This window comes from Macaca mulatta, chromosome 6, assembly GCF_049350105.2.
Source record: "Macaca mulatta isolate MMU2019108-1 chromosome 6, T2T-MMU8v2.0, whole genome shotgun sequence".
Classification (NCBI taxonomy): domain Eukaryota; kingdom Metazoa; phylum Chordata; class Mammalia; order Primates; family Cercopithecidae; genus Macaca; species Macaca mulatta.
Genome location: NC_133411.1, coordinates 30,634,012 through 30,706,100, shown reverse-complemented (window position 1 = coordinate 30,706,100; position 72,089 = coordinate 30,634,012).

Here is a 72,089-nt window from a genome sequence, read left to right as displayed (position 1 = left end):
TTGAGGATTTTTGCAACGACTTTCATCAAGGATATTGTCCTGAAGGTTTCTTTTACTGTTGTATCTCTACCAGCATATGGTATCAGAATGATGATGGCCTTATGGAATAAGTTAGGGAGGAATCCCTCCTTTTCAATTTTTTGGAATAGTTTCAGTAGAAATCCTGCCAGCTCTTCTTTATACCTCTGGTAAAATTCTGCTGTGAGTCCATCTGGTCCTAGGCTTTTTTCACTTGGTAGTCTATTTATTGCTGCCTCAATTTCAGAAATTGTTATTGGCCTATTCAGGGATTCAATTTCTTCCTGGTTCAGTCTTGGAAGGGCATATGTGTCCAGGCATTTATCCATTTATTCTAGATTTTTTAGTTTGTGCGCACAGAGGTATTCATTGTGGCCTCTGATTTATTTTTGATTTTTTGTGGGGTCAGTGGTTATATTCCTCTTATCATTTCCCATTGTATTTATTTGAATCTTCTCTGTTTTCTTCTTTATCACACTAGCTAACAGTATATTTTATTATTTTTTTCAAAAAAAAAAAAGAAAAAAAAAACAGATCCTGCATTCCTTGAATTTTTGAAGGGTTTTTCATTCCTCTATCTCCTTTAGTTCAGGTCTGATCTTCGTTATTTCTTCTATTCTGCTAGCTTTGTGGTTTGTTTGCTCTTGGTTCTCTAGTTATTTTAGTTGTGATGTTTAGTTGTTAGCTTGAGATCATTCTAGCTTTTTGATGTGGGCATTCAGTGCTATAAATTTCCCTTTTAAATATGCTTTAGCTGAGTCCCAGAGCTCCTGGTATGTTTTCTCTTTGTTCCCATTAGTTTCAATGAACTTCTCAAGTTTTGCCTTAATTTCATTATTTACCTGAGTCACGGATAGAAAAAATCAATATCATGAAAATTGTCATACTACCCAATGCAATGTATCCCATTAATCTACCATTGACATTATTCACATAATTAGAAAAAATATTTTAAAATTCATGTGGAACCACAAAAGAGCATGAATAGTGAAGACAATCCTAATCATAAAGAACACAGCTGGAGGCATCACATTACCTGACTTAAAACTATACTACATGCCTATAGTAACAAAAACAGCATGGTACTGATACAAAAACAGGCACATAGACCAATGGAACAGAATAGGGAACCAAGATAAAAGACTGCACAACTACAATCATCTGATCTTTGACATACCTGACAAAAATAAGCAATGGGAAAGGACTCCCTATTTAATAAATAGTGCTGGGAGAACTGGCTAACCATAGGCAGAAAATTGAAACTGACCAGTTCCTTACACCATATACAAAAATTAACTAATGATGGATTAATGACTTAAGTGGAAAACTCAAACTACAAAACCCTAGAAGAAAATCGAGGCAATGCCATTCAAGACATAGGAACCAGCAAAGATTTCATGGCAAAGGCACCAAAAGCAATTGCAACAAAAGTAGAAGTTAACAAATGGATTTTATTAAACTAAAGAGCTTCTGCATAGCAAAAGAAATTATCATCAGAGTGAACAGACAACCTGTAGAACGGGAGAAAATTTTTGTAATCTGTTGATCTGATAAAGGTCTAATATGCAGTATCTACAGGGAATTTAAACAAATTTACAAGAAAAAAACAACACCATTGAAAAGTGGGCAAAGACATGAACAGACATTTTTCAAAAGAAGACATACATGCTGCCAACAAACATTTGAAAACTAGTTCAGCATCGTTGATCATTATAGAAATACAAATCAATACTACAAGAAGACACCATCTCACATTAGTGAGAATGTCTACTGTGAAAAAGTCAAAAACAACAGATGCTGGTGAGGTTGTGGAGACAAAGAAATGCTTTTACACTGCTGGTGGGAATAAAAATTAGTTCAACCATTGTGAAAGAGAATATGGAGATTCCTTATTCCTTTAAGACCTAGAAACAGAAATACCATTTGACCCAGCAATTCCATTACTGGTATATACCAAAAAGAATATAAATCATTCTATTACAAACATGCATGCATGCATATGTTCAATAAAGCACCATTTGCAATAACAAAGACATGGAATCAACCTAAATGCCCATCAATGCTGGATCAGATAAATAAAATGTGGTAGATATACATCATGGAATAATATACAGCCATAAAAAGAACGAGATCATGTCTTTTGCAGATATACGGATGGACCTGGAGGCCGTTATTCTCAGCAAACTAATGCAGGAGGAGCAAACCAAATACAATATGTTCACACTTATAAGGGAGAGCTGAATGATGAGGCCACGTGGACATATAGCTGGGAACAAGACACACTGGAGCCTATCACAGGATGGAAGGGGAGGAAGGAGAGCATCAGGAAGAATAGCTAATGGATGCTGGGCTTAATATCTAGATAATGGGATGGTCTGTGCAGCAAACCACCATGGCACATGTTTATCTATGTAACAAACCTACACATCCTGCCCATGTATCCCTGAACTTAAAATTTTTAAAATAAATAATAAAATAGCAATGGTTTTCTACAACCTTACTCATTTGCACATACTTGTGTCTTTACCTGTGATGTTCTTTTACAATTATTTAAATTCCAGTCCATCAGTTGCTCCCCCTGTCATTCCCTGAACCCCAGAACTTTAAGTTAGGTAGTACTGGCACTGCCCCAGACTTTCTCATTTGCTCTATTCCTACGTAGTGCATTGAGTTTCTCCATAATATGGTATATAGTTTTCAGTACAGTCAATTGCTTACCATTTCTTTCCTCACTCACTATCCTCAGTGCTTCATTCTTTTAAAAAATAAAATTGTCACTAATAAAATGTCCTCCTTCTTAAATTGGATAAAAAATCCAATTTAAAAATATAGATTAATATTTAATTAGGTTCTCATCAGATGCCATATATTTCTTCTGTATAAGTATTTATTAATCAATATGACATTTGTAATACATGTAGAAAATCAGAGCAGAAAAATATGCACTGTAAATACTAAATCAAAATATATCAAATTTGAACTACTCTAATATAATTTCAACTACAAATAAAATGAAATTTCTTCCATTAAAAAGCATAGTAGCTTGTGTCATCTTCCTCATAATTAAAGAACCCAAAAGAACTAAAAAAAAAAACTCACCCCCAAACAAAAAAAAGTTATTTAGGTAATATATAAAACTTAAAGTATAGTCTTACTTTTCAAACAAAAGTAGTATTGAAAGTACCCCATTTATTCTGTCAAGTAATGTTGTAAAATATGATATCAAAATTTAATAAATATGATATGATAGGCTATCTTTTATACATAAATTTTAATACATAATATACAATGTTTCATATCTATATCTATATGCCTTTATGTGTTTTTTATCAGTCCAATCTAATCTAATCCAATCTATCCAATCTAGCTTAATGTAATCTAATCTAATGAGAGGAAGTCCATCCTCCTCCAGCTTTTCCTGCCCTTGGTCATGGTGACTGTCAGTGGCTCTGGCAGCGCTTGTTTCACCTGCACGTGCCTCTCTCAAGGATCATAATGAACATGGAACAAAGGTGAGAACCATACTATTATTGTTTTTTGTAACTAAGTTATGCCCTGTGTTTTTTGCTACAACATAACTTAGCTTATCGTGACAATTTCCATTTGATTCATCTAATGTGTTTTTATTTTATTATTTCTTAAATAATTTCTGATTTTTTTACTCATAAATAAGTGAGGAACATACATTATCATATTTTAATCTTTGTTACCTTTGCAATCAAAGCAGAAGAATGTGTGTTGCAATAACATTATTCACTCCTTTCATTTACTTTGAAATATATCTTATACTGAAATATAACATTCCTATAGTGATTAGTTATAACAAAGCACTTATATCAGAACTAAAGATTAAATGATATACTTTTACACTTATGAAACAGGACTCATTTTTATTTATGACATGAAAGGTGATTTATAACTTCATATATGAGACCTTATACTTTAACTAAAACTTAAAATCCAAAAACTTTCTTTCATTTAAAATATTTATTAATTGTAAGTGAGCACAGACAAAAGATGGGCAAAATCTTTGTACTTAAGCAACTTATACTCTATTGGAAACAGGCAGATGATTCAGAAGAAATGACTTAAATAAAATTATTATGGAATAAAATGAAGCAAGTGGGAGGACTAGGTAGTCTGGGGACTAAAGATGGACATTCAGCTTTACATTTTATAGAAAGGGATGGTTTCATGGAGAAGGTGAAATTTGGTCAGGATCTTAGAGCCATCAAGCTATCAAGATCTCTGAAGAAAGAGCTTTCTAAGTACCTGGACTGGCAAGAGCAGAGACCATTAGGCTGGAACATACCTAGTGATGGTGGGGACAGCAAGAAGGCTAGTGCAGCTGGAAGAGGGAGAGGGTTAGGACAGGAATCAAAATGGGACTTTGAGAGGTCTCTGCAGGTCAGATCCTGGGGGCATTCCCAGGTTGTCTAGATAATTTAGATTTAATTATCTGCAAGACAGAAAATCAATGGAGAGCTGGAGCACTATGACCGGATGATTCTAATTGTTTGTGTTACCTCCTGACTCTAAATGTCAGGAGGCAAAGGCCTAAAAGGGAGACCTGAGAAGATTACTACAATAGCTTGGACAAGGTGGTACCTGTGGACGTGGTAAGAAGTGTTCAGGTGTTTATCTATTTTGAATAAAGAACCAACAGTATTTGCTGATAGATTGAAAGTAGAACTTGAAAAAATGAGAAGAATCAAACATAAGGTATTCATGAACTGCGATAGGAAACATTATGAGAGGAAATGGGTTTGACAAATAGATATCAGCTTGTTCTAACTGCTCCATCAATCGCTTGTCTGATTGATGCCTTAATTACAGGTGTAGGTTCACTGCCCAGATGAGTAGACCATGTTGTCTTTGTTAAATGTACATGGGCAGGACTGGAAACGGATGCTACTGTAGATTATCTTTTTTATATGACTCTTCTTGGTCTCTTCAAAGTATCACCAACCACCCAGAACGCTGCCATATCTGCTTGGTCCCATGGCTAATCATCTTGCCTTTTTACGTTGCTCCACCTCCTGCTGACATTAGATCCTGTATCTGAATAACGATGAAGAGCTCTTCATTTTAAATTCATTGTCTGCCTGTTTTTTAAACTGCAGTTTATATTTTCTTTTTTAAAATTGAAAGAACAAATGAATTAAATATTTATCATGCATGAATAAAGCTACAGATGTGGTGAAAGAAAATGCAATTTAATATTTCTATTAGATTTGAGGAGGGAGAGTATAATAACATGTAATCAAAAAGATAGATAACAGTGCCTATAAAATTTAATTTACTTGGGAGGGAGGCCAAGGTGGGTGGATCACCTGAGGTCAGGAGTTTGAGACCAGCCTGGTCAACATGGTGAAACTCCGTCTCTACTAAAAATGCAAAAATTACACAGGCATGGTGGCATGTGCCTGTAGTCCCAGCTACTTGGGAGGCTGAGACAGGAGAGTTGCTTGAAGCTAGGAGGTGGAAATTGCAGTGAACCAAGATGGCTGGGTGACAGAGTGAGTCTCTATCTCAAAAAAAAAAAAAAAAATCATAAAAAAACCCTTTATTAACCTAAATGCCTGCCAGCTCTATAGTTCATGCTACACAACTCACAAAGAGCAGGACTTTACTCCATTTTATGATTGTTTATAAGCATCTCCAAGGGGTCAAAACTGCACTCTACAAACTGCATTTAATGATTCGTAGCTATTTATCCATGTCTACTTTCTGCCACACACTAAACGCATTTTATATATGCTAAAGTCCATTTTGAGAATCTAGTATTTGTCCCATACTTGAGATTTCTGATTGATCCTAAATTTCTTTGGAACCTAGTAAGTTGCTAGGTTCCATGCAGAGTCATGGAAAAGCAATCCCCACATACAATGATCCACCATCACTAATTCTCCAAAGCATTTCTACTTATACTGAATTTCACAAAGAATTTCTGAAACTGGTCTGTCAGGACTGACTCTAGTTCCTCTAACTTTAGTTACTTCCCATCAGTCTAAGGGAACTTGTAGGTGAGAAGAGCCATTTAAGACCCTCCATTCTTGTCTTCTCTTCATCCAGATCCACTCCAAAGCACTTCTAGTCTCCCAGTGTTAAATATATACAGACATACAAGCTCGCTTGCTTGTTAATAAAGGCGAACATATATTTGTAAGTATAAAACATACAGATAGACATCTATGGCTTCTGAGATGCAAGGCTTTTTGGATTTCTACTAGTATCCTTATTTTGTACTTATCATTCCTATTATCTCATGCGGTTATTGGATATTTTACCGGCATGAGATGTCATGTTTGATGAAGAAAGACACCAATTAATTAACCGAGCTAGGATGCAAACCAATAACTCTCTAACAGAAAAGTACATGCTCTTACATTTCAGCATATTTCTAAAAAATAGAAACAATGAAATGTCAAATGTATGAATGAAATTGTAAAAGTAATTGAAGTAATTCTCATGAAAACAAAATTTTTAGTACAAGTTCACTAAAGGTAAACAAAAGTTCTAGTCCCTTGAAACTTAAATAAATAGCTATGGAGATAATAATAAAGTATATTTGTCATTCATCAAATCGGCTAACATTAATATAAATTTTATCAATATTGTAATGAAATAGCGTTTCTCACGCACGGCAGAATAGAATATAAATTAGGACTGATTTTTTTAGAATAATTGAGCATTTTTTATTATAATCCATATAATGTTTCATATTATTTGGTTCAACAATTTTGCACTTCCTTGTTTTAGAAGTTTGCCCTATCTAGGCATAGGCAGAAATGTCCATAAGCACATTAAAATAATATAAAAACTGGCTTAATTAAATTAAATAAGTATTTAATTTGAAAGGCAAATATGTAATTATTAATCACACACTGATAACATTATAGCAAGCAGGTCTCATAAATATCAAATATGCTTTAATAGTATAAATCTGAGTCATGGCCCACTCTCCAAGCTGCCCAGCTTGCTGTATTTGAATATACTCAAGAGAAATTATTCTAAGTTGAAAAAATGATATGTCTTTCTTCTTTGTCAAGAAAATCAACAAACTTTAGTATTTCTGACATTCATTTCTATGTATTACATACTTTAGATATAATTCTTTACTGGATGTTAAATTGGAGAAGATAACTATTCCCCATGCAAAAAAAAAAAAAAAAAAAAAAAACCCTGTAAAAATTGACTTGTTATTCCTAGGGAGCAAACCCTTCTTGACTTTTCAAACTGTGCTCGTTATAAAAAAAAAATTTCTAAAATAAGATGAAAAAGAAAGTTAAGTGTGTTTCTTGTTACACTGAAATGAATTAGAGGAATCATTTGAAAACTATTTTTAGAAATCTCTAATTACTTTTTCTGCTATTTGTTGCCTGCAAGGTATCTAGTGATAAGGTTTTACTAAATTGGAAGTTGCATTTTTAATACTGACACTGATATTGTTGATTAAAACCAGAAAGAATAACAGTCATTTATTTCTATAAATCAGAAACACTTGTCTGTGATTCTAACTTACAATATAATGGTAGTTTTAAATTGGCTGAAAAGTTGGAAACATACTGTTTAAGCAACCCAATACTTGCAGAAAAGAACATTTTTTTTACTGATAATGATTTCTGAAAGTATATTCACTGTAAATGGCCAAATGATAACCTAGGAAGATAGCTAACATTATATTTCTAAAGAATAAAAGTGTATTCAAATAAAAAATTAAATTTCAAATTAAATATTGAAAAAAATCGTGGACTACATAGAGGTCTGTGCTTGTATGCCTTCCCTGTCTCATGTTATTTAATTTACCCTGCAGACAATATAGGAAGAGGATTCAGAATACATTATAGTGTCAGATTCATCTGAATTTTACTATTGACCTTTCTATCATCTGAATGACTTTGCGGGGCTTACTTAACCACTCAAAGCTACAATTTTTAATTTAAAATATTCATATTATTAAGGTATCTACTTCAAACGGAGATTCTCAGGAATAAAGTGGATAAATCATATATTTTGCAAATGTCTGTAAAAGCTATCAATGGTTTAACATGTTGGATTTGTGATGCTGAAGCCCATCACAGTGATGTTAATGTTATTGGAAGAGTAAAACAAGAAAATCCACGATGCATACAGGCCCAAGAATTTTACACCAAAAAGTATTCCTTCTTGTATCCAAAAGCTACCAGTTTCTCTCTGCTAGGGATGTTTCTTCACATATTTTTAAATCCTTAGTATTTGTTATATGCAAAAGAAAATATTATCTACCAGTTTGTGAAGTAGGGAAGAAATAAGAAAATAAATAAGTTTTCCTCTAAGAACCTTCAAGAACTGTACATAAAGTTATTTTTAAATGATAGCTTAATTGATATTCACATAACATAAATTTTATATTTTTAAATGTACAATTTAGTAGTTTTTAATATACTCAAAGGGTCATGGATCTATCATTATCTAATGCCAGAACATTTTCCTGAGCCTCCCCAAAACACTCATGCCCATTACGTCACTTTTGATATTCACTTCCACCCAAACCCATCAAAGACATTCACATACTTTCTGTCTTTATATTTTCTCTATTCTGGAAATTTTGTGTAAATTAGATCATACAATCTGTGACATTCTGTGTCAAACTTATTACACTTAGTGCAATGTTTTCAAGGATCATCCATGTTGTAGCAGTATCGGTACTTTATTTTCCTTTATGGCTGAATAATATTCCATTTTATGGCTATATCACACAGTCATGCAATTGTTTATTCATTCATTAGTTGATAGCCATCTGGGTTGATGCATTTATTTTAGCTATTATGAATAAAGTTTCCATGAACATTTTGCAAGGTATTATTTTGTGGATTTATTTTTTCTTTTCTCTTAGGCATATAATTAGGAGTAGAATTGTTTGTTCATTTAGCAGGTCTACATTTTAAGACATACAATTAATTGTAATTCAGTTGTCTAATTCCACATCTACAGACACTCTCTAAGGAATTTAGCTAATAAATCAATAAATGTTAATTAAATGTAATGTAGATATAATAGGAATCAAAATTACTACTATCTATTAGGAACAAGCTCTGTTCCTGAGGATCTTGAAGTGTTGTGTGTCGTCAAATGTATAGAAGGCCAGATGAGGAGGAGAAAAGGCCATTCAACAAAATAGTTCCTCCTTTCACACAATAAGAATGTTTACTGTTCTTTCAAATCTATAAAATATACGTATTAATTTGGAGGACTTTCCCAGATTGCAAAAGAAAAAGTGAAATAGTTTTTATGATTTGCATGAAATTCAGAGTTTTTGTTACCATCATTATCATCACCATTTTTTATGACTTAGCATAGGCTAGTCTTAAAAAGAAAATCCTGTGAAACAAGTACATTGTATAACATATACTAAAGATACAAAATTAAAGATGCTTTAGGATATTAAACCTCAAGCCTTTATATAGCCTCAAATTCAAGAATATTCTACATGTGGTCTATTCTGTGAGAAAGAAAAGAGAAAATGTTGTCTTTAAAAATCCAAAATTGTCCCATTCTTGTTTGTATCAATGTATAAATGCAATCCATGTTAAGATTGATCATACTCACCACAAGTATTAAAGCATGAGTGCTTTATGTGAAATGTCAGTCCTTGCCCTGAGTTTTCAAGTGAAAGTTTTAGTAACATAATCAGAAGATGATACCATAATGTATTAATTGATCAAAGCTAGATACCTCAGTTTGGATTTGAAAGAGCTTAGTGATTTTTATTGGAAAACTGAATTGATGGAACCCATTTTTTTTCTAATCTTTTAAAATCCAAACCTTGCAGAAGATAGCTATTATAAGCTGATACTAGAGAGTGGATTGTAATAAAAATACTAGATACCAGAAAAGAGAAAAACGTATATTTCCTCTACTCTCTATTACTACAATTTTAATTTACTCCATATATAGCACTGTATTAATTTTAAAACTCCCTCTAATAGAATCTAATATGTTATAACCTGTTCTGTTGAAAATGTAGATGAGTATTGAAGGGAACAATGAGATTTCCTCATCTAATCTAATTCCTCTGCCCTTTATTACCAAAATAATTGGCTTTTTTGTAATAAATGATTAAAAATGTAGCAATAGAAAAATGTATCACTCATAAGTGTGTAAGTCAGTGAATTATCATACATTGAAAACATCTGGAATCCAGAAATCTGAAATCAAGATGTTGGCAGGGCCATACTTCCTCAGAAGATTAGGAAAGAATTGTTGTTTGCTTCTTCCAGCTCAGTGGCCCCAGGAATTCCTTTGCTTGTAGCCGTATCACCCCCATCTCTGCTTCCATCTTTGCATGTTATTTTCCTCTGTGCATCTTTTATTGAGGTACTTGCCATTGAATTTTTGGCTTCTCACTATAATTCAAGATAATCTCATTTTTAGTGCCTTAAATTAACTAGAACTGGAAAGACCCTCTTTCAAATTTAAGATTACATTGAAAAGTCCCAGGAACTAAGACATGACCATATATTTTGTGGGAGCCACCATTCACCTCACTACAATCACCATATTAATTTCCAAGACCATGAATCTGTCTTTTTATAAATTTTATATAAATAGAATCATATGTAACATACTCATTTGTGAGTTTTTAATCTAAATTTTATATATGCAAATTTTTATCATGTTGCTTCAGGCTGGAAAGCTGCAATGAATAAACAGCGCCTGATTATTCTGCTTTCATCTGTCTTCTTGCTCACTGCTTCTCAACTTATTTGCTGCTAAGCTTCTGTTTAGATTATGCCTGGAGGAGGGAAGGGAAGAAATGGTTACTGTACATGTGTTGTTTATAATCCATCAAGGAATGTAGAGGATGATTACATTCTTTGATGACAACAAATAAAAATAAAATAAACAGGAAAATGAAAAACATAAATCTAAAACCATCAAGAAATACAAATTGTAAGAAACACCATCTTTCAGAAGACAGATAACACTTTCTATTGGTGAGCATGTAGCCAACATTGATAAATCCACACACAGTATTCCAGTTTTCATGTGAATACTACTTCCCTAGGTAACCTGGTAAAATTTCCAGTATCTATACCCAAAGTGGGATTTCCTGGGATCCTGTACAGATAGATCTATAAACTTCATCAGAATATTCAATTAGGGGAATATTGTATATAATATATGAAGTATATGTAATAATATGTAATAGTTACATATATTGAGAAGGAAACAGATCAGATCTTACCTATAACTTGAATCTTCTCTAAATAAAATAGGAAGGAAAAGTTACCTTTCCTTTTTCCTTAAGCAGCCAACAACAACAAAATAGCAAAGACTCTTCTTAAATTATAGCTAGTGGAATGTAATTCTAGTTGTGAATGTTAAAATATAACATTTGGAGTTGGCTGCATAATTTAACAACAAACACTGTGGCACAGACATTTTGCTATACACCAAAAATTTATGCTCACTCTTTCAGAACAGAGACACATGTCTCCAAAGGGTCTGTCCAACTATAGACAACATTATGATTCTGTCACGTGTGTAGTGTGGCTATGTAGTTCTCAGCCATGGAACACAAGGCACGTTAATGAACGTTACTTCCAGAAAAAAGGTTTTAGGAATTGGTATTTCTTCCTCATACGCTACATCATTCCATCAAGTGGTAACAAAGGTACCTAGGGCTTGACAAATCCACAGCAAGCTATATGAAATCCACAGCAAGCTCTATGAAATCCACAAGCATAATATGACAGAAAGGTGCTTACTTGCATAGGTGCAGAGCTCTTAAAATGTTATGAGCATAAGAAATACATTTCTTATTTTCCAAACAACTGAAATTAAGAAGTTGTTATAGAATCATGCATTGCATTAACTAATATAATATGTAAACTTGATTTACTATTTAATTTTGATTTAAGTACATAATATCTGATCTTTATGGACAAGTTTGTTTTGGGCTTCAGAATTTTGGGGTTTTGGAAGATTGTATATACTTCTAATGTGTAACATATGCTGGGATCTGTGGAAGCACATTCAATCAAAAACAACACTTTTTTTTCTAGTGAAATATGTGAATATTCACACTCACTGAAATAAATATTAAAAATAAATTTCTTCCAATTTATGTCAAATTTCCCACAGAATATGCTTTAGCTTCAAGTTCACATAGATTCACAGTTTTAGAATTGCAAGTCAAGAATTGTAGACTTTGATTTCAGTATTTAAATGAGTGGTAATATCTATATACTGTCTCTTGACAATCATGTGCGACATAATGGCATTTTGGTCAATTACAGACTACATATATGATAGTGGTCCCATAAGATTATAATACTGTATTTTTACTCTACCTTTCCTGTTATACATATTTAGATACACAAATACCACTGTGTTATAATTGCCTACAGCATTCAGTACAGTAACACGGTATATGGATTTGCATCCTAGAAGCGATAGGCCATATCATATAGTGTAAGTGTGTTGCAAGCTACATCATCTAAGTTTGTTTAAGTACACTCTATGATGTTTGCACAACTAAAAAGAATCACCTAAGGATGCATTTCACAAGATATATCCCCATTTTTAAGCAATACATGATTGTATTTTTAAGTTTAAAAATAATTATGTTAATTATGTTAAGGGTACTTAGTAGTATTGAAGAGTAAATTTGTGTAACTCATATAACTTAATTGTTCAAGGTGATTATGCATTAGCAAAGTAGCAAGATCTATAATCACCAAAATGCACAACCCTTCAAAAAATCATTGGAATCATTAGCTATAATATTAGAACATGTTAATGACTTGTTAGAAGTCAATTGAGAATTATTTAGCAAATCATAATCTAGCAAAAACAAGTTCATCCTCCTGCAAACACTAAGATAATGTTTCTCATCATATGTCATTTATGTTTGGAATTTAAATGGCTGTACAAATCTATTTATTGATTTATACATTCTTCTGCCACTTTTTATTACTTTGCATTATGAATTATACAATATAAGGTGAAATTCCAGAGACTAAAAAATAGCAAATGAATGCTCATTAACTGGAATTTGTGTTTAATAAAAATAAGTAGAAATGATTCTAGAACATTCAATTCTAAATACATGTACCTAATGGAAGGATCAAGCTAAATGTGAGTTTTGTAGCATAAATTTGATAAATTTCTTGAAGCTTGAAGATGAGGTTAAAAATGTTTACATAATTATGATGTTTAAGAAGGTATATTGTTAAAAGTTTGTTAACATATAAAAAGTATAATTCCAAAAATTACAAATAGTAGTAGAAATATCTTGCAAAGCTTCTTTTAACTTCATGTAGTTAAAAGATTGAACATTGAAAAAGATAGTAAAGATCTGTATTAGAAGAAATCTCTTTTTACATTCTTATAATTAATCTCAATTCGTTCTCTGCATCTGACTATAACAAAGTATCAGCTTCAAGCAATTGCTATGGACAGGCTGAGAATTATCAGTAATACATATTAAAAGCCATGATACAGGCATAAGACTGTTATGTATTAACATGTGACTAATATAGCTCAGACCAAAAATACCACAGCTCTAGATTATGTCTAGTGAAAGAAGAGAGTCCAGAAATTGTGAAAGAAGAGAGTCCAGAAATTATCACTGGCAATATTTGCTTAAGGGTTTCAATAGTTTTACTATTGAAGAATAGAACGAAGAAGAATTTTTAATTAGTAGCTAAAACATGCAGTTGCATTTAGGGTATATCAAGTTTATTTGTTCTTAGGCTTCTTATTTTATAGAATATTGTTTTCATTTTGTAATGTGGAATTAATATTTAGCTTTAACAGTTTTATTTTTCAAAAACTCCTAAAAATGCTATGGTTCTTGTTTGACAATACACACACACACACACACACACACGTATACACACACATAAACACACACACAGACACACACACTCACATACACAATCATGCACTTCATAGCAATGTTTCTTTCGGTCAACAACAGATCACATATATCAAAGTGGTTCTATAAGATTATAATGGACCTGAGAATTTCCCATTGCCTAGTTATGTCCTACCCATTGTAATCTTGTAGCACAATTACTTAATTGTACAAATCAATTTAGTGTAGCCTAAGTGTGCAGTGCTTCTAAAGTCTTCAGCATTAACCAGGGCCTTCACATTTATTCACCACTCACTCACTGACTCACTCTTAGCAACTTCCAATCCCGCAAGCCCCATTCATGGTAAGTGCCTTATACAGGTGCACCATTTTTTAAAAAAATCTTTTACTCTATATTTACTATACCTTTCTATGTTTACATATGGTTAGATACACAAATACCTACCATTGCATTAAAATTGCCTACAGTAACATGGTATGCAGTTTTGTAGCCTAAAAACAATAGGCTATACCACATAGCCTAGGTGTATAATAGGCTGTACTATATAGGTTTGTCTAAGAACATTCCATGATGTTTGCACAATGACAAAATCACATAAGGATGAACTTCTCAGAATGTATCCCTACCATTAAGCAATTCATGCCTGTCTCTTTCTCTCTCTATATATATACATCTCATATATATATATATATATATATATATATAGACAGACACATATATGCATATATTGGTATATTTACAAATGCACACATGGCTACTATATATGCATATGCAGGCATTTATATACAAATATATAATAGACAATACATGAATGTGTGGATTTATGACAGATATTTGCAGTCAAAATTTTGATCACCAGATTTACTAGTTGCTACCTTAAACAATCCTGTCTAGGTATGCTATAAGTCATAGGATTAACAGAGATGGTGAGTTTTCTCCTTCCCATTCATCGGGAAGCCCTCTCTGCTTGATAGTATAATAGTATAATAGATAATAGTTAATTCCCTCTGTACTTGATTCAGTTTAATTTGATTAGTAGATTAGTTTATTTTATGACCTTTTTTTCCTATTCAAGTTGTCCAGATATGTCTTTATTCCATGTCCAGAAATGTTTACTAATGTCGAGCATGTGATAATTAATGACATCTAGGATAGTATGTGTCAAGGTTATTCAACTTCTCAGAAAACTTCCATCTTATTTTTAGCCTCAGTGAAAGGAAGTTCTCTTTGTATCACCCAGTCTGTGCTTTTTCTATGTCAGTTGTCATAACAACTCATTGTTCTTATTTTCCTGGTGCATCCGTTCCAATTCTTCCTGAGCTAAAAAACTGATCCTTCAAGGAACCCTCCCCAAAAATATCTGTATCTGGTACTTAGATCAGTAATTTTCATCTCATTTAAAATTACTGCATAGACTAGTATATTAGTCAGGATGCTCCAGAGAAGAGAGTCAATAGGAGAGATGGATGAGAGATAGTTAACTAGCTAGCTAGATAGATAGACATTATGAGAAATTGGCACATGTGATTATGAAGGCCAAAAAATCTCATAATCTGTATTTTGCCAGCTGGAGACCCAGGAAAGCTGCTGGTGAAGTTCCAGTCCAAATCAGAAGGCCTGAGAACCAAGGCCCCCAATGGTGAATAAGTTCCAGTACATGTTGGAGGGAAGGTACAAGAACTGGAGGCTCGGGGTTGTAAAACCTGGTCCATGTCCTAAGCCCTGAGTCCCAAGGTCTCCAATGTCCTAGGGCAAAAGAAGATGATGTCCCAGCTGAAGCAGAGGTAAATTTCCTTTTCTTCGGTTTTTATTTATTCATTTTTTTTTTAGTGGTGCTGTTGTATTTGGACCTGCAATCTGATGCTCATACTAAATGACAAGCACGATCTTCTGTACTAAATCTATCAGTTCAAACTTCACAGATCCATCCAGAAGTAAGGCTTTATCAGCTCTCTGGGCATCCCTTAACCCAATCAATTGGACAAATAAAATAACCATCACAACTAAGAGAGGGGAAATGGTCTTTAGCTTGTGAGTACAAAGAAACAATTCTACTGCTGTTTTAAATGTAACTGAGCACAAACATCAGTCTTATAATTACTCACTGAAGTTCAGTTAATCAAATTTTTTACCTAATCCTTCCTAAAAGATACTCAATTCACACATTCACAATTCACTGTCCAAATCTTTGGTTAATGAATAGATGTACAACTATTATAACCAGGATATTGTTACTGGAAATAAAATTAAACTTTAATTTTCAAAATATTCCCAATTTTCCAAGAATTTATAGAAAATAACATTAAATGCACCAATGGAAAATATTAAATATTAAGTATAAACAATTTTCAAAATAACTCCTTTCTCTGTACTATTTGGTTTTTACGGAGACTGTTTTTAAGGATAGATAAATCTATAATACAAACATACAGACTAACATAAAATTATAGAGCTTATATTAAACAAATAAGATTATTTAGTCATCAAATATGCATTATTATGTAGGAAAAGTGATATTTAGTACATGATTTTAACTACATTTTACATGAAACTTTACTGTAAAATATCTACTCTATTTTGGTGATAACAGGCATTTTGGTGTAATTAAAACGTGTCTTATTAAGTCTCATAAGGAAGTATAATCTAAAATTAGTGGATCTAAAATTGGAAGTTACAGACTTGCATTTGAGTATCTGAGGAAAACCAAGGACACCTGTATGAGAAAAATATATCTATTTTCTTTTTTTTCCTTTTTTTTTTTTTTTTTTTTTTTTTTTTTTTTTTTTTTTTGAGACGGAGTCTTGCTCAGACGCCCAGGCTGGAGTGCGGTGGCGCGATCTCGGCTCACTGCAAGCTCCGCCTCCTGGGTTCACGCCATTCTCCTGCCTCAGCCTCCCGAGTAGCTGGGACTACAGGCGCCGCCACCACACCCGGCTAATTTTTTGTATTTTTAGTTGAGATGGGGTTTCATCGTGTTAGCCAGAATGGTCTGGATCCCCTGACCTCGTGATCCACCCACCTCGGCCTCCCAAAGTGCTGGGATTACAGGCGTGAGCCGCCGCACCCGGCTCTGATGTTTTTTATTCGGGAACCTTTCTGGTGTTATTAGCTAGATGTTTGTTATCTTTTTTTTAACAATTTTACTGAACATGATGACCCTTTATATTTTAAAAAACTTTTTCTGCTCATGATATACTCATTTTTTAATCTATACTTTGGAAGGGTACATCTAAAGAAAAAATATCATTTTATAACATCGTACATAGTTTTCCTTCCATAATAGGTACCTTTTCATTTTTCTTTTTAATTATTCCAGTTCATTTTACGATAGGTTTGAAAGAAGAATAGAACGTCCTGTATGATGAACATCTGTTATACTATTGGCATTTATAAGAAAGGAACTAATATGTTACTCAATCTACAATATTAGATTGTTTTCTAAATGTAACTTGAAAATCTTAAAGTTGCACCCAAATCAGTGTTTCTGGGCTTGTGCACGAGAGGCAATGATACATACCATCATCGTATTTTTTAATACATTATGATGGCCTAAAAATAAAAATTACCAAAAGCATTATTATTAATTTTATCTCATAGAAAAGTATGCTTGCTAAGCAATGGCTATATGATACTTGTTTTATTACATGTCTAATTTTTATATCACCTTTCCAAAAAAGTTAATACCTCTGAAAAATGGATTGTGTCTTTCTCCCACTTTTTATGTTAATCAACTTTATTGCCTCTCTTACGTAAAGTATGTGAATATCGTTTTTGAAATTTTAAGCATCATTTCTTCTTATATTATGGTCAGTATAATAAAGTTTATGCATAACCTACACATCATTACCTAGAATGAACAGAAGCATTTAATATAGTTTTGAAAAAAAATGTTTGGCCATCGTAACTCTGACAATAGTCAAGTTCCCAGAACTTTAGCTGCCATTTCTATAGCATGGAATAATTGCCCTTGCATGTCACTATCTAGTTTGATGATCATATTCAATAATGAAGTCATTGTATATGTGTGTTTGTGTATGCTTTGTAGGTATGAATTATCAAAGACTGAACACAAATGGTAATTATATTTCAACTTCTTCCATTTACCTCTTTCTATCGTGTGCCTTGGCGTGATTTTCAATTTCACACTGTAAAATCCATAGCTTTCTATATTAAGACCATTTTGGAACAAGAACTACTAATCTGTTTCTAGACTACATGTCCTATATTTTTAATGTCGTCTGTTTTAACAAGATTCAACTTATTCTTCACATATTTTTGCTAAATGCCCTTACTTATGTAGAAATAATTTTGGTTCCTACCAAAATTATGTGATATTCTATTCCAGTCCTGTCACCAAAGTCCTCTAAACTTTTCTGTAATAACTAAGTTAGATCACTCTTTTATCTCATTCCTAATTGATTGACAATTTGGATATTTGAAATATAATTCAGACAATGAGAGATTAATGCTGGAAATGAATAAAGTACTAATACCTACGCCTTTATTTCTAGACTTTTAAATATATCTCAGAAGGGTATTGGATATATTTTCCTGATATTATTTTATATACTCGTAGTGACCCTGTGATAATTCCCAAATAATCATAACTATTCATGACATCAAAGTTTATATAATTTTAATTTTGAAGAATATCACATTTATGCAGACCCTCCTGTAATGATGTCCCTGATATTAGGGATATTATTGTTTTAGTATACTTAGTGGAAATTTATACCTACATCAAACTAGTGACATCTTCTATCTTATTATCAGATGCATGTATCAGATGCAAGATAAGAGCGTATTTATACACTTATTTTTCAGTAGACAAATAGAGGCATTGCATAGAAATACATAGAAATGATTTTTATATGTATAAATAGAATCATTTATGTATGCAAATAGATATTATTTAAATGAACACCTATCTAGATATTTATCAACCAAAAATTAACCTAAACAGTAGCACATGTTCCTTTATTCTTAGTGCTACTCATATATGGTCTATAGACTGATATATTATTGAATACATTGTGGGCATGAATTTTTCATCTCAACATTTTGAATATATTTCTTATTTCTAATTATAGATGTGTTCCAGTTTAATTAAAATTTATCTTTAAAAGGTTAATTTTTCCTACTGTATATGCAGGTTTTCAAGATTTCTAACTTGAATATTATAAACAGCTAATGTGAAAAGCAAAAATGTCCTGATTTTGAAGTATAAAATAAAATGATAGTTTTGATCAAGTTAGTTTAGATCTAAATATCTCTGACTACATATCTATATCTACATTTTAATCTCTCTATATATGCATATATGAGTGTGAATATATGTGTGTATTTCATCATTAATCTTACTAATATTATAATGCAAATATTACCAGTCCACTTATCAAAGGCTGCTCTGCAGCTGTTTGAACTATTAAGGCAACTCATTTTGCTTATATCTGCTACCTGTTATTATAGAGATTGACATACTATCCTAATTTATAAATAAACATATCAACACTTCAGTTTTGATCTAAACACCTTAAACTTCTTAATGTGTTACCTTACCATCATAGTTTGCTTTCCAGTGAGATACTGTAATTTTTATTCTTTTTGGTTTTAACAGTGACTTTATTTTAATTATAAACAAAGAAAAACTTATATATTTGATGTCAGAAGTTAGGTTGCCCATTTCAGTGCTTTGGGAGCAGAAATTACCTGAACCTATGTACAGAACATTATATTGAAGAAAACCAAACTTAATATTTGAGAGCGATTTCTGAATCCATTGGTTGTGAACTATTAGAGCCTATCTAATTAAAGTTTTAGCTAAATTGTATAATGATTAAGAAATATTCATTTTACTTTAATCCTCTTTTCAAGGTTAATAGGGCAAAGTTATTTTTATTTTTATTTTTTTAATTTTTTTTAATTTTTTTTAAAATTTATTTATTATTATTATACTTTAAGTTGTAGGGTACATGTGCATAACGTGCAGGTTTGTTACATATGTATACTTGTGCCATGTTGCTGTGCTGCACCCATCAACTCGTCATTTACATCAGGTATAACTCCCAATGCAATCCCTCCCCCCTTCCCCCTCCCTATGATAGGCCCCTGTGTGTGATGTTCCCCTTCCTGAGTCCAAGTGATCTCATTGTTCAGTTCCCACCTATGAGTGAGAACATGCGGTGTTTGGTTTTCTGTTCTTGTGATAGTTTGCTAAGAATGATGGATTCCAGCTGCATCCATGTCCCTACAAAGGACTCAAACTCATCCTTTTTTATGGCTGCATAGTATTCCATGGTGTATATGTGCCACATTTTCTTAATCCAATCTGTCACTGATGGACATTTGGGTTGGTTCCAAGTCTTTGCTATTGTGAATAGTGCCGCAATAAACATACGTGTGCATGTGTCTTTATAGCAGCATAATTTATAATCCTTTGGGTATATACCCAGTAATGGGATGGCTGGGTCATATGGTACATCTAGTTCTAGATCCTTGAGGAATCGCCATACTGTTTTCCATACTGGTTGAACTAGTTTACAATCCCACCAACAGTGTAAAAGTGTTCCTATTTCTCCACATCCTCTCCAGCACCTGTTGTTTCCTGACTTTTTAATGATTGCCATTCTAACTGGTGTGAGATGGTATCTCATTGTGGTTTTGATTTGCATTTCTCTGATGGCCAGTGATGATGAGCATTTTTTCATGTGTCTGTTGGCTGTATGAATGTCTTCTTTTGAGAAATGTCTGTTCATATCCTTTGCCCACTTTTTGATGGGGTTGTTTGTTTTTTTCTTGTAAATTTGTTTGAGTTCTTTGTAGGTTCTGGATATTAGCCCTTTGTCAGATGAGTAGATTGCAAAAATTTTCTCCCATTCTGTAGGTTGCCTGTTCACTCTGATGGTAGTGTCTTTTGCTGTGCAGAAGCTCTTTAGTTTAATGAGATCCCACGCTACCTGACTTCAAACTATACTACAAGGCTACAGTAACCAAAACAGCATGGTACTGGTACCAAAACAGAGATATAGACCAATGGAACAGAACAGAGTCCTCAGAAATAATACCACACATCTACAGCCATTTGATCTTTGACAAACCTGAGAGAAACAAGAAATGGGGAAAGGATTCCCTATTTAATAAATGGTGCTGGGAAAATTGGCTAGCCATAAGTAGAAAGCTGAAACTGGATCCTTTCCTTACTCCTTATACGAAAATTAATTCAAGATGGATTAGAGACTTAAATGTTAGACCTAATACCATAAAAATCCTAGAGGAAAACCTAGGTAGTACCATTCAGGACATAGGCATGGGCAAAGATTTCATGTCTAAAACACCAAAAGCAACGGCAGCAAAAGCCAAAATTGACAAATGGGATCTCATTAAAGCAAAGTTATTTTTAAATGAAAATGTTGAAAGCAATTGATCACAGGAATATTACTCATAATCACAATGCAAGCTAGTTATTTTATTATGCATCAAAGGTACTTCTTGTATTGTGTTTCCTTCCTAGGGGGTAAAAGATTTTAAAGTCAGCATCTTGCTAATCCTCCTAGATTTTTAATTAAAGTAAAACATTGTGTAGATTAAAGCAAAAGAAAAATACAATTTATTGTCTTGATAACAAATATAAAACTCATTACATTTTGCAAGGGTCTTTTTTGTCCATCAAACAGCTTTTTTATTTCATCATGTCTTCTATTAGCTCCTTTGCTTATCACTTGGTTTTCAAAAAACAAAGGAAGGAAGAAATGAGAAGAGCTAACCTTCAAAGCATCCTTTCTAAGCTTTCTTATTCCTCGTGTCCTCATTGGTCCTTGTCCTTATTTTAATCACTTTGTGTGGATGTTGTGTGAGATGGTCCCACACTATTAAGATAAGCGTTGAGGACTTAGTAGTTGGCCTGAAGCACTACAAAATTGAAGCCTGGATTGTAGAAATGGATAGCTCTTCAAATTGTTTGTCATTTTCTATTTATCTTATTTCTCTCCAGTTGACAAAAGTACATCCTAGAGAAATTATTTGGCCAAAATGTTTTTTTGTTTGTTTCTGCAACATAAAAGATAATATGAGCTATAGATTTAATACGTGAAGGAACTGAAACAGGCAATATACCCCAAAGAGAAAAAATACTCACTCATATTGACTGAAATTTCTTTATTTCCTAAAAACATGTATATGAGTATCTACTTAAATGATTTATGATTTCTAATTTGGGTATATAGTGTGAATACTTCAATATACTTATGCAATTTTCGTTTCTAAAAACCCAAATAAAATATTTTAAATAAATTTACAAATACATCAGTAAATTAATTTTTTAAAATCACTCTGACAGTTCACCTCATTAAGCCTTTTCTTTGGTTAAAGTAAGTAGTGTTTAGTTTTACTTTACTTCAATCAGCACTCTTTCCTAACAAGTTGGGTGTGTGTCCTAATGCACCTGATCATTCCTTCTTGGTTCTGGAGTGGAAGACAACTCAAGTTACCTTGATTCTGGAGTGAAAAAATATCTAGAATTGCAGAAAAGAGAACAGACTAGAATCCTTATAGCAATGAAAGGAGCAAAACATGTACTCTTTGTAAGATTTTCTACATGCCTCATTTCTTGGTTATGGAGACGTAATTTTCAAATATCAAAGTGCTGTAACTAAAGTTGTTTTTCTAGAGATGACAAAGCCACCAGTAGAATGATCACTGATGAGTATGTTTTATTTATCAGTTGAGGAGAAAAACTGAGAAAGTGGAGGAGAACCCAGCTAGAACTTCACAGTGACACTTGAAGATACCTAAAGTAAGAAGGGCGTGAAGCCATGGGAGAGAGTGAATGGGAAGATAGAATGCAAACTAACCTTATTCATGTCACGACTGGTTGTGGAATGATCATAGATGAGTCCTACCATTTCTACATTTTCTAAGTTGTTTTGATTTGACTATGGAAAAATTAACTATATCTGAATATCTGATGCTTTTCAAAGCGGTCATCAGCTAATGCAAATTTCTTATGAAAGTCTAGTTTTCTTTCTAATAATCATTGGCATTAACCAGTTGCCATAACTACTAATGGATTGCATAAGACACATCTGCATAAATACATATGACTGAATTTGGACATGTGCAAAACTGCCAATTTTAGATAAGCCCGCTTTATACTTTAGATAAAGAATAATTCCCTAATTTTATTCTTTTACCTTCCCACTCATACATTCAATGAAAATTATTGACTTTTTGTGAGGCAATAAACAGGGAAACCAATAACTATATGAAATGACTTTAGATTATGGTAAATGGTAAAAAAGTAATGTGAGTTTTTTTTGTTTGTTTGTTTTGGAGAAATAGTTGGTGAGGGTAGAGTGCCATATTATAAGAAAAAACTAAATGAAGTCTCTCTGCAGAAATGACATTTGCAGTGAGACCTAAATTATTTGAGGAAAGCAGCTATATAATTAGCATTTCAGAAAAATAAAATTGTAAAATGAGACCTGAAGAAGGGAAAAGAGCTTGGCATGTTCAAGAAACCAAAAGCAAAGAGGCAGGTGGCAAATAATACATATAGTTTTGGAAATAATAAAATTTGAAATTTATTCTGGGTGAAATGAGAAGACATGGAAGGTTTTATGGAGAAGAATTACAAATGGATGACCATGTTTAAAAGGTTATTGTTCATACTCTGTAGAGACTTTAAAAATTGCAGACCAGTTGGGCACGGGAACAATGGAATGGGGTGGAGATTTGGAGATGTATAACATAGTGAAAAGCAAAGGATAAACATTCACATTCGAGAGAAATTTCCACAATTGTTTGCAGGTTTGAGGAGATGTCTATTAGAAATCCAAATTACATGTTATCCCTTATCTTTTGATTGTGTAATCTGTTAAATAATGAATGTTATAAAAAGTGTATATGGTATACAGGTTAGGAGATATGAGGGTATTGTTCTACTGTCATAAATTCCTTAAATCCAAATACCCAGCACAAAGTGCACAACACAGGGAGCTTGAAAATATCGAAGGCCTATTTTCAGCATGTCTAACGAACCAAACATTTTGTTCTTATCAATAAAATTTTCTAATCAAATACTCTAAGTTTACATACTTTTCTCTTTACTTCTTGACTAGGGAACTTTCCTTTCTGTGATTCAAAATTACCATGTTCTACTCACAGTACTATCACATAGTTGGGTGTCATCAGGAAAATAATTACAACACTTCGAAATTAAAAATACCTGATTTTACTCCCTCAGAATGTTTATGCTAATATAGTAGACACCATTTATAAAAAAAGAGATTTGGAACTTCTTAAAGACCTCAAGGTAGAATCCTTAATGTCTCCATATTCGAGTCCCTATATATAAGGAAAAACACAAAAACAAAATAAAACAAAGAAAAAAATATCCACAAGACAAAACACATAAACAAAATAACAGCAAAATCGCCATGTTTCAGAATGAAATAAATGGACATATCCCCAAAAGTATTTATAGGATGAAATAAAACACACACACACACACACACACACACACACACACACACACACACTTCAACTTCAAGCACAGTACAGATTTGGCTAAAATCCCTGAAATTGCAAATAAAGCCATTTTCTTAATCAGGATATGTTTGAACAATTAAACAAAAACAACAAACACAAAGAAATGTAAGTTATCAATATTTATGGAAATCCTGACACCACAGATCAATAGCGTGGAAATAACAATGTAAACACTAAGCAAATGCCAAGGAATCATGCCATTTAGCTTTCCACTATCTATTATCCTAGCTAGAGGAAACCACAGGATGTGAAACGGAGTGATGATGGATGGAATGTCTATTATCCTATCAGAAAAGAAGGAATTGATGACTTACAAGTTCGTGTTTTCAAATACAATGATTCCAAAGTCCATCAGCTGAAAGTATTAGGTTGATGCAAAAGTAATCACCGGTTTTGCCAGCAACCTGCCATTACTTTTGCATCAACCTAATAGTTGTTTCTGTAATAAAGAAGCCTCCATGTATAGAAATTTAACTGTAGTATAAATAGCAAAGCATGAGGGAAGACAAAGGGCAATTTAAATAGACCTGGCAATAAATAATGGTAGCTTAGAGTAGTAAAGTGGTATAGAATTAATTTTGTTGTTATGATCTATTGTCATTAATAATTTATATGTACGCATTATATATTTCAGTTATACCTCCTTACTATTTAATTTCTTCATTTGGGAGCTTGCTATTAATCTCTTAGAATCTTCAGTTCTGCCATTATGTGCTTGTTATTAAAATTATCCAAGTTTGTCTTCCATTCTCAAATGATTTGTAATCAGCACATTTTGGTAAATAAAGAAGTTTTTTTCATTTATAATAGCAATTTGATTTTTATAATTAATCTACCATATAAATTAGATAGTTCAGTATAAAATTCAGTATTTTCAGTACCATCACAGAGTTGTGCAAACATCACCGGCTATGAGTTGGCTGTGTACCCAAATCTGATCTTGAATTTTAATCCCCATAATCCTCATGTGTCATGAGAAGGACCCGGTAGGAGATGATTGAATCATGAGGGCAGTTTCTCCCAGGTTGTTCTTAAGCTAGTGAGTGAGTCCTCATAAGTTCTTAGGCTTTTATAAATGTCTGGCATTTCCCCTGCTGGCACCTATTCTCTCTCCTGCTGGCCTGTGAAGAGGTGCTTTCCACAATGATTGTAAGTTTCGTGAGCCCTCCCTAGCCATGTCGAACTGTGAGTCAATTAAACCTCTTTTCTTTATAAATTACTCAATCTCGGGTATGTTTTCATAGCAGTGTGAGAGCAGACTAATACATCATGACAATCAATTTTAGATGACTTTCATCCCCCACAAAGAAACCTTATATGTTTTAGATATCACTCCCTCTGTTCACCATTCTAACCATGTCCCAGATATAGGCAACCACTAATCCACCTTCTGCCTCTAGATACCTTCCTATTCTGGACACACTATAAATGAATTCATATGATACATGGTCTTTTGTCACTAGCTTTTCACATAGTATATATTAAGGTTCATGTTCTAGCATGTGTCAGTATATCATTCATTTTTTATTACCAAATAAGACTTCACTGTTTGGACATACATTCTATGGATATTTACCTATTCATCAGTTGACAGATATGAATCAACTTGAGTTTTTTCCTACTTATTGATTATTATAGGTAATACTGCTATAAACATTTGTGTGCAAGTTTTTATATATCTTGGACTTGCTGGTTCATATGATAAAATCTATTTTTAAACTTTTGAGAAACTGCCAGACTATTTTCCAAAGTAACTGCACTATTTTACATTCTAATCAGCAGTATATGTGTGCTCCAATTTCTCCACATCCTTGCCAAGACTTCCTATTTTTTGGGTTTTTAATCCTAATGAATATGAAAGAGTTTCTCATAGTGTTTTTTATTTACATTTCCCTAATGACTAATGATGTTTCCTTAATAACTAATGACTTTTTATGTGCATGTCATTCATTTGTAAATCTTCTTTTGACAAATATCTATTCAATCTGTTGCCCATTATTAATTGGGTTATTTGTCATCTTATTGTTAAGTTGTAAGAATCCTTTATATAGTCTCTAAAAAAGCCTTTTATCAGATATGTGATTTTTAAACATTTTATCCCATTCTATGCATTGCATTTTTATTTTACTAATGAAGTCCTTTGCTCACAAAACTTTTACATTTTGATGAAGTTTAACCTATTTTTTAGATTGTATCTCTTGTCTTTTTGGTGTCATATCTAAGAAATTATTGTTTAAACCAAGATCATTAAGATTTATGTCTTTTCCTAAGAGTTTTATAATTTTAGCTCCTACATTTATGTCTTTGATGCATTTTGAGTTGAGTTTTGTATATGCTGTGAGGCAGAAGTCCAGTTTCTTTCTTTTGCATGCACATATCCAATAACAATTTTCCTTGGTGTTATTTTTTCAAATTTATTCTGGCAATCAAGAAATTATGTTGAAATTTTCATTCAATTGTGTCTTATCTATTTTAAATAACTTGACTTTTGTTTATAAGTTGGAACATAGACTGCATCCATTCATTTTTTCCCAAATGAACTCTGCTACTTATTTTCTTCACTAGGGACTTTCTCAGCTAGATGACAGTCATAAACTTTAGGCCTTTTTTTTCCCCCTGAAATCATTCCTTAATATAAAATCTCCAAGAATCCAAACTTGTATTTAAAATATATAATATTTTAATAGTCTATAAAATCAATAAATTTGGCACAATAATCTATTCTTGCAGTTTTTGACTACATTTTTGAGATCAGACATTTTCGTGGTTTACCTGTTAATTTTGTTTCTCAGGTTTAAAGTTAAATGTTAAGTCTAGCAAGATACTATAGTGTCATACTGAAAAGAAAGGAGTGTGGTAACTCAAGATAATACGTTTCACACATTCCTTTTCAAAAGTACCTCAAGTCACACTACATTTTTAAAGATGTACAATGTTATGCAAAATTCAGAAATTTTATAAAGTCCTTTTAAAACCATACACTAAAAAACATTAGCTTTTCTAAATAAGGAAGAAAAGTAGTTTTCTCCACATGAGCATTTCAATTATATATCCTGAAGTGTTACCCACTTTTTGCTTATTCTCTGAAGTTTTTTTTTTCTTGTTGTTCTGTACATGTCAAATATTAATATTGATAATACATCTCATAATAAGTTTTTGCTATAATAAATTATTGAGTAACTTAAGACCATATTTTTAAACTTGTCATCTAAGAATTACCTAAGTGGCTATCTACTGATTTATATTTCAGACACTGGAAATTAGAAACTTAAGGAAAGAGTTTGGGAGCATGAAATTTAAATGTGAAACCCAGATTCTTTCTAACAATCAGTAAATTTTGGAAAATTAGTCAGTAAGTTATCCCCTTTGATGCATCTTAAGGATATTATGCTAAGAGAAATAAGTCAGGCACAGAAAGACAAATATTGCATGAACTCACTTATGTGTTATCTAAAACCAACCAACAAACAATGTGTAACTGAACTCATGCTAAAGAGTAGAATAATGGTTACCAGGGGCTGGGTGTTAAGGAAAAGGAGAGATTTTGGTCAAAGAGTAAAAATTTCAGTTATAAGATGAATGAGCTCTGGAAGCTAAATATAAAGTACAGTGACTATAGAAAATACCAAAGCATTGTACACTTCAAATATTCCAGGAGCGTAGATATCACGTTCTCACCACACACACACACACAAAACACCACCACCACCACCAACAACAACAACAACAAAACAATAGTAACTAGGTGAAATGATAAATATGTTAGGAGTTTGATTGTGGTATTCATTCCACAATGTATACATGTATCAAAGCATCATGTTGGCTGGGAGCGGTGGCTCACACCTGTAATCCCAGCACTTTGGGATGCCAAGATGGGTGGATAATCTGAGGTCGGAAGTTTGAGACTAGCCTGACCAACAGGCTGAAACCCCGTCTCTACTAAAAGTACAAAATTAGCCAGGCGGGATGATGCATGCCTGTAATCCCAGCTACTCGGGAGGCTGAGGCAGGAGAACCGCTTGAATCCAGGAGGCAGAGTTTGTGGTGAGGCGAGATCACGCCATTGCACTTCAGCCTGGGCAACAAGAGTGAAACTCCTTCTCAAAAACAACAACAACAAAACATATTGTTCACTTTAAATATATACGTTATTTATTTATTTATTTTTATTTATTTTTTATTTTTTACCAATCATACATTTAAAAAGCTAGGGAAAGTAAAAAACAAAAGAAAAAGAAAAAACCTCTTAAATGCAAATATCTTTCACAGTAGTGATGTAGCATTCAGGCTAACCAGTGTTTCTGTACCAATTGTGTTAACCTATAGGTGTGTTCCACATCACAACAAACTCAGCATAGATTTTGATGGTGCAAAATGAAGTGAGCATGAAATTGTTAGCTGCTCATTCTGATACCACATAGGAGGAGAAAGAGTATATGGTCAGAGAAAAATAGGTTAGTAAATGAAAAAAATTCCATGTAAAATGGTACCATGATTTATAACTTACAAACATTCTATCAAACATTAGTTATAATAAATTCCTCCGGAAAATAAACTGTATTTGAATTTTACTTGCTTTATTCATTCTACTAACAAAAATGACTAAGTGCCCTTGATGAGGTCCTCTAATAAGCGGCATTAAGCCAAATACAAAGATACATTGTAAACCTGACTCCATCTCTATACACAATATGCTCAATAGCGTCAAACCTCAGTCTGGCTTGTTGTTTACAGGTTTAACATAAATCTGACTAACAAATATAACATAAGTTATGACACCTCCATTGGACAGGGACTAAGGAGGTTCTCAATAAATGTGTTTTGAATGAATCAACCAATATTCACCACTTTTCATCATGTGTCTCTTTTTCAGAAACGCATACTAACCAGTGGGAAAGCTTGCCTAAGTGATTGTTGTCATAATGACACAGACCCAATAAATAATTCTATTCATGGAATTTCATCAGCTTAATAAGGAAAGATTAAATGAAACATCACTAGAACTGTGTACAAAGTTGCAATGTCTGCATTTATCAGCAAGTACTAATTTAGTGAAGGTCCATTCTAAAAAGCCTTTTTTTCAATAAAGACACTTATATTAATATAACAACTAGTTTTAAATTATTATTCTTTCAGAGTGGCAGGTGCTAATCGATGTTTAATGTTTATTTTTCTTTATTTTATGTAGGCCCATAAGGCCTTTTAAAATAAAAATAAGTTGTATAATGTACATTAATCTTTACCCACAAATTAATAATATTTATTATAATGATTTTTGGAAAGGTAATTTAAGAAAACAATAAAACCAAGACTCATAGATGACTTCTTTTTAGTAGTAATCATTTTCTGTTAACTTGAATGGGTATATATAAATTCTATGGTCTTAAAAATTGAAAAACTAATGCTTCAATTGTCCTTGATTTGTGACTTTATATTGCTAGAGTGTATGCTCAATTACAGTCAGTCAAAACTAAATATATCTTGTGCTTTGGGAATTCAAAAATAGAAAATAACTTTATTACTTTCTGAAAAGTTTAAACATAAAGAGACAGCCTTTTATGTTTTTGATCAGGAATTTTTGTCCTCAAACTTAGTAGAACTAAAAATTCATAGAGGGTTTTGATAAAAATATAGATGTCCAAACCCTGCCTTCAGAGATTCCAAAAGAGAGGACAAAAAGGTATCCTGAAAACTTCAGTTTTGAGAAGTTCCTCATATGATTCTGACTTAGGTAATCAAACCACACTTTGTCAAATGCTCAACAAATGTAGTAAGTACCATAGCTGAAAATCTTAGAATCTTCTGGGAATTTGTAGTTTCTGGAGATTATTATGGCCAAAGAAAGACTAAAGTTGTATAAAACCATATTTAGATGAAGAGACGCCAATAACTTATCTTACACTAAAAATATAGTTGGACTAGCTTTTATGAACTTTCCAATCTATGTCTAGAAAAAAGTGTGATATGGGAGAATTATTCTCAATTTACATAAGAGTGGAAGAGCTTAGCATCTAATTTTATTACATCTCTTGAGAACCAGAATTATTTTGTTTTATATTTGAGTTTCTTATTTTGTATATTAAAATATGGTCAAATTTTAAAAATTTACTCATATTGGAAATAAAATTAATTTCCAAGATCCACCTCTGAATTTTAAAATAAATATGTTAATGATATCTTAAATGAAGTAATATTTGGTTGTTTTCATTTAGTTATAAGAGGTTTATTTAATATATATACCAACATATAGAGTGGCCTGACGATGCTTTTTAAATATATACATTTTCTATTTAATAATTTATTAGAATTTTATACCATATGTACTATTAAAGTTCCTAAATATTTTGATGTTCCATACACAAGAACATAAATTATTTATATGTGGATTGCTTTGTCATTTTAATTTTTAAAATCTGCTTTCATAGAGCTTATGTTCTATTTTCTTTTTGAAACAAGGGGAGAATCTCACTCTATATATACTTCATACATAGAAAGAAATGTGATACTGCATTTTTAATTTCTGTATAACTTATCTAAATTCTGTTCTTTTTCAATATAAAATAAGAAATCACAATTTTATTGGTAATAGCATCTACCTTTTTTCAAATGTATAACAGAAAAAGGCAGATAAACATATTCAATTGTATATACACAAGCTGGGAAAATTTCTCATGGTGCTAAGGATGTCTCTTCACCTGAGGGAAGTTTTATGTCATACAACTAAAAATAGTTTTATATTTAATTATTCTTATGTTTCATTTGAAAGGTATAAGTTGTTCTACTTAATTTAGTGTTCAGTGAATAATGAATTAAACAACCTTCCCGAGATTCCCTTGTTATTTTAAAAGAGATGCTTGATATTGTAGCCCTTTCTTATTTGAAAATGTTCTTACATGAACATCCTTTGGTTAGGCAGCAAAAACTTAATCTTTTGTTAAAAAGCAAAAAATATATAAATGTTAAACATACAGGAGTATATTACCAAATACATTGTTTTTGTCACTAAATAGAACACCCATATTTTCTTTTGATCACCTAATAATAGTAATTATACCTTAGAGTATAGCTGCATTTTAACTGAAGAAAGAGAAGAAATTTATTGGAACAAAATAAATGTCGATAATTTGTTGATGGGAGATATTTCTATTAAGTTTCTTCTGTTCATCTCTCTGGATTTCAATGCTCTGTTTTGAAATGGTATTATCCATTTTTTTTTAAACAGCTCCTCTTACTGGCTCACACTATCTATTCAAAACATATTACATATGTCTTATATGAGAAATTCTCTAAAATCTACATTAATTAATAATTTTGATCATATGACTAACTTTCTAACATATTTAATAGCTATTTGAATAGTTATTGTCTTCCTGTCTTGATAATAAGAACTTTTCAACTCTCTTCCAAAGATTGGTGTTCCTTCATCTGAAAGTAGTTCTTTCTGTTAAGAAATTGAGAAATGTATCAACAAAATCAATCCCATATAAACTTTTCTTTTAATAATTCTTAGGCTTTATCCAAGAATACCTTGGACAAAAGCTGAAACCAAAACAAACAAACAAACAAACAAACAAACAAAATCAACTTGGGTAGAGTCCAGTAATCTGTCTTTTAACAACTCCCCAGATAAACCTCATTTATGCTAAATTTTGAGAACCAGTGTTTTGACATACGTTGACTTCTGCTATGATTTTAATATGTCCCCCCACAATTTATGTGTTGGAAACTTAATCCCCAATGTGACAGTGTTGGGAGATGAGGTTCGTTGAGAGGTGTTTAGGTCTTGAGGGCTCTGTCTCCACGAATGGAAGCCAGAAAAGGCTTTCAGGAGCGGGCTGTCTTCGACCTTCCAGTCATGTGATGGCACAGAAGGAGGCCCTTACCAAATATAGATGCATTATTCTTGGACTTCCCAGCCCCTAGAACTGGGTGCCAATAATTTTTTTTATTTTTCTAATAAATTACCCATTTGTATATACTATACTCAGTATAGTATTTCATTACAGCAGTACAAATGAACTAAAATGACTTCCATTAAAGTGTTTCTCTAGAAAGGCAAGTGAAGAACAGACCCACTGTGAAATAATACTCATTAGTCTAAATATTGTGAGATTCTTGGAAAATGAAACATCACACTCTAAACTGTAAAGAAAATTAGCGTACTGTAAGAGGATCATGAGTAAGAATATGCTAGTTTTTCATAAATAATTATCAAATGTTAAATCATAAAGAAGACTAATTGTAAGTTTGTTTAAGTTCTGAAATGAAAAAAATCTAATGAAATGAAAAATACATAATTAAAATTCTAGAGGCGATTTGCTGATTTATTTGAATTTTTGAGGGATTTTGTAGCCTTTACATGACAAGTCTATTGTGATAAATTTGCAAAGTTACATCACTTTCTTGTGCTCGTCTACTTATAACTCTTTGTAACGTGGCTTGGCAGGTCAGCCCATTAAGATATGGAATCTTGTTTCACACTTTATGTATCTGGGCTGACTTTACCACTATGCTAGGCTGATAAAAAGTGGTGTAAGTGATGCTGTCTAATTTCTACAGTCTAGACTTTAGAAGACATTTGCCTTTTGAAGTGCAATTTTGATATTGCCATAACAAGAAAGCCATTCTAGCCCACTGAAAGGATAGGATACCCAAGGTATCCCAAGTGACTGCCAGGTATGTAAGTTAGGCCACCTTATATATTGCAGTACATCCAACATTCTGCTTAATCCCACTATTTGAGCTAGTCAAGCTAAACCAGCAGAGGTCAAACAGTAGAACCAATGTAGTTTAAATACCTCACCAAATTTCATGTTGAATTGTAACCTCCAACACTAGATGTGGGGCCTGGTAGGAGGTGATGGGATCATGAAGGCATATTTGTCATTAATGGTTTAGGGCCATCCCTGTAGTGCTGTCCTCACCATAGTGAGTTCTTGCAGGATCTGCACTGTTGAAAAGTGTGTGGCATCTTCCCCCTCACTCTCTCTTGCTCCTACTCTTTCCATGTGAGGCACCTGCTCTCACTTTGCCTTCTGCCATGACTGTAAGCTTTTTGAGGCTCTCACCAGAAGCAGATGCTGGCACTCTGCTTCTTGTACAGACTGGAGAACCATGAGCTCATTAAAAGCCTTTTCTTATAAATTACTCAGCCACAAGTATTTCTTTACAGCAACACAATAATCAGTCTAACATAAGAACTTTAAGAAATAATAAATTGTTCTAGTTTTAAGCCATCATGTTTGAGATGATTTGTTATTTAGTAGTAGAAATCTGATACTATTATAAACACAAACTTATTTACACGTTTGTGTTTCTCTCATGACCAAGACAGAAATATAACAGTGGAATTCTAATGCAAAACGCAGTTTCAAACATATGGGAATTGTAATCCAATCCAAACTATGAAGGTTATGTATTTTTAAACAATGTGGAATGCCTTATACCAATGACGTTAAAAAATAAGAACAGGGTCGGACGCAGTGGCTCACGCCTGTAATCCCAGTACTTTGGGAGTCCAAGCCGGGCGGATCAGGAGGTCACGGGATCGAGACCATCGTGGCTAACACGGTGAAACCCCGTGTCTACTAAAAAAAATAAAATAAAATAAAAAAATGCAGAAAATTAGCTGGGCGTGGTGGCGGGCACCTGTAGTTCCAGCTACTCCTACTCCGGAGGCTGAGGCAGGAGAATGGCATGAACCCGGGAGGCGGAGCTTACAATGAACCAAGATCGCACCACTGCACTCCAGCCTGGGCAACAGAGTGAGACTCTGTCTCAAAAATATATAAATAAATGAATAAATAAATAAAACAGATAATAAGAACACACTACTGTGGGGAAAACGCTAGTGAGATCACTAAAACTTGTCAGCAAACACTGGAAGATTATGGAGCATTAGTTCTCCTACTTTTTCTCAATGTTTCAGAAATTCTAATTATGGACAATTTGGATAGGGATACCTCTTATTTGTTAAGTTTTATCATTATAGACATACTACGTCCATGCAAAATGGTCATGGATAAACTTCACTGGGCCGTTTGAATATGGACTAAGGATAAATAATGGAAAGGTAAGTTCAATGTCTCCTTTTGAATAAAAACATGTAAAGAGATGAATAAGCCTAGATCCTAAATATATTAATTTATTCAAATTAAAATTAATTAAATTGATGTATTATAATTAACCTATTTCAGCTTAAATGGTTATCTGCCCTCTTTTACTGTTAATTATGTTGCTTCTTTCTGTTGTTTGTTTCACCTTGATGATCTTAAAGGCATTCTTCAAAATCAGGTACTAATACATTCATTTTATGTTTTACTCTGTTGAAAATGTATGCGAAGCATTTTAATTAAAGCTAAAACTAATCTAAGCGAATTTTTAAAATGCACTGTCTGAAATGCACTGTCTGAAAAATAATAAATGCACCTCTTTATGATCCCATCTATATCACCAATGTCTTGTTTAAAATACACAGAAAGGTTAATTTCTGCATTTGTTTTATATGATCATTTATATTCAGGTAACCTCAAGTGTTACTTTTAAAATGATATGCCTTATTCATAATTGTCACTTATATTACCAATATTCTTTATCTCAGGATAATTATATTAATATTTATATTGTACAAATTTCAATAAAAGAGAATTTACACAGAAGCGATGTAATGGAGTCATGAATCATGGCATATGCTTGTAACATTTCATAAGAAGCCATATAGTAGAAGTAAAAGAGTGTGATTGTGAAAATCTTTGTGATTATAAATATGGATATGCAGGAGTTTGTGCCTGTCTCCTAGAATAGGCAGAGGATCTATAATGGTATTGTTTGGAGACATTTGTTATTTTGGGAAGTTTACCATGATCTATCACATGAGCTATGCAATCATCTCTTATTGGTGCCTCAAGACATTGTGACTTCTACAGCACATATCAATTGACAAATGTAGAATCGAATATGTAACTATCATAAATTCCTGTATTGTTTGGAGGGCCTACATGGAAAACTGAAACAAAGACATACGTTTTCCTGTGATTCACTGTTATAATTGAAGAGATAGATCAATTACTATATCATGTGATTTGCATCTATCTTGTTTGAACTATACCATACCACAACTATACCTATATGATATCTTGCTCCAATGGTACTTTTTAACATCGATTTGAGCAATTGTGTCAGCCTCCTTTTCAAGCTAGTTCTTCAAGGAAAGCGCTATTCTTAGAATTGAAAAACTTGAAGTTGGTTAATTTTCTCAGATCTACACAATAGAGATGTTCTTACTAATGTCTCTGATATATTTTAATCTTTAAGTCCATTCCCTTGCTCTTGTCTCTGCACGTACTCTAGTCTTGTAAATGCACAACAATGTTGAAAAATTGTTGATTGGGCAATCTTTGGCATTCTTAAATTTAGATTCTGTACCTTTCATTTTTTCCATGGTTCTTAGCCAATCTTCATCTTCATTTCATATATATATATATATATCTTGATAAGTTACGATGAAGTGTTGCATACTTAGGAGCTATCTTATCCCGAGTAATTACTCTTAAGGTTTAACCACCAAGTTACACATCACAATGATACAAATGTAGTAATTCTCCATTTGACTCTTCCCATGTTCTCAATGCAAGATTTAAGTAAACCCAAACACAAAGCCTTGAAATTACAAATTACTTATCAATGACTTGCAAGACAAATGAAAAATGTATAACTCCATAGGATGGAAGATATCCCTGAAAATCACAGTAGTGTCACTTAAATATGTCCATTCATTTTTGCTATGCACTCCTTTGTCAGAGATAGAAGCTTTCGTATGCTCATGGGGATAGGGGAAATATGTCACCCTAGTAAAATTTCAGCTGACTAGAATAATTCACCAATTATAAATACAAAAGAAACCCAAATTTCTGGGACTTCAATGCATAAAATACAAGATGATAGAAATAAACATTCTTATGAAAGCACTATTTTAAATTCAAGAATGAAAATTTTCAGTGGAAATATGCTGAGACTTGAAGAGTAGTGACAGAGTGACTTAATGAAGGTAAGATCATTCCATTCTTTGCTTCTGACAAAAAGCATACTGGGTTTTCCTCCAAGTCTCCAGTCATGCACTTGATTACTCATTCTGAGTACCATAGTCTCAGCGATGTTCTCTTCAGAACATTAGATCCAGCCTAATCAAAGACTTCTGACCAAGGAAGACTTCACACTTCCCTTGATTTGACTAAACTTTATATGGACTTCTTCCTCCTTCTAGTCCCCAGACCTCCCTTTTACCTGGTCTAGACAGAATCCAAATGACCACAGCAGTCCCTCTTCTCCCTCTTACAGCATTTCCTTTAGAAAACTTGTAATTGCACATTCTTTCTCTGCTCCTTTGAGATGTACATATTTTTATAATCATGTTCATGCTTTACAAGTCAAGGCTGCCTTTCTTGAGAACCTGGGACCCATTCCTCTGAAAAATAATCATCAAATGAGTTAGAATCACCTCTGGGAAAGGATATGAGACTGACTGTGGGAGGTGCATTGTTCCAAATCACAAAACTACCTGCTGTCATGAAGTTATAAGAAATTTGATGTTTCTTTTGGGTAAGGCCAATTAGCAAACACAGATGGCTTGTGATACCTTCCACTCTATCTCCTCAAATATCCTGCCCTTTATTTAAACAGAATTGAATTCAGAATTGAATTGCTGGTATCTATGCCTATTGCAATGTCCTTGAACAAATTCTCCCTGACTTGTTTGGTTTTATCTGATACAATTTTTGCTTTGACACTGCAAAACAGTTTGTTGTTGACTATGGCTTCTTATGACAATTAGTCTCTGTATATGTGCCTATAAAAAAAACCCATACATCAAACATCACGTTCTACAGCATAAACATATACAATTTCTACTCATCAAATAAATAAATAGAAACCCAACAGTAATCAGATGGAGAGTAGAAAGAAAATAAAATAAATCCAATTGTATTATTTATGGGTAAACACTAGGATGAACTAGAGCTTCATTGTTTAGGCATAATAGAACTTTATCAATGGATATTTGAGGAGACAATATTATGACTAAATTCTATATGCCACAAATATGTTATTTATGTGTGAATGTAATATAAGATACAATATCAGATATGAAATGGCAAATACACACTCTAGCTGTATAAATGATTTATCCAAACTTAAAATAAAAATACTCATGAATAGGCTAGTTGTGAGAACCAAAGTAAGCTCATTCTTGAACAGAATCTTAATATATTCTGTAAATATATTGCTAGTAATAAAATTTTTAAAAACCCTGTTATCTTGTTTAGTTCTACATGAGACAACAGTAAGTGCATAATAAAACTTATTTCTCTACTATAATTCCAGTAAGAATCAACTTATTTTGTAATTTTAACATATAATTATGTTCCTAATATGCCTTTATCCTGGAGGGAAAGGATCGGATTTTAGGGATTTCGGGATTACTAATGGGAATAAAATAAGATATGTAAGTGAGCATTTGAGAAGGATAGAATTTTGAGTTGAAAAATAGTTGTTGTAGTTACCTATTGTTTTGTAACAAAATTTTGCAAAAGCTAAGTGGCTTAAAAGTAAATGTATTACCATCTTCATTGTCCTTAGGGTTGACTGAACTCCACTGAACCGTTCCTGCCTAGAGTTTCTCACATAATTAACTCACATACATGGCTAGTAGGGGCTAACTGTTACCTGGGACCTCAGTTGGGATGTCTGCTAGGGCACCCACATTTGACCTCTGCCTTTACTTTGAGCTTATCTGAGCACAGTAGCTGTGTTCTGGGAGGTTGCATCACAAAAATATGCATACCAAGATGAAAGGTCTAGGCAGATGCTGCAGGAATTTATTTTTATTTTACTCATAACTATAGTTCATGCTTTATTTAAACTTATTTGAGTGAATATTTTGTAAAAATGGTAAAACATATAAAGGAAAGGGAGAAAGTGGAGCCTAATCAATGAATAGATATGATTTACCTCCTACTGAAAAATAATTATTGCAGAATATTTTATTATAATTATCCTAACAAAAGGAACAAGAGTGATTTTTGAAAATTTTATTAGTCATTATAGAGATGCAGATTTGATGCAACAGGCATAATAGTTTTACATATTTTTACATCCTCACTGTAGGATATAGAAAAGTAATGATAAAGTTATTTCTCTAAGAAACACAGGTGTAATTTAAGGCAAAACTTTATTATTTTTGGTGCTTTTATATTTATTTTTTCTTATTGCTTAAGTGTTATAACCTATATATTTTTGAATAATCATATTTTCATGTATTTTACTGTTTTATCTGATGCTTTTTTTAAGGAGTATATAATTCATTAAATATATACTTATAAATTAGTAGGGAATTAGGTTTTTTTTTCAGTGTACAATGGAAGAGTCATATTCACGAAGTTGTGCAATCATCACTATCTAATACCATATCATTTTCCATAACCCAGAAATAAACCCCTTGTCCATTAGCAGTAACCGTTTCCTCCCTCATTTTTTTATCCTTTGAAAAACACTAGTCCATCTTTTGTATGAATTTGTCTATTACGGAAATTTTCTAACACTGAAAATATACAATATGTGGCCTTTAGTCTGGAGTCTTCCTCTGAGCATAGGTTGATCTGTGTTGTAGCTTGTAGCATGTAACTACACTTCATTATCTTTTACAACTAAATAATGTTTCATTGTATAGATATTTCAAATCTTGTTTATGTATTCGACAGATGATGGACATTTAGGCTGTTTTCAGTTTTTGACGATTATAAATAATGCTACTATGAATATTAATGTAAAAGTTTTTGTGAAAATGTTTGTTTTGAATTATCCTGCTGGGTCATAGACACAATTCTGTGTTTAACTTTTTGAGAAACATCTAAACTGTATTTCAAAGTGGCTGCACCATTTTTTACATTTTCATTGGTGATGTTATGAGGGTTCCAATTTCTTCACCACATTATTTCCTAGCTTTATGATTATAGTTATTCTGGTGGTAATATCTCAATGTGGCTTTGATTTGCTTTTTCCTCATAATGAATGATGTTGAGTATCTTTTCATGTATTTATGGGACAGTCCACATATATACACATATATATGGGTGTGTATATATATACTTATATATTATACATTACTTTGTATATATAATATATTACTTTGTATATATTATATATATATTACTTTGTGTATATATTAGTTTGAATATATTATATATTATTATATATAATATATATACACATATATACACACACCCATATATATATACACACATACACACACACACACACACACACACACACGCATACATAGGATTCAAGTTGATATTTCTCCAAATAGTGGAAATATACACTTGAAATATTTGTTCATTTAAATTGGGTTACCTTTTTACTGTTGAACTGTAAGAATTCTTCAAATATTCTGGATACTAGACTTTCATTAAATATATAATTTGAAGGTATTTTCACCCATTCTGTAGCTTGTCTTTTCACCTTCTTGGTAGTCCTTTGAAGCCCAAGTTTTTTTGTTTGCTTGTTTTGATGAAGCCAAATTTTTCTTTTTGTTGCTCAAGCTAAATATCATATCTAACAAAGCACTGCCAAATTAATGATTATAAATATTTACAGTTTTTTTCTAAGAGTTTTATAGTTTTAAAGCTTACATTTGGGTCTGTGATCCATTTGGGTTTAACTTTTGTATATGGCGTGAGGTAGAGGTTTAACTTCATACTTTAGCATGTAGATACCCTGTTTCCCCAGCACTGTATGTTAGAACAACTATTCTTTTCCCACTGAGTTTTCTTGACACCCTTTTCAAACCACAGCTGAGCATAAATATGGGCTTATTCATGAGCTCTCAATTCTATGTTATTGATCTATATGTCTATTCTTATGCCAGTACCACATAATCTTGATTGCTGAAGCTTCGTAGAAAATGTTTAAATGAGAACATTTAAGTCCTCCATCTATATAACCCAGCCTCAGATATCAGACTGAATCACCTGTATTCCATTCTATTGATCAAAAGTGAGTCATATGACCAGACCAGGGTCAATTGGAAGAGATTACATGAGGGAATAAATACAAGGAACATGAGTCCTTAAGGGTTATATTTGCAAACTACCTCTGAACAGAAGAGTAGCTGCAGAGAAGTTTCCCTAAGACAGTAGATTTCCAAATGTGGAGGCCATACATTTTTTTCTTTTTTCTTTTCTTTTCTTTTCCTTTTTTTTTTTTTTTCTTTTTTGGTTAGTATGTTCATGGACTTAAGATCATTGAAGAGTATTGCTTGAGACTACAAATAATGGAGAAGACATTTTTACACCTTCAAAGCTCAATATAGTGTTGTTGTTTATATTGCTGTTTGTTTTGTCTTGCTCTTAACAGATAGAATCACAATAAAGATAGACATGATCATCTGTAATTACCTGGCACCATATGGCACCATGTAAGTTCCAAGTTTTTTTTTCAGAGCCTTAGGGGAAAAAGTGGCTTTCTTAAAATACATTAATTAATTAATTAAACTTTATACTACCTCTGAGAAGTTGCCAAAAATATATATTTAATTCAATGTAATTATAAAAATATGATGATGTGAAATTTCTTAAAGAAAGTAAAACAAAAAAAAAACAGAAAAACCCTCCCAAACTATTGCTATCTTGTAAAAAATAAAAAGCCCTCTAACATAAAATTGAATAGCAACAATGGTTTGAAATGCATTGATACAAATATCCACTAGAAAAAATAGGGAGATTTGAGGGTTAAAATCGCATTGATTCTTTTTTTAACACCAGTATTGAATTTAGATATGTTTTCTTTGCCCAAATAATATTTAGGGAAATATAGGTTATCATTACACTAAAGTATTAATATTATTAAAATTTTTTAAAATACTAAATTGACATAATATTATTTACTTAAAATGATCAAGAAAAAGTCACATTACAAAAATATTAGTAACATGATATTATTTATGTGGACTGGAAATTCCACCAATTAATATTTCAGTTAAATACGTAAAAGAAGACAAAAACATAATCAGGTTAGGGTTCGGGTGGTGTGGGCAAAAGTTTAAAAAACATAATATACTAGCTTCAGATAATTATCTGAATAATTAATTATTGGGGAGACAAGAAAAAGCAAAGTTTGATAAAATGTGCAACAAAGCTATTTAACATTTAAACTATGAAAAATATAAATAATTACCATATTTCTATCCAAGGGTCAGCAAGGAGACCTAATGAGAAACAGTGATTGAGGTGGTCAGAAACCCAGAGGAGTGTGAAGTCGTGAAGTCAGGTGGAAAACAGCTTTAAGAGAAGTAAGAACTATGTTGGATGTCATGAACAGGACACTTACTTGATGAAGCTGATTTAACATTTTGGAAAAAAAAAAATCATGAGGTTCAAAATGGGCATTCGAAGCAAATAGGAGAGATTTTCCAGAAGAAAGACAGAAAACTAGAAATAATTCTTTCTAATTTAAGATGAAACCAGGGAATGAGATATTAACAGAAACAATTGAGAGTTTAAAACTCTGTTTTACTCTGTTTTACTTTTTAAAATGTGGAATAAAATCTGTTTTGTGCATGTAATAACTAACAAAATACTAAGATGTGAAAACAAAATTAAAAGAATTCCAAAATTTAAAAATATGTTAGAAATTATCAATAGATTAAATAAGAATACGGCTACACATTTCTATTTTGAAGACAGTTTAATAATAGCATAAATATTTATTAAATACATTATTGAATTAAAAATTCTGTGTAATACGTATCACACATATATTTTTCAATCAAATTATAATAAAGCATAATAATTTTATTTTCAGGAAATATATGGCTATGTTGTTAAAAGATATATTCAAATATGTATATATACATGTTATTTTCCTTATTTAATTTATTGTCACCTACTACTTCTCAAGATTGTCATACTGACATAGCCTTGGATTTTAAAAGTTGAAACTTTGAGGGCATTCCATTGTTTTGTTTCTTGTCTGTCTAACCTAGCTAATTATATTTGCTACTCTAAGTTAATTAAAACTCTCTCTTTAGGAAAATAATTTGTTTACTCTAACCACACAGCAACTGGGTTTACTGCTTTATCCTTTGCTTTTTTCAAAATACATCTGTATTATTATGCAGACTTTGAACATAGCAGGGATCATTGCTTAAATGGTGACCTATTGTTGTTGCATATTTTTTAGTATACGTTAGTGTATCTTGTTCATTTTTTGATCAAAATCAATGCAATTGAAGATATCTTTAGTGTACCCAGGTCAAGTTTCCTTTGCAGTATGTTTTCATCTTTTTATTCTAACTTACTCTGATTCTAAAAAAAAATATATGTTTGTATCAGAAATTATCCAAATTTGTTGTACTCATACATTGATCAAAAACCTGGACAGAACTGTTCAGAACTGAACAGAACTGTTAGAAATAATTTGCGGATGACAAGATCTTCAGAATTTTCAAGTGCCTCATCAAGTTAGGTTGTGCATATACTATTCATTTCTATGCTGTTTCATTTCCCAAAGAGGGAAACAGCACAACTTTTGAAAAAGGTGAAAGTGCTTTACTCTGGCCAATCAACAATTTTCAGAAGCTATTCTATACAATCATGATGATTTGATATAAGATGGTTCTTTTTTCTCCTCATATCATCACTAAGGGAGTGAGAATGAGGGTTTGCTGATATATTCTACACCTTAGCACATGGAAAACAATTTTGGCACAAAAATGTACTGCTAGGAAACAGTCCTTTACAGTAAATCACTCACCTAGAATATGCTGAACACTTTTATATGTATTTCTAAAACTTGAGAAAAGTGAGTTTTATAAAAATAATGAAATGTAAGGATTATATTTTAGGGATTGATGTGGCCACGATGATTATTAGTAAGAGAGCTGCTGACTTACTATATTAATCAATACATTAGTTCATTTTTGCAGTTAAGGTACCTGCATACATTCAATTTTTTTTTTAACTGTTTGTTGTAAAAATTATAGTAAAAATGTATTAGGCCTTGACAAATGCTGGGAAAAGATAGGAAGAGAACACCATTCAAGACAATCAAAAATCATTTACAGCCACTCCATTTCCCTGTGCTCTCTTATTCAAAACATATTGCTCCCAAGAAGTGAAGTTTGAGTATCATATAGTGGTATGGTTTGGCTGTGTCCCCACCCAAATCTCATCTTGAATTGTAGCTCCCATAATCCTCATGTGTCCTGGGAGGGAACTGGTGGGAAGTAATTGACTCCTGGGGGCAGATTTTTCCCACTCTGTTCTGATAGTCAATGAGTCTCGTGATCTGACGGTTTTACAAAGGGCAGTTCCCCTGTACACACTGTCTCTTCTTTGTCACCATTTAAGATGTGCCTTTTCTCCTCCTTTACCTTCCAACATGACTGTGAGGCCATCCCAGCTATGTGGAGCTGCTAGTCCATTAAACCTCTTTTTCTGTATAAATTACCCAGTCTTGAGTTGCCTTTATTAGCAGTATGAGAACGGACTAATAAATATAGGTAACCTCATGGTTCTAAATGTTGTGTATCTCTCCAATATACCTAATGTGTTTCTTTATTTTGGTATCTCCTGTGTTGCTTTGCACAGTGGTTCCACATTCGTTCAATAAATATTTCATTAAGTGTGAGATAATATAGCAATAATAATTTGATACAAATTTTCTCACTTTTTAAGTCAGAAGGAAAAGATAATTCCATTCTAGGGAATTTTCTTAAGATAATTGAGTACAACTGTATAAAAGAGTGCATTCATTTATTTGAAGAAAAATCAAAACGGGACTTAGAATGAAAGAATAAACATAAAAATGAATTCCAGTTCGCTTCCTTAAACTAATTTTCTGTTATTTAAGAAATATTCCATTTCTCATATCACTAATCTGACCACTAATATTCAAGTTCTTCCATCTTAGCAAACAACCATGTTAAATACTTCACAGAGAAAAATGCATGAAATCAGAAGAAAACTATCTCACTTTCCCATAATTCTCACTAATTTCTTTAATCCTATTACTATATCTTCTTTCTTACATTATAGTAAAAATTGCCTGTACTTCTTTATGCGGTTACTATGTTCAGTTTTGCTCTGCATCTTCTCTCTTTTAAACATTTAAAACACTTCACAACTGCAAGCAGTCCTTTTTATTCCATTAATACTTTGCCCAACTTTATTTCCATTATTTTCCTAGACAAAGATGACAAAATATCATCCTCTATTGATTTCATTCCAGTTTTGCTTCATGTTTATGCTCCCTTTCATATTTCCTTTTCAGAAATATTTGTCTTTAGTCATCATTTCTATTTCCATAATTCTCATTCTTTTCTTCATCCATTCCAAATGTCTCTCATCTTCACAGAGATTACCTAGGTTATTATTATAAACATGACTAATGCTAAAAATCTAATTTCTGTCTACATTTCTATGTCAGTAAAAATTGTTTCCTGAAAATGAGAGAAACCGTATCTGGCTAAAATGAGGAGACAAATACTTTATTAAGAAGTCTTTGGGGCTGGGCGTGGTGACTCACGCTTGTAATCCCAGGACTTTGGGAGGCTGAGGTGGGCGGATCATGAGGTCAGCAGTTCAAGACCAGCTTGGCCAACATGGTGAAACCCCATCTCTACTACAAATACAAAACTTAACTGGGCATGGTGATGGGTACCTGTAATCCCAGCTACTCAGGAGGCTGAGGAAGGAGAATCGCTTGAACCTGGGAGGCAGAGGTTGCAGTGAGCTGAGATCATGACACTGCACTCCAGCCTGGACAACAGAGAGAGACTCTGTCTCAGAAAAAAAAAAAAAAAAAAAAAAAAAAAAAAAAAAAAAAAAGAAGTCTTTGATAGTTCAGATAATAACTGATAAGGGGTCTTGACACATGACTTCAAACAATAACCAAAATGTCTCATCAGAATATCTCCTTGAAGAAATTGCTTTTACTAACCATAGCATTAATGCTGCACCCTGGCCAGAGACAACAATGGGAAAACACTCCTTGTTGCTACTGTAGCATCACTGACACTGCAACCTAAGAATAGAATCTTGCTGGAACTGCCATTGTTTCGAGAATGAAATTTATGTTGTTCTGAAATCTTTGTGTCACAAGTTTATTTGAAGCCCAAACTAAGATCACCTGCTTGTCAACTCTACTAGGCCAAGTGTCCATACTCATTCTTCAATAGTTCTGGAAGCGTGTCTATCTGGACTTATCTGTTCCATTGTGGGAAGAAGTCTTTACTTCATAGAAGTAGTTGTGATCAGTTACTTTAATTAGATGATAGATATTCCAGGCACTGTCATTGGGTGTTAAAAAGAACAAAGAAAGAAAGTAAAAGGGAAAAACATACTATAACCCTCATTTTCCAAGAAAAAAGGAAACATATCTTCTAATATTTACATATAAAAATGGTTCATATTTAGAATAATTCATACATGATTCATAATATTGGTTACATTTTCTCCAGCTCTCCAGAAGGAAGAATGTGCAAAGACATAATTCATTTTTGAACTAAACTCAAAACGTAGGCTATACTAAAGATGACTATTGTTTCTCCAAGGTGGTCAAAGCCCATCTTAATATTCTGTAATTTATGGATTACATTATTATGTAATTATCTCTAATATACTATGTATAAAATTGATAGACGATAAATGGGAAAAGTATTCTCTAATATAAACAATATTTTTTAACCCAGCAAAGAAAAAATAAGACCTATTAATCTTAACGTCATCACCTGGTAAGGAAGTTATAGTCTATGACTGACTTCCTCAACTTTTTATTTCATAGTATCCATAAACTTCAGTTTTATCATTAACTAATCATTATTCTTTATCAAATAATATGATTGAAACTTTGCTTTTGAGGGCTCTAAACCTTCTGTTTCAATTTTCCTATAAAGATGCACTTCCCTTTTGCATTAACTTTTATTACTAGACAGGCAGTACTAAGATAAAAAGAGGCTATGTCTTTAACTCTATACTATTCTCTTTCTTCTGCAGTAAAAAACACATTTTTTCTTGAAAGTGAGAATAGGTTATTTCTGCCAAGATCATCCTCCTTTTTTCCTTGCCCTTGCTTATTTGCCAAAAGAAAGAAAGAAAGAAAGAAAGAAACAAAAAAACTAGCCAGTAATTCAGCTTCAGCTTCTAGTTCAATATAACCCTTGATAAGTCAGCAGGTGGTATATTTCCCCCTAGGGCAATGTGATTTTCAAAACTAAAATTTACAAGAAATTAATTTGGTGCAACGTTGAGTAGACACCATTCCTCTTTCTTGCTTATGTTCTCAAACCATATATTTTGTCAATAAAAGAAAGATTAATATGGATGAAACTGCAGACTCAGAATGTCTTATCTTTTGTCATAACTAGGTTCAATTGTGTACCATTCTAGTTACTTCTGAGTTATGGAATACACATAAATATAAAAATTAGCCCATTGCCTCCTGTATTTGATATGAAGTCAATTTTTTGGTCAGATACAACATTGTGTTTTATAAAATAGCAGTGATAAAATAATTCAATAAATCAAATGAAGAGAGAACTGAGAAAAGCAGTAACTACAGCGAAATCAAATACAAACCATGAATTAGTGTGTATTGCCAAAACCATAAGAGAAGTTTAATGTAATTTACTTAATAAGTTTAATGTAATCTATTAATGCATAGTGACTGGATCCCTCCAGAGTATAGCACTTTTTCAGATTATCAACAGAAAAAAGTACTTTTGGGAGGTTAGATGGCCCTTATAGTAGCTATGTCAACTTCAATAAAGAAAATCGTACTGTTATTTCTTGAAAAAAGAACAACAACAGAACAAGTGCTAGATAGCTAGAATGAGCCTGTCTGATATTTACAATGCAATTGATATCATCTACTTAATTACTTGGGTTCTATTCCAATAATCAAGTGGGAACTATCGCTGAGCTTTTAGTGTATCATAGGATGGGCATATTCTTATATTTTTCACCCACTTTAAAGAGATCATCTTCATCACATTCTCAAATATTTTCATCTTAATTTTTCCAGACATTCTCCACAAGTGCTGATCATCATGAAAAGCCATAAATCAACATAATAAATATTGTTATTAATAAATATCTTTGGAATTAGAGGCCTCACTTTATTTATCTTAAGAGTATAGCTAACTTTTTCCACATGAGATCTGATAATAATTTCGACTTTGCAAGTCATACAAAAATTTATCACAATGATACATCTCTACTACTGTAGTGTGAAAGCAGTCAGAAACAATATATAAACTAATAATAATTGCTGTATTTCAATAGGCCTTATTTACAAATGAAAATCAGAAGACTGGATTTGAGCCACTGGCCATAGTTTGACAACGTTTGACTCAGAATATTACATTACCCTTAACCAAAATCCAACTGCCTTTTGCACTGGCCAAACAAGTATATTAAAAGGAAGTGTGCCACAAGAGTTAGATATTGACATACAAAATAAAACACACACACACACACACACAAAGAATCTTTACCAAGATCTTACATCTTTCATGAAAATTAACTCAAAATCCATCACAGACCCAAATGTAAATTACAAAACTAAAAAAATCTTAGAAGATAACATAGAAAATCCATGAAATAAAATCTAGAAAATCTAAAAAATGTCCCTGAGTTTGGCAATGACTTTAGATAAAACACCTAAGGCTCATTATGTATTAAGCACTAAAACTGCCCTACTTACAGAGATTCTTATTTCATTTCTCAAGTCCCACTTTTTCTTCAGTGTGTATTCAACTTTCAAATGTAAACATCAAAAATGAAATATCCTGTGAAGCATAATGTTGGAAGTAAGTGGCTACTCACGAAATGTAGTGAGATAAGTAATTAATGGATGAGAACCTGGATCTGTAATGATTTCGATATATATGTACAGACATATAGTATTTACATAGATATACCATCTACATCTGATATATATCATCTATATATCTATATCTGTGTATATCTATTATCTATCATCTATCTGTCTATCTATCTGTTATCTATCATCTATCTATTATCTTTCTCTTTGCACCAAGGTACAAACTAAAATCAGATACTTCCTATGGCTTCACTAAAAAGTCCTATCTGTCACAGTTACAGGGCTAAAAACAACCTTAAAAATTCTTAATTCTGCAGTTGTATTAATAGCTGGACCAATTCAATATGTAGATTCATTAAAGATCTGCTGAAGAAGTTAGTGTTCTAGTATACTATGCACGAATATCCCTTTATACAGTAACTGATTATCACTGTCTTCAGTACAAGTATGAGCAGATAACAAATTGTAAATTCCTGTCACTTGTCTTGAGTCATTTTACCACTGATTCCCATTTTATGTAAGTTGTTCTTGGTTGTAAGCACAGAAATTACTTCTCCTGATTAGAAGGATTTAAAAAAAAAATACTGATTGGCTTACAAAATTAATGGGATAGCTAGAGAATTATTCTAGAAAGATACATAGCTTGGGTTTATGACCAAAATCTTTTCACAAAATTGTCTTAGTAAGGAAACCACTGCCGCCTTTTCAGAGCTCTAGATATTGCAGCCGGTTTTACTGCAAATGTCCTACTGATGAATTAACCCTTGACCCTGAAAGCTACCACTAACACCTTCTGCTGCATAAAAATGCTTAAACTCAATACAGCTGCCACTGTTGCTAGAAAGGATAATCTGCCATTGTTGCCAATACTTTTGAATAAAAAAACATAGTATGTGGCCCTAATTGCAACAACATCAGTTCAGTACTCATGCTATTGGTTAAAGAAAACTAAGGAAGTGTATTGATAGTCATTTTTATATTTTATAATAGGAAGTATATATTGCATTGCCTAAGGCCCAAACTTACAAATGTTTTTAAAGTCCAATAGCCAGAATAATAATAATGTCATGCACATCTTGTTATTATGAATAAACTATCTCTCTCACAAAAATCTGCTTATCAGTAAGTAGAACCACAATCTATCCACTTACCGACGCCAAATATCTTAGACTTTGTGATGCATCCTATCATTGCATTTCACATTCAATTGATCAGAAAGGCTTATTGATTATATCTCAAAAGAGATATAAACCTTATTACTTGTACCACTAGAAACCATCTTTAAGTCACTGACATTTGGACTCCAGATACAATCTCCTGTTGGGTCTCCATGCCTCCATTCTTGCTACCCTACAGTCTGTCTACTCCACAGCAGCCAGAATAATCTTTCATGACTCAAATAACATCAAGTTGTTGTCATGTTTAAAGTCCTCCATTGCAAGCAGAAAACCTAACTTCTTACCATGTCTGCAAATTCTTACATGATCTACTCCCTGTTTTGTTCTCTGCTCTGATTTACTTCCAACTCTGTGCTCTTCTACACTATTGGTTTATATGATCCTTTGTAATTCTTCATCTTTCAGAAGAGAAAAATTTATCAGAGGACCTTCTTTTTTCTGGAACATTCATTCCTCAGAGTCCTTTCCTTGACTTCTTCCTTCTTGTAATATCAATCAATGCAAGACTACACATTCATTGCAGAGCCATGCCTTTCTCACTTACTCTTGCTAAAAAGAATATCAATGGTCAATTCTACCTTATTTTATGCTCTTCAAAGTGCCAATGAAGAAGCAAATCTCTCTCATGCTTATTGATGTAGCCACCTTTACTATATGGTATCTGATACAGAGTAGATAGTCAATAAAATTATTTGACTAACTCAGTAAGTCTAGACACCAAGTTTTAATGACAATAGTGTCTGTTCCCCTCATACCCCCAAAACACTGATAAAAATTACTGTTAGTACAGTCAGAGAAGCTAATTTCTCACAGCTCCATATGAAGTTTTACCAATTTTTCCTGTTCTGTATTGTTTGTGCTTTGGGAAAGTAAAAATGCTATATAGAATTCTGAAAATGATATAAATATTCACAATTTCGTAAATCTTTTCTATATATTAACATTGATATATAGAATTTCCAAATGATTCACCAATAATTTGAATTAAATACATTATACTTGTAGATAAGATGAAGAACTGAGTCCTGAATAACTAAGAAGTTATTTGAAGTTTCAGCCTGTACTCACTCTCTTAGCATCTTAAGTGGTTCTGACTGACTTGCGAAGATCTTGTGTTACCATTTGCTAAATTACTTTCAATTCCTTGAAAATAGATTTTAAAAAATAACACCAAACATGTAGATGACAGCTAACTAGAATTAATTTAAATATAATAAATAATACAAAATAGTCAAATTGGCATCAAAGAGAAAGAAGATTCTCTTGATTTTGACAAGATTAAATTTAACAGAGGTGAGTAAAAAAGAAATGCAGTTTCAGAATATTACAGGTTCAACTTATTGTGTTGAGTAAAAAATATTTTAAAGGGTAAATAGAGTATTTGCTTTAAAAACTTTTGTGTAAGCCGTTGATACTAGCATAATCTGAAATAGCTATGACTAGACCCCAGAATAAGGGCAATGTGTTTCAGAATAAATATTTAACTAAATAAAATATATAAAGGAGAGTAAACACATTGAGAGTAGCCTGAATGCCACATGAGAAATGGATGCGCAAATGAGACACCTGGTCCAGAGACAATTAAGAGATTTCGTTATAGCTTAGGCATATTTTTAAGGACTACGATATGAAATGAAAATTGCATATAGTCTCTGCACCTTGAAAGGTCATAAGCAGCACTGCAGAATGCAAAGTCAGCAGGAGTAGGGATTCAGTTTAATATAGCAATGATTGGAAAACTATCATTATGAGCCCATAGTGAAATTGGTCTCCAAGTGAAGCGCCCTCCCTTTTCAGAGTAATGAGAGAAGTCCTTTCTACATCTAGAAATGTGCCAAGCTAGACTTCTTCAGCCACTCTAACGAACAATTGTATTTCTGTCAGTCACATATTTGCAATAAGAACAAAGAGAAATGGGTAGGCGGCAATGTAACTAGCAGTGGAAAATTGTGTTTGTGGTTTACAAAATATTTTTATATGGTCAGATATTCCCTGCAGCTATTAGATGAACAGGTATGAACTTTGAAGGATTGGCTTCCATTCTGAGTAGAACCTTTTGCTAACTAGGTTACAGCTAAGGAATCTCATTATTTAATGTTGCGTAGGAGTTTGGAGACAGGCTGCTGAGTGGATATAAGCCTCTGCCCAAGAAGAAAGAGCACATAAAAATGTGACAGCTTGTGGAGTTTATCACAGTGCGTGGGTGAGGGTGATGGTACTGGCATGAAAGCTGAAATAAAATAAAATGATCATTTCCTTCAATTAATAACTGAAATTCTGTGAAGTAATGCTCACTTGAAAGTGAGACATCATTAATTTATAAATAAGGGCAGTAAAAATGTAAGTCTTAATACTGCATCTTATGTTACCTTAGAGAAGCACAGCACCAATTCAAAAGGCAAGAATTTCCTTGTCTGAGTTAGGATGTTTGCAAAGAGTTAACATCCTCTTCTCACTCTGTATTCCAAATTACTTTTGAAAGTAATATCCATATTGTACCTTGAAGGAAAGCCTAAGCAGTAAACTTTAACGGCTGCCTGAGTTGGCAATCATTTCATAGAGACAAGACACTGCACTGGAAATTGCCCTATAAATAAGATCCCTTACAGAAAAATTAAAATAGAATTCATATTATTGATGTTCACTAGCAGCCATAAGAAACACAAGGGAACAGGAAGTGGCTGTTGTTTCAGATTGCTCTCAGAAGCATCTGAAGGACGCCCTCAAAGTCAGCTTTGATCAATGGTGATAAGTAGTTTGTCCAGCATTTGGAGTGGGCTGTAATGTATTTGGAAACCTTGAAGAATTTGCCTATTGAATAGAAATGATCCGCACATTAGATGCCCCACATCGAGTCTGTGTCTGCACTGGCCATTAATTCACCAGTACTCAGATTTTCTGAGGAGTAAAGTCTCTTTTCCTTCCTTGCTGATTCTCTACCTCCCCTTCCCTGCTTCAGTTTGTTGAGTTTTACATTTGTATTCACCTCTAGGCTTTATGTTCCCAGGATTTTTCTGGATTTTGGACTAGAGGAAATATCTACAAGTCTGCTTTTACTATTAGTTACATAACCTGCTTTTCTAGGTGCATATGTTGATGTGAGAAGTGAGACACAAAACCACAATCTCTAGGTCATGTTGTGCTTCTGCATGTCGTGACTGGTTACAGTGGTGTCCAGAGTATACATTAAATTGTCCACGTTGAGAAGTAGATATTCATATGAAACTGTAAGTGTTAAACTGTAAATCCAAGAAAAACAAAGAATGGGAAGGAAAGGAGCAGAAGATGAAGGAACAAAAATAGGAAAATGACAGCAAGAGTTAAACTGAAAGAGAAATAAAAAGAGCAGCAAGTAAATTGGAAAGACAAAGCAATTGGAAAAGGTTAGAAAACTAGGAACACACAAACCCACAAGAAAATTGACTTTTGTGCCAGATATAAAATTCGTATCAGAAAATGGGAACTGAATTATTAATAGCAACACAAGTAATAAATAATATTAAAAGAAACTCATTTCGACCATGTCAGTAGGACTGAAAAACATTTCCCTTTTCTACAGCATTTTTTTTTAAATACCACAAAATGAAAATTAATTTGAAATAGAACAAAGGTCATAGATGCAGGAGTTCAACCCAACTCTACCTCATATGAGCTCTTGGCCTTCTGAACGCTTAGCACTGGTCTCCTCATCTGTGAAAATCTCGTATCAGGATGAATATATTAATTACAGATACTATATTACTCATTGCAATGTATTCAAATGATTAAGACTCAATCATAATTGTTATAATTTTAATACTATGGTATTAATTTCAATATGTTATATTTTTGTGACTAAGTACATTGAAAAAGAATAGAAGACATGTGTTAAGATTATAGCAGATTAGCGGTTACCACACGCCAGAAAGAATAGGCGAGAGGGGAGCATGATGAGAGGTTGATGAATAGGTACATGTACACACTTAGGAGAAATAAGATCTGTTGTTGGATAGATCATTAGGGTGACTATAGTTAACATTAATCAATTATTCATTTCAAAACAGCTAGAAGATATTAATTTAAATGCTCCTAGTGTAAAGAGAAAATAAATGTGAAAGTGGATAGATACCACAGTTATCCTGTTTTATTATATGAATGTATCAAATATCACACATACTACAAAATTATATACAGCTATTGTGTATTAATAAAAAGTTCAATTAATTTTAGAAGATTATACTAGATGAAATTTATGCCAAAAGTGTAGTCCAATATGAAATCCAGAGTTATTAACTACATAATTTCTGATGAGATAAATAATATTTCTGGGATCCAGATAATTCCTCTGTAAAATAGCAATGATAGTACTCTCAAAGCATGAAAATATAAACAAATACCAACCGACAGTAGAATATTGAATGACACAATCAGTTGATTCCAAAGCTAAGTAACACAAGTTTATCAGTTATATGGATAATTTACTAATCAGTTTTCTATAAAAATCACAAGTAGATGCAATGTCATTAATAAATGAGATTTAATATCAGGAATCAAAAAGCTCCCCACCTAGGGATTGGAAAGTACATTCAGCATAAAGATCAGATCAGATCAGATAAGATCAGATCAGATAAGCAAAGATCAGATAAGACAAGTAGCAATGTCTCATACCTGATTCTAAGTGCATGTTGTTCTTTGTTTATAATTGAATAAAACATTTTTAACTGATCAGGTCTCATATGACCCCCCTGCTTTTGTTTTATTTATTTATTTTTTAATTACACCTTAAGTTCAGGATACATGTACAGAATGTGCATGTTTGTTACATAGGTATACATGTGCCATGATGCTTGGCTGCACCCATCAACCCATCATCTACATTAGGTATTTCTCCTAATGCTATCCCTCCCCTTGTTCTCCACTTTCCAACAGGCCTCAGTGTATGATGTTCCCCTCTCTGTGCCCATTGTTCAACTCCCATGTATGAGTGAGAACATGCAGTGTTTGGTTTTCTGTATCTGTATTAGTTTGCTGAGAATGATGGTTTCCACATTCATCCATGTCCCTGCAAATGACATGAACTCATTCTTTTTTGTGGCTGCATAATATTCCATAGTGTATATATGTGCCACATTTTCTTTATCCAGTCTATCATTGATTGGCATTTGGGTCCATTCAAGGTCTTTGCTATTGTGAATAGTGCTGCCATAAACATATGTGTGCATGTGTCTTCATAGTAGAATGATTTATAATTCTTTGGGAATATACCCAGTAGTGGGATTGCTGGGTCAAATGGTATTTCTGGTTCTAGATTCTTGAGGAATTGCCACATGGTCTTCCACAATGGTTGAACTAATTTACACTCCCACCAACAGTGTAAAAACATTCCCATTTCTTCACATTCTCTCCAGTATCTGTTGTTTCCCGACTTTTTAGTGATTACCATTCTAACTGGCATGAGATGGTACCTCATTGTGGTTTTGATTTGCGTTTCTCTAATGACCAGTGATGATGAGCTTTTTTTCATATGTTTATTGGCCACATAAATATCTTCTTTTGAGAAGTGTCTGTTCACATCCTTTGCCCACTTTTGTTGGGGTTGTTATTTTCTGGTAAATTTGTTTGAGTTCCTTGTAGAATTTGGATATTAGCCCTTTGTCAGATGCATAAATTGCAAAAATTTTCTCTCATTCTGTAGGTTGCCTGTTCACTGTTCACCCTGATGATAGTTACTTTTGCTGTGCAGAAGCTCTTTAGTTTAATTAGATCACATTGGTCAATTTTGGCTTTCGCTGCCATTGCTTTTGGTGTTTTAGTCATGAAGTCTTTGTCCATGCCTGTGTCCTCAATAGTATTGCCTAGGTTTTCTTCTAGGGTTTTTATGGTTTTAGGTCTTACATTTAAGTCTCTAATCCAACTTGAGTTAATTTTCAAATAAGGTGTAACTAAGGCATCCAGTTTCAGTTTTCTACATATGACTAGCCAGTTTTCCCCACATCATTTATTAAATATGGAATCCTTTCCCCTTTGCTTGTTTTTGTCAGTTTTGTCAAAGATCAGATGGTTGTAGATGTGTAGCATTATTTCTGAGGCTTCTGTTCTGTTCCATTGGTGTGTAAATCTGCTTTGGTACCAGTACCATGCTGTTTTGATTACTGTAGCCTTGTAGTATAGTTTGAAGTCAGATAGTGTGATGTCTCCAACTTTGTTCTTTTGCTTGGGATTATCTTTGCTATATAGGTTCTTTTTAGGCTCCATATAAAATTTAAAGTAATATTTTCTATTACTTTGAAGAAAGTCAATGGTAGCTTTGTGGGGATACATCGAGTCTATAAATTACTTTGGGCAATATAGCCATTTTTACGATATTGATGGTTCCTATCCATTAGAATGGAATGTTTTTCCATTTGTTTGTGTCCTCTCTTATTTTGTTGGGCAATGATTTGTAGTTCACCTTGCAGAGGCCCTTCACAGTCCTGTAAGCTGCATTCCTAGGTATTTTATTCTCTTTGTAGCAATTACAAATGGGAGCTCACTCATGATTTGGCTCTCTGTTTGTCTATTATTGGTGTGTAAGAATGCCTTTGATTTTCACAAATTGATTTTGTATTCTGAGACGTTGCTGAAGTTGCTTATCAGCTTAAGGAGTTTTGGGGCTGATGATAGGACTTTCTAAATATACAATCATGCTATCTGCAAACAGAGATAATATAATTTTCTCTCTTTCTATTTGAACGTCCTTTATTTCTTTCTCTTGTCTGATTGTCCTGGGCAGAACTTCCAATACTATGTTGAATAGGAGTTGTGAGAAAGGGCATCCTTGTCTTGTGCCAGTTTTCAAAGGGAATGCTTCCAGCTTTTGCCCATTCAGTATAATATTGGCTGCGGGTTTGTCATAAATAGTTCTTACTATTACCATTAATACCTAGTTTAGTGAGTATTTTTAGCATGAAGGGTGTTGAATTTTATTGAAGGCCTTTTCTGCATCTATTGAGGTAATCATGTGATTTTTGTCATTGGTTCTGTTTAGGTGAATAGGTTACATTTATTGCTTTGCATGTGTTGAAACAGTCTTGCATCCCAGGGATGAAACTGACTTGATTGTGGTGGATAAGCTTTTTGATGTGCTATTGGATTCGGTTTGCCAGTATCTTATTAAGGATTTTCACATCAATATTCATCAAGGATATTGACCTGAAATTTTGTTGTTGTTGTTGTTGTTGTGGCTCTGCCAGACTTTGGTATTAGGATGGTGCTGATTTTATAAAATGAGTTTGGGAAGAGTCCCTCTTTTTCTATTGCTTGGAATAATTTCAGAAAGAATGGTACCAACTCCTATTTTACCTCTGGTAGAAGTAGACTGTGAATCCATATGGTCCTGGGCTTTTTTTTGCTTGGTAGGCAATTAATTGCTGCCTCAATTTCAGAACTTGTCATTGGTCTATTCAGGGTTTCAACTTCTACCTGGTTTAGTCTTGGTAGGGTGTATGTTTCCAGGAATTTATCCATTTCTTACATATTTTCTAGTTAATTTGCATAGAGGTATTTATAGTATTCTCTGATGGTAGTTTGTATTTCTGTGGGATCAGTGGTGATATCCTTTTATCATTTTTTATTGTGTCTCTTTGATTCCTCTCTCTTTTGTTCTTTATTAATCTGGCTAGTGGTCTATTTTGTTAATCTTTTCAAAAAAACAGCTCCTGGATTCACTAATTTTTTGAAGGGTTTTTCATGTCTCTCTCTCCTTCAATTCTGCTCTGATCTTAATTATTTCTCATCTTCTGCTAGTTTTTAAATTTGTTTGCTCTTGCATCTCTAGTTTCTTTAATTGTGATGTTAAGGTGTTGATTTTCAATCTTTCCTGCTTTCTCCTTTGCCATTTAGTGTCATAAATTTCCCTCTAATCATTGCTTTAGCTGTGTGCCAGAGATTCTGGTATGTTGTATCTTTGTTCTCATTGGTGTCAAATAACTTATTTATTTCTGCCTTGATTTCATTATTTACCCAGTAGTCATTCTGGAGCGGGTTGTTTCATTTCCATGTAGTTGTGCGGTTTTGAGTGCGTTTCTTAATCCTGAGTTCTAATTTGATTGCACTGTGGTCTGAGAAACCGTTTTGATTTCCTTTCTCTTGTATTTGCTGAGGAGTGTTTTACTTCCAATTATGTGGTCAATCTTAGAATAAGTGCGATGTGGTGCTGAGAAGAATGTATAATCTGTTGATTTGGGGTGGGGAGTTCTGTAGATGTCTATTAGGACTGCTTGGTCCACAACTGAGTTCAAGTCCTGACTATCCTTGTTAATTTTCTGTCTCATTGATCTGTCTAATACTGACAGTGAGGTGTTAAAATCTCCCACTGTTTTTGTATGGGAGTCTAAGTCTCTTTGTAGGTCTCCCAGAACTTGCTTTATGAATCTGGGTGCTCCTGTATTGGGTGCATATACATTTAGGATACTTAGCTCTTCTTGTTGCATTGATCCCTTTACCATTATGTAATACCCTTCTTTGTCTATTTTAAACTTTTTTTGTTTAAAGTCTGTTTTATCAGAGACTAAGATTGCAATCCCTGCTTTTGTTTACTTTCCATTTGCTTGGTAAATCTTCCTCCATCCCTTTATTTTGAGCCCATGTGAGTCATTGCATGTGAGTTGGGTCTCCTGAATACAGCACATCAATGGGTCTTGATTCTTTGTCCAATTTGCCAGTCTGTGCCTTTTAATTGGGGCATTTAGCTCATTTACATTTAAGGTTAATATTGTTACGTGTGAATTTGATCCTGTCATTATGGTTCTAACTGGTTATTTTGCCCATTAGTTGATGCACTTTATTAATAGCATCGATGGTCTTTACATTTTGATATGTTTTTGTAGTGGCTGGTATCAGTTTTTCCTTTACATATTTAGTGCTTCTTTCAGGAGCTCTTGTAAGGCAGGCATGGTGGTGATAAAATTTCTCAGCATTTGCTTGTCTGTAAAGGAGTTTGTTTCTCCTCTAGTTATGAAGCACGGTTTGGCTAGATATGAAATTCTAGGTTGAAAATTCTTTTCTTTAAGAATGTTGAATGTTGGCCCCCATTCCCTTCTGGCTTGTGGGGTTTCTGTAGAGAAATCTTCTGTTAGTCTGGTGGGCTTCCCTTTGTGGGTAACCCAATCTTTCTCTCTGGATTCCCTTAATATTTTTTGCTTCATTTCGACCTTGGTGAATCTGACGATTATATATCTTGGAGTTGCTCTTCTCAAGGAGTATCTTTGTGGTGTTCTCTGTGTTTCCTGAATTTGAACATTGACCTGTCTTGCTAGGTTGCGGAAGTTTTCCTGGATAATATCCTGAACTGTGTTTTCCAAGTTGGTTCCATTGTCCCCATCACTTTCAGGTACACCAATCAGACGTAGGTTTGGTCTTTCCACATAGTCCCATATTTCTTGGAGGCTTTGTTCGTTACTTTTTATTCTTTTTTCTCTAACCTTGTCTTCACACTTGATTTCATTAAGTTGATCTTCATTCTCTGGTATCCTTTCCTCTGCTTGATCAATCCTACTATTGATAAAACTTATATGCTTCATGAAGTTCTCCTGTTGTGTTTTTCAGCTCCATCAGGTCATTTATATTCTTCTCTAAACTAGTTATTCTAGTTAGCAGTACTTGTAACCTTTTACCAGGGTTCTTAGCTTCCTTGCATTGGGTTCGAACATGTTCCTTCAGCTGGAGGAGTTTGTTATTACCCACCTTCTGAAGCCTACTTCTGTCAATTCATCAAACTCATTCTCTGTCCAGTTTTGTTCCCTTGCTGTCATGGAGTTGTGATCCTTTGGAGGAGAAAAGGCATTGTAGTTTTGGTAATTTTCAGTCTTTTTGTGCTGTTTTTTCTTGTCTTCTTGGATTTATCTACCTTTGATCTTTGATGTTGGTGACCTTCAGATGCGGTTTTTGAGTAGTCATCCTTTTTGTTGACGGTGATGTTATCACTTTCTGTTTGTTAGTTTTCCTTCTATCAGATCCCTCTTTTACAGGTCTACTGGAGTTTGCTGGAGGTCCACTCCAAGCCCTACTTGCCTGGGTATCACCAGTGGAGGCTGCAGAACAGCAAAGATTGCTGTCTGTTCCTCCTTCTGGAAGCTTCATCACAGAGGGGCACCCGCCAGATGCCAGCTGGAGCTCTCCTGTATGAGGTGTCTGTCGACCCCTGCTGGGAAGTATTTCCCCGTCTGGAGGCACGGGGGTCAGGGATCCAGTTGAGGAGGCAGTCTGTCCCTTAGCAGAGCTCAAGCACTGTGCTGGGAGAACTGCTGCTCTCTTCAGAGTCCGCAGGCAGAAATGTTTAAGTCTGCTGAAGCTGCACCCACAGCTGCCCCTTCCCTCAGGTGTTCTGTCCCAGGGAGATGGGAGTTGTATCTATAAGCCTCTGACTGGGGCTGCTGTCTTTCTTTCAGAGATGCCCTGCCCAGAGAGGTGGAATTGAGAGTTGCAGTCTGGCTACAGAGGCTTTGCAGCACTGCGGTGGGCTCCACCCATTCCAAACTTCCCTGTGGCTTTGTTTACACTGTTAGGGGAAAACCACCTACTCAAACCTCCCTCAGTAATGGTGGATGCACCTCCCTCCACCAAGCTGGAACATCCCAGGTCCACTTCAGACTGTTGTGCTGGCAGCTAGAATTTCGCCAGTGAATCTTAGCTTGTTGGGCTCCGTGGGGCTGGGATCCACTGAGCTAGACCACTTGGCTCCCTAGCTTCAACCCCCTTTCCAGGAGAGTGAACAGTTCTGTTTCATTGGCATTCCAGGTGCCACTGGGGTACGAAAAAAACTTCTGCAGCTAGCTTGGTGTCTACCCAAACAGCTGCCCAGTATTGCGCTTGAAACCCAGGGCCCTGGTGATGTAAGCACCTAAGGGAATCTCCTGGTCTGTAGGTTGCAAAGACAATGGGAAAAGCATAGTATCTGGGCTGGATAGCACCATCCCTCACTCACGGCTTCCCTTGGCTAAAGGAGGGAATTTCCTGACGGCCTTGTGCTTCCTGGTGAGGTGACACCCCACCTTGCTTCTGCTAGCCCTCTGTGGGCTGGATTCGCTGTCTAACCAGTCTCAATGAGATGAACCACGTACCTCAGCTGGAAGTGCAGAAATCATTTGCCTTCTGTGTTGGTCTTTCTGGGAGCTGCAGACAGGAGCTGTTCCTATTCAGCCATCTGGCCCAGAAACCCCCCTGCTCGTGAGTGTGTGTGTGTGTGTGTGTGTGTGTCTGTGTGTCTGTGTATCTGTGTGTGTGTTTCATGCTGTGAACTTACTGTGCAAGATGAACATATGCCCAACAGATGAAAAGAAATTATTAAGTGAGCTGGGCTCAGTGGCTCACGCCTGTAATCCCAGCACTTTGAGAGGCCGAGGCAGGTGGATCACAAGGTCAGGAGATGAAGACCATCCTGGCTAGGACAGTGAAACTCCTTCTCTACTAAAAATACAAAAAATTAGCTGGGTGTGATGGTGGGCACCTGTAGTCCCAGCTACTCGGGAAGCTACGGCAGGAGAATGGCATGAATCTGGGAGGAGGAGCTTGGCAGTGAGCAGAGGTAACACCACCACAGTCCAGCCTGGGTAACAGAGCGAGACTCTGTCTCAAAAAACAAAACAAAACCAAAAATAAACAAGAAATTATTAAGTGAACTTTGACCAATATATGTCAGAGGATTGTCTATAAAGCAAATGAGCAAAACTCTCCAAGTGTCTTTGTTGGATAAATATGAAGATGCAAGGAAATGTATAGGAAGTTTAATGAAGTAACTGAAAAATCAGTAAATCTCACTTCTGTGACATCAAGAATTATAGGGTGAAAAAGTCAAAACCTAAAGCAGGAAGGGCCAGAAGGTTGAGGGTCTGGCAATGTCAATCCTCTGGGGTGTTCAAAGAAGTAACTTCCACTTTATCCCCTGATTCCTCATCTAAAGCAAGTCTGTAATTTCTGTTCTTTAATTACGAGATTTATCTTATTCCTCACACTTAGCACTAATGTAACGTAGTGTGAAGACTGTACAATGTTTTCTGTATTGGTAACTGCATTTCAATAAGAAGTTTTCTGCTTAAAAAGCCTGTAGTGTTTTTAATTATAGGAACAGCCTGTCTAAGTGGAAAATCAAGAATGTGAGAATAATATATGTTTTCTATGATAAAAAAACAAGAGAGACCATTTTATTACCAAGGAGTACTGAAGGCATTACTACTTAATCTGAGGTCACTGTTTAGCCTAAGGTGGAATTTATGTGCTCTAATTGGTCCACTAACAAGGGTGCCCAGACTACTGCATTAGAAAATATCTGTCTACTTGATTGGGAATGCATTGATTGAAGGAAAAACATTTAAATTAAATGATTGATTTAAATGTTTTATAGGTATAAAACGCACACACACACACACACACGTATATGCCTTTTTCTCATGGGAGATTTATAATGTAAGTAATATCATTTGGGTAAAAATTTAATTTTTCCCTTAGTCTTATGTGGTTTGGAGATTTTGAATTGCAAACAGCATTTATGTACTTCATGCAATTTCCTGAAAAAGGATCCATTACTGAGACAATTCTAAGATTATTTGTAAAATTAGGCTTGGCTTTTGAGAACAGAATCAGTTCTTTGTGTTTCCCATACAAGTCAGGAGTTGTATGCCATGAGGAGCAGCACTCCAGGTAAAGAAAAGTAAAAATTGTCATTCAGATGGATCCACAGCAACACCTTCAACAAAGCCTGGAAGTAAAGAGGCATGTTTGGGACACTATGAGAATTTAATGTACCTAGAAAGCATTTCACAGTGCATTTCTCTTAGAATGCTTAGACTGAGTACTGTTAAAAGGTGCTAGTTGAATAGGTATGTGATCAGAATCATTTGGGAAACATTAAGCTCCAAGCATTCAATCAGATGTCTTTACTGAGGACTTCACAGACCCTACAAACAATTATCTATTCTGACTTTCAAAAGGAATAGATGTTTGTTTCAAGGGATGATATTTCAAAAAGCATTCTGATTTCCCACTGTTATACAACTGGAGAGTTAATTGGCTACAGCAAAGGGAGTCAGTTGGATAATTGTGAAACCCAAGGCTGGAGATGTAGGGAGTAGTAAACTTATGAAAGCTCTCACTTATTACATCAAGGAATTTGGTTATATCCTTTTGCAATTTTAACATGTAGAAATGAACTTAGCTGCGTGTAATAGAAAACCTAACAAAAGGTTATGCAAATGAACACACATTTCTGATAACTAGATGTTCAAAACTATATTATTACTTTCTGGGTTTGTATATACATATTTCTTTTAAGTATATACATATGTATACACATGTTTGAATGCATATATATGAATATATGATACAATAAAGTGTGACATGTTTTATATTTTTAATATTGTTTATGCATTACACATTACATATCTTACATTACTGTTATATGTAGTTGGTACTTTTGGCATTCTGCCTAAAAATATCTGTATCAAAATCCATCGATTCATTTTTACCTTCTTCTTTTTTTTTAATACTAGTGCAAGTGGCAATGTTACCAACTTTCCATTAGTACAAAACAGCTGGAAATTATTTTAGCATCAATTTTATCCATATTATTTTTGTTACAGGAGTCCATCTAAGATTAAATGAAGTGGGAATCACATAATAGTATGAATGCCAGGAGCGGTGGTTCATTGAGGGATTATATTTGAATAGTAATATGGTTTGGCTGTGAACTCAAATCTTATCTTGAATCAGAATAATCCCCATGTGTCAAGGGTGGTTCCAGGTGTAGATAATTAAATCGTGGGGACAGCTTCCCTCATACTGTTCCTGTGGTAGGGAATAAGTCTTAAGAGTTCTGATGGTTTTATAAATGGGTGTTTCCCTGCACACTCTCTCCGCCTGTTGCCATGTAATACGTGCCTTTGCTTCTGCTTTGCCTTCTGCCATGATTGTGAGGCCTCCCTGGCCACGTGGAACTGTGAGTTCATTTAACCTCTTTTCTTTATAAATTACCCAGTCTCTTTTATATCTTTATTAGCAGTGTGAGAATGGACTAATACAGATAGGAAGTGTTATTTGGTATCTTTTGGAAACCGTGAATACTATTGGGGAAAGGTGAAGAAGCATGTAGTAAGAAACACTGGTGTTCTGGAAGATAGTATAAATAATAAATGAAATAATTTTAAAGCAATTAAAAAGAAACCCACAGAATTTTCCCAACACATTTTAAATACTATGGAATATTACTTGCTTTTTGATTTGGAATTTAAGATCCCAAATATTATTGAGTCTTTGCTGTACCTAAAATTTCATTATTATCAATTTTCATAAATATGCATTGGGAATAGCCGTATACTTGGCAGACATTAAAGATGCAAAAATTTAAAAGATACATGAACTATTCTCAAGATGCCTGTAATGGAAAAAGTGAACACATAATACAATTAGGTTGTTTCTGAAAAGTTTCATAGAGGTGATTGAATCTGAAAAGTATGTATATAATATTGAGAATACGTGATATGAGATAACTTTAAAAATATTCTGTAGATGAATGTGCATCGTTTGTTTAAATATAATTTTCATAAATATGTTTAGCTGAAATTCAGTTTCCATGTTGTTTATACATACTAAAATATTAAACACCTAGAAATGCAAATAAATTATTGGTCAGTGCTATGGTATGTCCCTCCCAAATTCATGTGTTGAAACCTAATCACCATTCTGTAGTTAGGTGATGGAGCCTATGCGAGGTGGTTACATCATGAGGGCAGAGCTTTGGTGAAGAGTATTAATGTCCTTATAAAAGATGCCTGAGGAAGTTTGTTTGCCCTTTTTACCACCCAAGGACACAGCAAGAAGGTGCCATCTATGAAACAGAACGTGAACATTCACCAAACACCAAATTTGCTGGTGCCTCGATGTTGGAATTTTGAGCCACCATAACTGGTAAGTAAGAAATTTCTATTGTGTATAAGCAGCCCAGTCTGAGGTATTTCATTATAGTATCCCCAGAAGGACTAAGACCCGCAGTTATAAATACAGTTGGCGTTCCATATCTATGAGTTTCACATTTGTTGATTCAAACAACCAAGGATGGAAACCAATGGATAGGGAGGGCCACTGTACATATTTTCCATCTGTGGTTGGTGGAATCCGCAGATGTAGATCCTGTGGATACAAAGGGTGGATTATGAAACACCCTTTAATATAATGGACTTGTGCATCCTCAGATTTTTCTATCAGGAGATCCTGAAACCAATCCCCTGCAAACACCAAAAGGACAACTGTGTATTACTTGAAAACTTCTATTTGGAACACTTCCACTAAATCAATTAAATAGAATTTTAAAACATTTTTTCTTCTCCTGAGTCTCAACATTTATCTCCAGTATGCAGCAGATGAATCTGTACCTGCACTGAAGTAGCTTGGCAATTTTTTAAATAGTCTTGCTACTGAGAAATAATGAGGAGACTATTCATCAAATATTACGCAGAAGTAACTCAAAAAAAAGTTTAACCTTGTATGAAACCTCTTCTTTCTTGGATTCCAATAATGTATATTAGATGAATGATGCTTATTTTCTAAGTCATCAATTTTTGATGATATTAGCATTCAATTTTCTTCTGTATAGTATTTTCATCTTACATTTCACTACTATTATTGTCAGTTATAACATCTGAATTTCTTCAGAGTTAGGCATTATGCCTGAAATTGCCATAGATTTTTGTACTGCTTCTAAAGGTATAACACGAAATTCTTGTATTTCCTTTCACAGTTTCTTTAAAATGATATGTAAACTTGAAAGTACATCTGTAGAGGGTATCCTATAAGGTTTACTTTATTTTTAGAGCTTATTCTTGTACTTGATAAGGTTCCACGTAGATGACTGCCCTTGAAAGAAATTAAAGCAAAGATAAATGACATTGCTAGAATATACCCAAGATAAAAATATACTGATACTTCATAATTTGTTATAAATGTAGATTTTTCAATGATTCTGAAGTGGTCAATAATAAAACTTCACGGATGCTGTGTATGTTAAATTTGTGTTGAAGGTGCTTATATTTTTCAGAGGTGATCTTTTCATAATATTCAATAGCATTTGTGATCTACAAAAAACAAATAAAATATTACTTATCGTTGAATTATTATATTGAAATATTTTTTCAAGACTGTATTTATTGTTTCCATCCTGCGTCTATCTTTCTCAAATTTCTGAAATGTAGGCTATATGTATTATATAGCTTTAATCACAGTAGCACAACATACCAAGCCATGCCAAAACCTTATTGGCATACAACAATTAGGATTTCTTTAGGTCATCTTTATACCTGGTCTAGATTCACACAGGACTGCTTCACATGGGCTGGACTCACTCATCATCTATGAGTTGGCAGATGCTTGACTGACCTAGGCCGGCCTCTGTAATTCAGCTGTTCTGGTGTGACTCTGTTTCATTTGTCTCTAAATCTTCTCAATCGGATCAGAGAGATAATATGGAGATATTCCTTTCATGGTGGCGGCAGAGGTAAAAGATAACAAACAGAAAAAATACACTACCTCCTATACTTGGCTCAGAAGCAGACTGTTAACACACACATTCATGTTATTCAATTGACCTAAGCAAATTACATTCATGTTATTCAATTGACCTAAGCAAAAATCCAAGGAGTGGGAAATATGTAGTCCTTCCACACTCCCACACTTTAGTGGAAGGAACTGCAAAGTTACATGACAATGGCATGAGCCCAGGGAAGACTGAGCAATCAGGGTCACTAGGGTGCCCAATGACAACATTAGTCTCTGGCAATCTGTATTGTAAATATATTGAAATTTCTTTTTAAATATAAAGAACAATATTTTTAACATGTTATTAACTAGATTCTCTAAAATGTTGACAGTGACTTAAGTGGATAAATTTTAGTTTTCGGGAATATGATTGGAAAGTTTTAGTATTTGATTTGTAGATGGATAATTTTTTTTTTTTTTTTTTTTTTTTTTTGAGACGGAGTCTCGCTCTGTCGCCCAGGCTGGAGTGCAGTGGCGCGATCTCGGCTCACTGCAAGCTCCGCCTCCCGGGTTCACGCCATTCTCCTGCCTCAGCCTCCCGAGTAGCTGGGACTACAGGCGCCCACAACCGCGCCCGGCTAATTTTTTGTATTTTTTTAGTAGAGACGGGGTTTCACCGTGGTCTCGATCTCCTGACCTTGTGATCCGCCTGCCTCGGCCTCCCAAAGTGCTGGGATTACAGGCGTGAGCCACCGCGCCCGGCCCTAGATGGATAATTTTAACTGGACATACTGTATAGGAATTTCTATTTTAAACCTTACATTTCATAGTTTTTTTAGAAATGTATAATGTACTGAAGTAAATATTAGAAATTATGAATGAAAGATTAAAAACTTAGTAATAATTATAGTATAATTTGACAAATATAGTATTTCTGCTCTGAATTAAAATTAATACTTTATTTAAATCACTAACAAATAAACTTGTATTTTAACAGAACTTAAAATTGCATTTACATGATAAGTATTAAGGCTTTAGTAAAGCAAGTAACAAAGACACTATCTGTACCCTACACGCCAATCTTTTGCTGGATCTTAGGAACTTAACTCATTTTCAGTCAGCTTCGTTATAGTTTTTATTATCAATATGACCAGGGAAATCATTAACTTCGGTCCTTATTTCAATTGAAATATATAGCAAAGTGAGTTTATATAAAAGATCCCCTGGTGAAACTACAGATAGAACAAAATGGCCTGAGGGAAAATTCGGTCTCTCATGCGTTTGCTAGATAATGTTTTTTCAGATCTGATACTTTCTGTACTTAAGCAATTCCTCAGTAGCCACGTCCAGAAATAACACTAAGTTTTCCAAATCTCAGAGTATGATATCTTCTGTAGTTATTTTGCTTTGTCTCAATTTCACGTCTTGCAAGTTGTCACTCCATGTACATGAAATGAGACAAGCTATCTCAGCAAAGACTTTAGACATTATTAAAGAATACTGCCATCCACAGCATTTCTTTCTTCTTCTTTTTTTCTTTAATTTAATCTTTCCAGTCAAGAGTAGAAGTACTAGCATAAGACATTCAGGGTGAACTACTTTTATGATGTAACTTGACCTTGAGAATGATTCAAGGCAATACTATTTGAAATACACTTTGATTTGCTTCAGTGAAAGAGAGGAGAGGTCAAGGGATTGCCCCATATCTAGGTGGTCACGAAAAAATATATTTACTTCAAATTCAACTTATTTAGGTTGTTCGGCACTCATACAAACTCTAAATAATACACACAAAGAAAACAAAGCTCTGAGGACTACTACATGGTACAGAAAGGCTTAATGACCTCTCAACAGACTCTTAAAAACACAGATGTGTGAGTGGTGATTTAGGCTCAAACCATATGAAGAATAGAAAATAATACCAGAGGGAGATTTAGAACATGCATTTTCCCAAGGGTTAGTGATCCAATTACCATTAGAGCTATGTGGAAAGGGACTTTCACTTATCTCTAGACAGTGTAATTTGAAATGCCCATTTCAGTTCACTTCATCACATTTATAATATTCCAGAAACATTGCCTTGTTTACGCCCTCTCATGTGATGCCATTCAGGATCATATAAAAAGGTTGAAAGCATAAAAATACAATGCGGCATATTCACTAAAGCTGAAAGACAAAAGAAAGCAGCATATAAAAGCTCATTCTATTAATCTGGCTCTTGAATATATCTTTATTGTCTGGGAATATGTTATAGAATGCAGCTTATTCTAAGCTACACTGTGTTGTGTCATAATAGGTAAATCACCGTCAACCCCTCGACTTTAGTAGATATCACCTCTGTAGCAAGGTGGAACTGGAAAGCATGTTGGTGTAAAAGGTGGCATACAACAAGAAACAGACTCTCACAATAGAGTTAGGGATCTGGCCTTTTTCTTCAACCAATATAAAACAACTTTTAATACAACTGGAAAGAAAGATTAAACCTAGTTTCCACATTAAGACATGTTTACACACAATGATCTTTACAGAATATTTCCTTCCTAACTTGATATATTCTGTATTGCAGACAGAATTTTTCTGCTCAAATGTGAATTATTCTTAGAATGTTAGACTTCAAGGGCACATTGTAGTGATAGGTACGCTGTCTTCAATTTGGACTGACTATACCCTTATCAGGGTTATGCAATGTAATCTTGCTTCTGGCATTCGTCTTATTACCTGATAAGTACCTATTACCTGATAGTACTTATTACCTGATAAGTACAGAGTCCCACTGACCTATGTGGAGAAGGGTAGAGACTGTTTAGTAGCCTAATGTCAAACTTTAGATATGTTTGCAACAGATCAAATATAGTATCTTAACATTTAAGTTTCTTCAAGTAAAACAAATTCTACTGAGCTAAAACTCAAATGAAGGAAACAAATTTACATATGCCCTGTTTCTCCAAAATGACTTTCTCCTTCAATTACATGTGTAATATACTATCACAGCCTGGAGGAGGCTGAGATAGGTTAGGTGGAAAATATATGTTGTGAAAGAACTTTTAAGCTAATTTCTGATGTATGTATAAAAGTCATGTTGAAATGATAGAAAAAAAGATTAGGAGAGAGGGTTATGTTTATTCCAGTCAGATAGATCAGCCTAAAAGCTCTGAGATCTTCTACTTTCCAGAAATAATTCTTCCACATCTCAAATTTACCTAGGATTTTGGGTTTTTTTTTTCTTTTCTTTGTATATACTCTCTGTCTCTCAAAACAAGTGCTTCCACTATAGACACACACATACTCTCACATACAAATTCTACAAGGCATTTTCTTTTTGAAGTCTCATAAACAACTAAGGCACAACATCATACAAACTGATGAAACCACTTACAAAACTCCAAACACACCCCCATATACTGTTTTCATACATTTAATATTTGTGAATGACTCTATCAGTCCAATATTTATAAAAATACAGTTGCCATTTGCTTGGAATCCCACCTTCTAAATATATTTTGAATTAACACATGTTCTCTCCATCTGCACTATAAACATCACAGGTTTAACTCGATTATTACTATCTTTCTAATGCTTTTCTAACATCAACTATCCATATAATTTTCCTCTTCCTCCTTGTCCCTCTTTTGTCCTTCTCCTCCTCTTCTCCTTCTCCTTGTTCTTCTCCTTCTCCTTCTTGTTCTCCCTATCCCTCTCTCAAATGCTTCCCCCATTATTACCTGCATTTTTGTCTGTGGTTCTGCCTATATATTTTTAGAGTAATTCTAATATTTGCTGTAACAGATAAATAAAAAATGCTATATAGACTTAAACTTATGTTCTAATTGAGATTATTGTCCATAGATCAAGGAAGCAGATCATTCTATTTTATGGTGCTGCTACCTTCAATACATGGCAGCTAAGATCACCAAAATAGGGCATCAAGTATGGAGGAATAGGTTTGGAAAGTTTAAATGGCCTAAGCCCAATGGGTTGCATTTTACTTCAATTCACATTTCATTGACGGCCAATATCCAGTTATATGGCCATTTCCAACTGTAACAGTTGGAAAATGTATTCCAACTCATTGATCAGGAAGAAGAGAAAATAATGCATTTTATCAATACTAGCCAAACAAACCTACCGATAAAAGGACTGCTTCTGCAGGTGGTAGCTTGAAATTAGTAAACTCTTCTGGCTTAGACTGGGTGGACAAATTAAATCCATTACACAAGGACTAAAAACCCACTTTAAGTTCATTTGCATATTAGATATTCCAATGTATTTCACTAGCAATAAAGTTGGTAGTATTCCTCTGTATATTTTTCAGCTGTAGAACAAAGCAGTCTTGCCCTCAGTATGTATGTGAATGTTTTAAATGGCTGATACAACCTTAGTTTTCTTCCCTGCTGTTTAAATCTCCTATGAAAATTTCTTTACTTCCTCTACCACTTCACTTGCACTCCAAATGTGCTAAAATTATTCTTGCCCCAGCCACCACTATGCCTTTGCTCTTTACTGCACAGGAATTCTTCTCCATTCCCATCCTAATACCTATTTATCTTCAAAGTCTCTGTTTAGAGCCACTTCTCTTCAGGAAATCTTATTTGACTTTTGATACTCTAAGTTCGATGTCTCATTTGATACTCTAAAATGCCTTATTGTCACACATACCACATTGTATTATAATCATCTGCTTACTTGTCTGTCTCTCCTAATAAATTTAAGAATGCAAATCTTATTTCTATAAATTTCCAGTGACAACTAACATAGTGCCTATGTATTAGTTTCTTAGGGTAACATACAAAATATCACAAAAGTGTAAAACAAACAAACAAACAAAAACATATCCTGTCACAGTTCTGGAGACTAGGAGTCTAGCATTGACATGCTGACAGGGTCTCATTCCCTCCAAAGGATCTAGGGATGATCTATTCCAAGCATTTCTCCTAGTGTTTTCACATTCCTTGGCTTGTAAATTCATCACTTCAATCTCTGCTTTCATATTCTGAGGCTCCCCTTTCTGTGCCTGTGTCTTTATATGGCCTTCGTACGAGGATATAAATCATTGAATTTGGGGCCCACTCTAGCCCAATAAAACCTCATCTTAACAGAAAAGTGAAATGATGGAGACCAAATACCATTTTTTAACCTTGATTAAGCCACTGATTCTTCTTGGTCATCAAAACAATTGAATGACTAACAAATACTTGTTTTGTATTGTATTCTATAATTTGTATTTAACCACTTTAAATAGATATACTTTCACAGCTATGATGAAGAAATATATACTACAAAATATATTTTATACAAACTAGTTTCATCTTCTTTGTGAAATGATCCTTTATATGAAATCTAACTGAAATGAGAATATGTATTAATTGTAAAACAGATTATGGTGTTTATCACTACAAATACTAAAAAAGGATTAAAAGTATTTTAATGATCAAATTATATGGTTACTTTTATTAAAACATCATGTAACAAACTTAATGTGGTTTGAGAGATCACATTGCTAGATTTCATCAAATGTGAGCAAAGTAATAAAATTTAATGCCTATTCACATTAACATGCCTTCAGTTTCAAATATTCTTTTTAATTAGTGGAATAGAAAATCATGAGGACAAATCATCAAACCATTGTCAAGCCTCCTGAAAAATACTTATGCCCAGAAATTTTTCACTCACCCTGATGAAACCAGAGTCTAATTGACTTTTTTCCCCAAAGATCATATTCAACTCTCATCTTATCTTTGAAGTCTCCTCCTCCTTGTCCCCAGTTGTATATGTTACACTATACATTTCTTCTTACATGGAACCTTTAATGCTCTGGCTTTCTATAACCCAGAGTACGATAGAACCCAGAGTACCACAGAACCCTGCATGAGCCACACTATAAAGGTGAGATATATATATATATCTATTATATATATAATAGATATATAAAGTAACTATAAAGGTGTCATATGTATGTCATATATATGTCATATACATATATGTCATATATACGACACCTTTATAGTTACTTTATATATATATGACATATATATGATACCTTTATAGTTACTTTATATGTGTATGTGTGTGTGTCTATATATATATGAATCAGGAGACAAAGAAGAAAAATTGGCCCATTATATTTTCC